A 72089-nucleotide genomic window follows, 5' to 3' on the forward strand; every position below is an offset into this window, starting at 1 on the left:
TGACGTGGATTACAGGATCTTTCTGTGTGTATTTGATCTTCTGCTTGCATAAACACACATGTGTTGATCTGGGAGATCGGAAAAATCTCCACCCTTTACCCACCAGGCGCCATTACCAAGATTCAAACTTGGGACCCTCAGATTGAAAGTTAACACTTTAACCACTTGGCTGTTGCGCCCGTCTTAACTGTGAAAATAAGGTTAGCTGCAGCTGTGTCCTGTTAGTTGATTTGTGCTGTTAGGTAGAGCTCCAAAAGCCCGCACCTTTTCGACTTTGTATTGTGTGTGTGTGTGTGTGGGGGGGGGGGGGGGTTTACTGGACAGGGGTGGTCTGTCTGTAGGCATCACTTTATATACAGTATGTGTATTGATTTGCTGCACTGACAAGCTGATGTTGACGCAAATGTACAGGCCTGTATTGCTTTGCTGTTCTGATCAAACTAATGTTGACAAACAATTGTAATTTGTACATGTATTGATTTGCTGTGCTGATCAAACTGATGTTGCCACAAGGACCACGTCACCAGTTCTGCAGTGTTTGGGGTTCAAGTTCCATTTTGGATTTGATCTGTAACCAGATAAGGATCAACACTCGTAGACATATGCACTGAAGTCATACACACGCTCACACATATATATATGTATGTGTGTTTATACACATGTATTCACTTTGCACACATAAATATGCATGTAAATCATACACACACTCACACATACTTATAAATATTCATGTACTCACTTACTCAGCCACATACACACGGACTAACACAGACATCACACACACACATTAACATCTGTAGACATCATTTTGCACAAAAAACATGTGATGTTATGCTTGTTGAGCCACACACATACACAAACCGCCATGTGTCCTAACATTGGTGTTCCAAAAGTGCTGAGACATCTTGTGTCCTAACATTGGTGTTCCAGAAATGCTGAGACATCATGTGTCCTAACATTGGTGTTCCAAAAGTGCTGAGACATCATGTGTCCTAACATTGGTGTTCCAGAAATGCTGAGACATCATGTGTCCTAACATTGGTGTTCCAGAAATGCTGAGACATCATGTGTCCTAACATTGGTGTTCCAGAAATGCTGAGACATCAGATGTCCTAACATTGGTGTTCCCAAAGTGCTGAGACATCAGATGTCCTAACATTGGTGTTCCAGAAATGCTGAGACATCATGTGTCCTAACATTGGTGTTCCAGAAATGCTGAGACCCTTTCTGAGACAGACACACAGTATGTGACCCGCTATGTATATTACACTGTGAGATACACGTACACGGTTGACACTTGAAGATGCATGGTAACGTTGGTGTTGCTGGTCATGTGACAGATGCCCATCACCTACCCCACCACCGCCCCTGAGATCGCTCTGCCTGAACTGGATGGAAAGACCGCCAAGATGTACAGGTGTGTGTGTGTGTGTGTGTGTGTCTGTGTCTGTGTTTGTGTCTGTGTGTGTGTATGTCTGTGTGTGTGTGTCTGTGTGTGTGTGTGCATCTGTGTGTGTGTGTGTGTCTGTGTGTGTGTGTCTGTGTGTGTGCATCTGTGTGTGTGTGTGTGTGTCTTTGTCTGTGTGTGTGTGTGTGTGTGTGTGTCTGCATCTCTGTGTGTGTGTGTGTGTGTGCATCTGTGTGTGTGTGTATCTGTGTGTCTGTGTGTGTGTGTGTGTGTGTAAATGTAAGTGTAACTTGTGTTTGAATGTGTGTGTTGGAATGTTTAATAATTGTGATTATACTTTTTATTTTTCAGTTCTGCATATGTTTTGTTTGGTTGTTTGTTTTTTTAATGTGAATTTAAGCTTCAGTATATTTATTTCCAATTTCAAGAGAAGTGTTTCTGTTTTTTGCTGGACAAGAAATCTTGATTATGATTTCATTTTAAGTTCAGTTTGGCCCAGAAAACTTGACAATTTTAAGGTTAGAGAAAAATATATTAATAGCAGTCAAACATATAATTTATTTGATTTGAACAGGATCCAAAATAAAAAAAATTTTTTTAAATATTTTAAAAAAGCATAGAGAAAAATATATTGATAATGATAGTAGTCAAACATATAATCTGATTTTGAACAAGATCCAAAACACAGAAAATTTTAAGGGTAGAGAGAAAATATATGAATAGTCAAACACATAATCATGACTTCTTTTGATTTGAACAGAACAGTTTTAAGGATAGAGAAAAATATACCAGCAACAAACAGTTGATTTCACTTCGTGTGAACAAGACCCAAAATATAGAGTAAAATGCATCAGCAAGTCAAACAACTGATTTCACTTGGTGTGAACAAGACCCAAAATATAGAGTAAAATGCATCAGCAAGTCAAACAACTGATTTCACTTGGTGTGAACAAGACCCAAAATATAGAGTAAAATGCATCAGCAAGTCAAACAACTGATTTCACTTGGTGTGAACAAGACCCAAAACACAACGCCGGATAATTTTAAACTGAGTAAAGGGAGACAAGTGCGGTGTGTGTTGGCAGGGGAGGTAAGATCTGCCTGACGGACCACTTCAAGCCCCTGTGGGCACGCAACGTCCCCAAGTTCGGCATCGCCCATGCTATGGCACTGGGGGTGGGTGACAGTCTGTTGGCTGTGTGTGTGTGAGAGGGAGAGTGTCAGTTTGTTGGCTGTGGGAGTGTGTGTGTGTGTGAGAGGGAGAGTGTCAGTTTGTTGGCTGTGGGAGTGTGGGTGTGTGTGAGAGGGAGAGTGTCAGTTTGTTGGCTGTGGGAGTGTGGGTGTGTGTGAGAGGGAGAGTGTCAGTTTGTTGGCTGTGGGAGTGTGTGTGTGTGTGAGAGGGAGAGTGACAGTTTGTTGGCTGTGGGAGTGTGTGTGTGTGTGAGAGGGAGAGTGTCAGTTTGTTGGCTGTGGGAGTGTGGGTGTGTGTGAGAGGGAGAGTGTCAGTTTGCTGGCTGTGGGAGTGTGGGTGTGTGTGAGAGGGAGAGTGACAGTCTGTTGGCTGTGGGAGTGTGGGTGTGTGTGAGAGGGAGAGTGACAGTCTGTTGGCTGTGGGAGTGTGTGTATGTGAGAGAGTGTCAGTCTGTTGGCTGTGAGAGTGTGGGTGTGTGTTAGAGGGAGAGTGTCAGTCTGTTGGCTGTGGGAGTGTGTGTGTGTGAGAGGGAGAGTGTCAGTTTGTTGGGTGTGGGAGTGTGGGTGTGTGAGAGTGACAGTCTGTTGGCTGTGGGAGTGTGGGTGTGTGTGAGAGGGAGAGTGACAGTCTGTTGGCTGTGAGAGTGTGTGTGTGTGAGAGTGACAGTCTGTTGGCTGTGAGAGTGTGTGTGTGTGAGAGTGACAGTCTGTTGGCTGTGAGAGTGTGGGTGTGTGTGAGAGGGAGAGTGACTGTCTGTTGGCTGTGGGAGTGTGGGTGTGTGTGAGAGGGAGGGTGACTGTCTGTTGGCTGTGGGAGTGTGGGTGTGTGAGAGGGAGAGTGACAGTTTGTTGGCTGTGGGAGTGTGGGTGTGTGTGTGAGAGGGAGAGTGACAGTCTGTTGGCTGTGGGAGTGTGGGTGTGTGTGTGAGAGGGAGAGTGACAGTCTGCTGGCTGTGAGAGTGTGTGTGTGTGTGAGAGGGAGAGTGTCAGTTTGTTGGCTGTGGGAGTGTGGGTGTGTGTGAGAGGGAGAGTGTCAGTCTGTTGGCTGTGGGAGTGTGTGTGTGTGTGAGAGGGAGAGTGACAGTCTGTTGGCTGTGGGTGTGTGTGTGAGAGGGAGAGTGTCAGTTTGTTGGCTGTGGGAGTGTGGGTGTGTGTGAGAGGGAGAGTGTCAGTCTGTTGGCTGTGGGAGTGTGTGTGTGTGTGTGAGAGGGAGAGTGTCAGTTTGTTGGCTGTGGGAGTGTGTGTATGTGAGAGAGTGTCAGTCTGTTGGCTGTGAGAGTGTGGGTGTGTGTGAGAGGGAGAGTGACAGTTTGTTGGCTGTGGGAGTGTGTGTGTGTGTGAGAGGGAGAGTGTCAGTTTGTTGGCTGTGGGAGTGTGTGTGTGTGTGAGAGGGAGAGTGTCAGTTTGTTGGCTGTGGGAGTGTGGGTGTGTGAGAGGGAGAGTGTCAGTCTGTTGGCTGTGAGAGTGTGGGTGTGTGTTAGAGGGAGAGTGACTGTCTGTTGGCTGTGGGAGTGTGGGTGTGTGTGAGAGGGAGGGTGACAGTGATATGAATATAAAGACAGTGACATGGAGTCATCAAACGCTTAAGTGCATGGCAAGGAAATGCTGACGTCAGTGTGTTGTGTGTGATTTGAACAGGAAGAGCGTGACGAATGATGGCAATATTAAGTGCAAGCTGTGGAATCACTGACATCAGTGTGTGTGTGACGGCAGGGATTTGAACACTCAGACACTGACTGTGATTCAGTGTGTGTGTGTGTGTGTGTGTGTGTTTTGTGTGTGTTGTGTGTGTGTGTGTGTGTGTGACAGTACTAGAACACCATAACAGAAATAGTGGTTAAGTGTATGTGTGTGATTTGAACACTCAGACAGTGATACAGTGTGATGTGTGACAGCAGGGATTTGAACACTCAGTGATACAGTGTGTTGTGTGACAGCAGGGATTTGAACACTCAGACAGTGATACAGTGTGTTGTGTGACAGCAGAGATTTGAACACTCATTGATACAGTGTGTTGTGTGACAGCAGGGATTTGAACACTCAGTGATACAGTGTGTTGTGTGACAGCAGGGATTTGAACACTCAGACAGTGATACAGTGTGTTGTGTGACAGCAGGGATTTGAACACTCAGTGATAGTGTGTTGTGTGACAGCAGGGATTTGAACACTCAGACAGTGATGCAGTGTGGTGGTGTGTCACAGCTAGGGCCGTGGCTAGCGGTGGAGATCCCTGATCTGATTGGTCGAGGCGTGGTTACTCACAAGGAGCACGACACCAAGGCGACCGACAGCTGATGACGGCATTAAAACTGGTTTCACACCTCCATCGGCACTCTCCGTTGTTCGCCCTGTGTGTGTGTGTGTGTGTGTGTGTTACAGTTCATGTCGTTTTGATTGTAAACTATTTAATTGGTGATGAACGTGAAAAAAGGAATTGTGTGCATGTGTATGTCTGCACACTTGTGAAAGAATGTGTTGCTTTTGTGTGCATGTGTGTGTGTGTGTCACCCATACTTTTTTTTTTGCAGTGTGTGTATGTATGTGTGTGCATTACTGTATGTTTGTGTGCTGATACAGGGAGTAGTTTTAATGCAATAAAATTGACAACCTGGAAACTATGCCTTTCTGAAAAAAAAGATTAAATGAGTGGAGTGTTTGTGATGAAGACAGGGGAAGTTTGAAACTGATCTAATCTGTATTACGTGGGAGACTGTGCCTCAGATCTGCCAGTCACAAACCCTTTGATGAAAGGACTTAACTATGTAAGTGTCGGTAGTTCCCACCCCACTCACCACTACCAGACCTGAACTATGTATGTGTTGGTAGTTCCCACCCCACTCACCACTACCGACCTGAACTATGTATGTGTTGGTAGTTCCCACCCCACTCACCACTACCGACCTGAACTATGTATGTGTTGGTAGTTCCCACCCCACTCACCACTACCGACCTGAACTATGTATGTGTTGGTAGTTCCCAGCCCACTCACCACTACCGACCTGAACTATGTATGTGTCGGTAGTTCCCACCCCACTCGCCACTACCGACCTGAACTATGTATGTGTTGGTAGTTCCCACCCCACTCGCCACTACCGACCTGAACTATGTATGTGTTGGTAGTTCCCACCCCACTCACCACTACCGAACTGAACTATGTATGTGTTGGTAGTTCCCACCCCACTCACCACTACCGACCTGAACTATGTATGTGTTGGTAGTTCCCACCCCACTCACCACTACCGACCTGAACTATGTATGTGTTGGTAGTTCCCACCCCACTCACCACTACCAACCTGAACTATGTATGTGTTGTTAGTTCCCACCCCACTCACCACTACCAACCTGAACTATTTATGTGTTGGTAGTTCCCACCCCACTCGCCACTACCGACCTGAACTATGTATGTGTTGGTAGTTCCCACCCCACTCACCACTACCGAACTGAACTATGTATGTGTTGGTAGTTCCCACCCCACTCACCACTACCGACCTGAACTATGTATGTGTTGGTAGTTCCCACCCCACTCACCACTACCGAACTGAACTATGTATGTGTTGTTAGTTCCCACCCCACTCACCACTACCAACCTGAACTATTTATGTGTTGGTAGTTCCCACCCCACTCGCCACTACCGACCTGAACTATGTATGTGTTGGTAGTTCCCAGCCCACTCACCACTACCAACCTGAACTATGTATGTGTTGGTAGTTCCCACCCCACTCACCACTACCGACCTGAACTATGTATGTGTTGGTAGTTCCCACCCCACTCGCCACTACCGACCTGAACTATGTATGTGTTGGTAGTTCCCACCCCACTCACCACTACCGACCTGAACTATGTATGTGTTGGTAGTTCCCACCCCACTCACCACTACCGACCTGAACTATGTATGTGTTGGTAGTTCCCACCCCACTCACCACTACCGACCTGAACTATGTATGTGTTGGTAGTTCCCAGCCATTTCCTTTCATTTTATTTTCATCAAGCAGTTTTCTGCCCTTTGACCTGACAAGCAGAGTGAAACGTGGGTCGATTTGGTGACAGTTCCATGTCGGCAGGAATTCACATGGCACAACCAGTGCACCGCTGACACATTTACCATCAGTCACACAGCCCTTTCACATGCACTCACAGAGCAGACATCAAAAGTGTATTCAACTGATTAAAAAAAAAAATGGTTAAGTTCCAGAAAAACCTAGGAGTAAACTGATCCAGAGCACAGCTGAAGGGAGGTAACACACCAGAAAACGGATTTTGAAGATGTTCACATTGCAATAAATCTTATGATAAATTTCATTTTAGATGAACGATGTACAGTACAGGACATGGCAATTGAAGAAATACATTTACTTCAAACCTGTGAGAACAAGATGGTAAGCAAGATAAGTACTTAACATATATGACAGTCGTGTCCGACTATGACCATCAGAACAGTGGAGGAGGCAACTGCTGTCCAACTATCTGGGCTAGAATTCGATCATAGTGGAGAGTGTCTTGCCCAAGTTACATCCCCACTCTCTTGGCCAAGAGGGTTATAGGACAGTCGGTGTTGGGATGGTTCCCAAAGGCCAACTAGCCCCCAAGGCTGCAGCACTAAGAACCAGTGCAATTTTGCCTCCTAGTTTGAGAGTCGCAGTCCTTCACAAAAGACTAAACTGTGAAAGATTTCCCAATACACCGGAGAAACCACTGATAATACAGCTCTCACTATTCTGTAGTACTGAACGTAATCAGATAAATAAAGTATAATATAACCCTTTCAATAAAAACAAAACAAAACATGGACCAAGTAAAAGCCACCCATACACTGGTTGACTGATAAATAAAACTCATTTATTTGAAAATACATGATGCAGTTTGTATACAAATGCATACCTTCACTCACACACAAAAGAAATGATACACTATTCTTGTGCATACATACAAAAGATCTCCCGCTTCTATAACTCCTCCACCAAAAAAACAAACAAAAACAAAACAAAATATGCACCAAAGAACAGTTTACAAAGCAATGAGATAAACTTTCTGATTGATAAATTTCATCCACTGTGAAGCGGTAACCAGCTTTCCAAGACATCACAAACATCCACTGTGAAGCAGTAACCAGCTTTCCAAGACATCACAAACATCCACTGTGAAGCAGTAACCACCTTTCCAAGACGTCACAAACATCTACTGTGAAGCCGTAACAAGCTTTCCAAGACGTCACAAACATCCACTGTGAAGCAGTAACCAGCTTTCCAAGACATGACAAACATCCACTGTGAAGCAGTAACCAGCTTTCCAAGACATGACAATCATCCACTGTGAAGCAGTAACCAGCTTTTCAAGACATGACAAACATCCTCTGTGAAGCAGTAACAAGCTTTCCAAGACGTCACAAACATCCACTGTGAAGTGGTAACCAGCTTTCCAAGACGTCACAAACATCCACTGTGAGGCAGTAACCAGCTTTCCGAGACATGACAAACATCCACTGTGAAGCATTAACAAGCTTTCCAAGACGTCACAAACATCCACTGTGAAGCGGTAACAAGCTTTCCAAGACATGACAAACATCCACTGTGAAGCATTAACAAGCTTTCCAAGACATCACAAACATCCACTGTGAAGCATTAACAAGCTTTTCAAGACATGACAAACATCCTCTGTGAAGCAGCTTTCCAAGACGTCACAAACATCCACTGTGAAGCAGTAACCAGCTTTCCAAGACGTCACAAACATCCACTGTGAAGCATTAACAAGCTTTCCAAGACATCACAAACATCCACTGTGAAGCAGTAACCAGCTTTCCAAGACATCACAAACATCCACTGTGAAGCAGTAACCAGCTTTCCAAGACGTCACAAACATCCACTGTGAAGCAGTAACCAGCTTTCCAAGACATCACAAACATCCACTGTGAAGCAGTAACTCGCTTTCCAAGACGTCACAAACATCTACTGTGAAGCCGTAACAAGCTTTCCAAGACATCACAAACATCCACTGTGAAGCAGTAACCAGCTTTCCAAGACGTCACAAACATCCACTGTGAAGCAGTAACCAGCTTTCCAAGACGTCACAAACATCCACTGTGAAGCAGTAACCAGCTTTCCAAGACGTCACAAACATCCACTGTGAAGCAGTAACCAGCTTTCCAAGACGTCACAAACATCCACTGTGAAGCAGTAACCAGCTTTCCAAAACATGACAAACATCCGCTGTGAAGCGGTAACCAGCTTTCCAAGACGTCACAAACATCCACTGTGAAGCCGTAACCAGCTTTCCAAGACGTCACAAACATCCACTGTGAAGCAGTAACCAGCTTTCCAAGACGTCACAAACATCCACTGTGAAGCAGTAACCAGCTTTCCAAAACATGACAAACATCCGCTGTGAAGCGGTAACCAGCTTTCCAAGACGTCACAAACATCCACTGTGAAGCAGTAACCAGCTTTCCAAGACGTCACAAACATCTACTGTGAAGCCGTAACAAGCTTCCCAAGACATGACAAACATCCACTGTGAAGCAGTAACAAGCTTTCCAAGACATGACAAACATCCACTGTGAAGCCGTAACCAGCTTTCCAAGACGTCACAAACATCCACTGTGAAGCAGTAACCAGCTTTCCAAGACGTCACAAACATCCACTGTGAAGCAGTAACCAGCTTTCCATGATGTCACAAACATCCACTGTGAAGCATTAACCAGCTTTCCAAGACGTCACAAACATCCACTGTGAAGCATTAACAAGCTTTCCAAGACGTCACAAACATCCACTGTGAAGCAGTAACAAGCTTTCCAAGACATCACAAACATCCACTGTGAAGCATTAACAAGCTTTCCAAGACGTCACAAACATCCACTGTGAAGCAGTAACAAGCTTTCCAAGACATCACAAACATCCACTGTGAAGCATTAACAAGCTTTCCAAGACGTCACAAACATCCACTGTGAAGCAGTAACAAGCTTTCCAAGACGTCACAAACATCCACTGTGAAGCAGTAACAAGCTTTCGAAGACATGACAAACATCGGGGAAACAGTAATTCACTGAAAGGTTGATTGTCATCATGACCAGAACACAGCAATCCCAAGATACAACAGAGGCTGATGGACGACGGTCTACAGGATGCATTCAAACGGTTCCTCTCTCACCTGTTGCCACCTGCTGACAACTGCGGAGTGAACTTTGTGAGGGGGCAGACGACTGCAGTGGGTTGCAACTCCCACATTCACTCAAATCAGCTGGGATTTATGTGTACTGTTTACACTGCCATGCAGGCAACCATATTCTGACTTCAGAGAAATAGGTTAAAAAGGTTAAAGGTTCTAAAGCTTGTTATGGCCATTGGGAAAGTGAATTCATATCCACTGTGTCCAGGGCTTGGCATAGGAAGGCAGTGAATTCATACCCACTGTGTCCAGGGCTGGGCACAGGAAGGCAGTGAATTCATACCCACTGTGTCCAGGGCTGGGCACAGGAAGGCAGTGAATTCATACCCACTGTGTCCAGGGCTGGGCACAGGAAGGCAGTGAATTCATACCCACTGTGTCCAGGGCTGGGCATGGGAAGGCAGTGAATTCATACCCACTGTGTCCAGGGCTGGCACAGGAAGGCAGTGAATTCATACCCACTGTGTCCAGGGCTGGGCATGGGAAGGCAGTGAATTCATACCCACTGTGTCCAGGGCTGGGCATAGGAAGGAAGTGAATTCATACCCACTGTGTCCAGGGCTGGGCAAGGGAAGGCAGTGAATTCATACCCACTGTGTCCAGGGCTGGGCATAGGAAGGCAGTGAATTCATACCCACTGTGTCCAGGGCTGGGCATAGGAAGGCAGTGAATTCATACCCACTGTGTCCAGGGCTGGGCACAGGAAGGCAGTGAATTCATACCCACTGTGTCCAGGGCTGGGCATAGGAAGGCAGTGAATTCATACCCACTGTGTCCAGGGCCTGGGCATAGGAAGGCAGTGAATTCATACCTCACTGCAGACAGTGCTAAGTTCAGACCATCACACACACACTTCAGTCCAGTTTCTGTACCCCCCTCCCCTCCCTCTCCCCCCCTCCAACAGTCCTGCCTGAGACACACACACACACTTCCGGTCAGCAGTGAACATTTTTCAGTTGATTTGATTTGAAGTCGAGTGAGGTATGCCTGGTTTCTATCTTTCTGGTTCCGTGCTTTTGATTATGTTCAGGTGTTGTAAGTAAGGGCTGTTTGTTTTGTTTGTTTGGTTGTTGTTGTTGTTGTTGTTGTTGTTTTTGGCAGGGTGTTGTTTTGTTTACAACATGTTTCATAAAATCTCTGCGCTCAGCTTTTTTCAAGTGTGACGTCAAAACATACATCTTTCCCAAATCCCTCCCACCTCTTTCTGTCAGTAATTTCTCCAGCTTTCGATTCACAGGTATGTATCAGTTGTCTTTCATCTCTCAGTTATGCATCCATGGGAACGACCTTTGTCTCTGCACAAGATTCAGCATTAGATAAATACATTTATCTATATTGTATTATCACTATCACTGACATAACCATCATCATTACAATTTACATTATTTTTATGTTATCATTATTACTATTACTGTTACTATCATAACTATTTGATTTAATCATTATGATAATCATACTTTTTATCAGTCATCCACATCATCATTACTATATTTTTTGTTAACAATATTATCACCATCGTAATTACTTTCCACAGTGAGGTGACCCCTGCAGTGACTGGACATTAAACAGCTGACTGACTGACTGACGGACTGAGGGATGAACTGAGGGTCACATCAGGCCACTAACTGAAGGAGAACCCAGACACGCCCCCACCCCCACCCCCAGGAATGGACCAAGGGCTCTGCTTCACGTCCGTATCAAACAGATCTCATTCACTCAGTATTGCCAGTTACCTCCCCTGATCTCCCCCTCACACTGTCCTTTTGAAGGGCCGTAATATCAGGGGGAAAAAAAAAAAAAAAGAACACTGTTATCATGAGTTCTGAAACGAAATTTTCAAACTTTATTGACACCGTGGGTTAACTGTGGACAAACTGTTACAAAGTTTGGTGAAGAATAATATTATTCTTTCTTTAAAAGGGAGACATTATAATGTTGGCCAACAATATTACCCATTCTTTCTTTGGAAGGGTGATGTTACAAAGTTTGTGAAGAATAATATTATTCTTTCTTTAAAAGGGAGATATTACAATGTTGGTAAACAATATTACCCATTCTTTCTTTGGAAGGGTGATGTTTTAATGGAACTGACTGGGTTTGGTTTGTACATTGTATTGGAGAGTGACTAGTTTGTGAAGAATAATATTATTCTTTCTTTAAAAAGGAGACATTATAATGTTGGTCAACAATATCACCCATTCTTTCTTTGGAAGGGTGATGTTTTAATGGAACTAACCGGGTTTGGTTTGTACATTGTATTGGAGAGTGACTACGCTTGAGTTAGAATAAATCGTTGCCTTCAGCTCACTGTCTCCATGTGTAAACTAGTTAGAACGGAACAACACACACCCCACTCATCCACCCACTGCAACATCACGACATGTTGACACAAACCACAATACTTCCTACTGTATTTCCCAGTATGAGGTGCAAAGTATCCGTAAGTTTTGTTCGGATCTATATATATCCTCATCGCTGTCACCACTTGTCTCGTCAACATCAGAACCATCTGTCTGAAGCATTTTGCAGCGCTTCTAACGCTGCTTCGACTTCGTTATCACCCAGTCTGTCTGTTGGATATCACTTTGCCATAGGACTGCACAGCAACTGGGTCAGATGCCAGTGCTGACAACTCTCCATATGTGCTGCACCACAATTGCTGGGCAGATACCGCATTACCCAAGGCGCTTAGTCAGGCCTTCTAATTTATTTGTATTGCTCTTTTTGTCACAAGACATTTCTCTTGAGTGCATGCATTTATATTTGTATTTCTCTCAGAGTATTTTCTTCTGAAGAATTTACCAGAGGACAACACTTAAAACTGGCATGGGTTCTTTTCCAGAGAGCCAAGTGTGGACTGCACTTGGCACCTCGGTTTCAAATGATTAGACGCTCACTTTGATTTTCCAGTCAAACTCGGGAGAAAGGGCGAGGCCAGAATTGAACCCCTGACCCTCCGAAATCACACAGGGTGTTTGCAACACGCTGCTGCTTCAAGCCACTAGAGCCAGTTTGCGTTTCGTCGTCCACCGCCTTGAAATTTTCTGAGAGGGGTACTGACAATAGCATCCAGTAATTACCATACAGAGTGCCACTGATTACCATACAGAGTGCCACTGATTACCATACAGAGTGCCACTGATTACCATAAAGAGTGCCACTGATTACCATAAAGAGTGCCACTGATTACCATAAAGAGTGCCACTGATTACCATACAGAGTGCCACTGATTACCATACAGAGTGCCACTGATTACCATACAGAGTGCCACTGATTACCATACAGAGTGCCACTGATTACCATACAGAGTGCCACTGATTACCATACAGAGTGTGACTGGCCGTTGCTCCACATGGACGATGAAAGCAGACATATCAAGCTTTCTGACTGGTGATTTCTGGGACACATCAACTTTAAAATGTAACTGTGAAAAATCCTGAAATGACACGGATGTACATATACCCATAATGGGACAAAAGCGATACATTTTTCATGACATATATATGTCATGGGGCACTGAAGTGATTAAACATCTGTTCAATATTATCACCAGTAACAAAAGGTGAAATTCTAAAACATCCAACCAAAATTACCACCAATAACTAATCCATTCAAAATTACCATCAATAACCAAAGGTAAAATGCTAAAACATCCGCTCAAAATTACCATCAATAACCTAAGGTGAAATGCTAAAACATCTGTTCAAAATTACCATCAATAACCAAAGGTGAAATGCTAAAACATCCGCTCAAAATTACCATCAATAACTAAAAGTGAATTCTAAAACATCCACTCAAAAGTACCATCAATAACTAATTATCAAACATCCGTTCAAAATCACCAAAAAGATCCATTTCCACATCCATGTGAAAGAAGACATTGTAATCAAAAGGAGCCCAGCTCTCACACTCAAAGAACACCAGATATATTTCAAAACCTCAAGATCCTGTAGAAGCAGACGTTAAAAACAAGCATGCAAAACATCACATAATATGTAAAATGAACAATAATATATCAATGTCACTTACAGCCCACCCGACCACACTGCGATACATCAGTACTAAAAACTCTCAATAGACATCCTGAAAAAAACAAAGAAGAAAAGAAAAAAGGCACAAGTACAGTGATAGCATTATATCGGCGCAACAGCTGAGTGGTTAAAGCGTTGGGCTTTCAATCCGAGGGTCCAGGGTTTGAATCTCGGTAACAGCACCTGGTGGTTGAAGGGTGGAGGTTTTTCCCATCTCCCAGGTCAACTTAATGTGCAGACCTGTTAGTGCCTGAAACCCCTTCATGTGTATATGCAACACAGAAGATCAAATACGCACATTAAAGATCCTGTAATCCATGACAGCGTTCGGTGGGTTATGGAAACAAGAACATACCCAGCATGCACACCCCTGAAAACAGAGCATGGCTGCCTACACAGCGGGGTAAATAAACAAAACAGTCATACATCTAAAATGTTACATGTCTGTCTGAATGTGAATGTGTGCGTGCCTGAAATCTGATTGACACAGGAAACAAATGATGAGCGTCAAACAGCAGCCGTCAGTCAGCTCCGGCAGGCAGCCTGTGGTGCAGAAGACCCCGTGTTTGTAAAAAAGCTTGGGGCTTGGTATCTCACCGAGGATAGGTGCTATATAAGTATCCACATCAATCAATCAATCATTGTTCCTTGTGACCCGAATTACCGGCACTGACAGTCATCCACTCAAACCAAGCACACACTGCTCACTCTGTCCACACTGCTCACTCTGACCACACTGCTCACTCTGACCACACTGCTCACTCTGTCCACCCTGACCACACTGCTCACTCTGTCCACCCTGACCACACTGCTCACTCTGTCCACACTGCTCACTCTGTCCACCCTGACCACACTGCTCACTCTGTCCACACTGCTCACTCTGTCCACTCTGTCCACACTGCTCACTCTGTCCACACTGCTCACTCTGTCCACACTGCTCACTCTGACCACACTGCTCACTCTGTCCACTCTGACTCTGTCCACACTGCTCACTCTGTCCACTCTGACCACACTGCTCACTCTGACCACACTGCTCACTCTGTCCACTCTGACCACACTGCTCACTCTGTCCACACTGCTCACTCTGACCACACTGCTCACTCTGTCCACTCTGCTCACTCTGACCACACTGCTCACTCTGTCCACACTGCTCACTCTGTCCACACTGCTCACTCTGACCACACTGCTCACTCTGACCACTCTGACCACACTGCTCACTCTGTCCACACTGCTCACTCTGTCCACACTGCTCACTCTGTCCACACTGCTCACTCTGTCCACACTACTCACTCTGACCACACTACTCACTCTGTCCACACTACACTACTCACTCTGTCCACACTACTCACTCTGTCCACACTGCTCACTCTGTCCACACTGCTCACTCTGACCACACTACTCACTCTGACCACACTGCTCACTCTGACCACACTGCTCACTCTGTCCACACTGCTCACTCTGTCCACACTGCTCACTCTGTCCACACTGCTCACTCTGACCACTTTTTTGCCAGGGGGTGAAAAACAGAAACGTGAACGCGCACGCGATCATACACAACAGACACAACCAGTACTTCTTCTTCTTCTTCGCTTGTGGACTGCAACTCTAATGCTCACTCACATGTACACGAGTGGGCTTTTACGTGTATGACCATTCCCCCCCCCCCCCCACCCCCCCCCCCCCCAACCATGTGGGCAGCCATACTGCGTTTTCAGAGGGTGTAACCATGTACAATGACAGACCAGGAAAAGCCAGAGAACATTACACATCCATGGCGCAATACAAGAATACAGTATAGTAAGAGTACTCTATCACCCAGTCTAGAAAAAAAAAGTATATACATATATTTTTTCTAGGCTGGATACTGGAGTATTCTTACTATAATCCTATATATCTTCAAAGCTTACTGGAAAAAATCACCCCAGTGGTATCCAAAAGGGCCATCAGGACAGAAAATAAAACAGGAAGGGAGAGCGATAGAAACGGGGGTATTCCCTGCACACACTTTCCACAAGATGTAGACACTATTTACACAGAAAGAGCCCAAAATCTGCACAGGGGTGTACATCAAGTACCAATATACACACAGCAGGGGGCAGACAAAGTTACAATATACACACAGCAGGGGGCAGACAAAGTTACAATATACACACAGCAGGGGGCAGACAAAGTTACAATATACACACAGCAGGGGGGGCAGACAAGTTACAATATACACACAGCAGGGGGGGCAGACAAGTTACAATATACACACAGCAGGGGGCAGACAAAGTTACAATATACACACAGCAGGGGGCAGACAAGTTACAATATACACACAGCAGGGGGCAGACAAAGTTACAATATACACACAGCAGGGGGCAGACAAAGTTACAATATACACACAGCAATAAGGCCTATTCATGGAATCCCCACTCACCCAACTCACAGCAAGCAGTCTTCACTCGACTAAATAAACAAACCAATAAACACTGGAATAAAAGCAACAAAACACAATAACAGCCAAACACGTTTTTGCATAATGATGTGACGCTGACTTTCTGTTAGAGACACACGCTTCAGTGTCGTTAAAACGACCACAGGACAAGCTTTGACCTTTGACCTGTTCACTGCCGACCAGTTATCCTATCATGGTGTAGTTGTGGATATTCTGCACACATGATGGGTTAAACTGTGACACTCCTTGTGGCCATACTGCTACATGACTGGTTAACCCATCATACTGTCATTGTAGCCATACTGCTGATGTGAGAGGTTAACCCATCATACTGCAGTTGTGGCCATACTACTACATGACAGGTTAACCCATCATACTGCAGTTGTGGCCATACTGCTACGTGACAGGTTAACCCATCATACTGTAGTTGTGGCCATACTGCTACATGACAGGTTAACCCATCATACTGTAGTTGTGGCCATACTGCTGACGCGACAGGTTAACCCGTCACTGGAATTTCTCTCTTATCTGGTCAGATCCATTTCAGTCATTATCCAATGTGACAATTCCAGTAAAGACGACGGACAAAAACAATGCGTGTGACTGAACTACCTGGCAGCTAAAAACAGCACCACAACTTCTGCCATCAAGTAACGCAGGACTGCCCTCACGCCACCACCACCATTCAGACAGGACTGCCCTCACGCCACCTCCACCATTCAGACAGGACTTTCATAAAGCCACCCTCACCATTCAGACAGGACTTTCATAAAGCCACCCTCACCATTCAGACAGGACTTTCATAAAGCCACCATCACCATTCTGACAGGACTTTCATAAAGCCACCCTCACCATTCAGACAGGACTTTCATAAAGCCACCACCACCATTCAGACACATCAGACATGAACCCAGTGCAACAACCAGGAATGGTAATTGTCAAACAAAGATGCAAATTCTTTTCAGTTCAAGAAAATCATATACACAAAAAAAAGAAGAAATTACGGGGAAAAAAAAAACCCACACCACCCAAACAAACCTGACCACCACTCAAACCAGACAAGAAACCTCCCCACATCATCCTAACTTCCCTCAAACAACAACCCTCCGCTCCCCCGTACCCCACACCCCGCCCTCTGCGGACAGGGGAGGCTATGAGGGGATCTTGGGGGTGAGAGGCTGAGGGGGAATGCTATGAGGGGATCTTGGGGGAATGCTATGAGGGGATCTTGGGGGAATGCTATGAGGGGATCTTGGGGGAGGCAGGCTATGAGGGGATCTTGGGGGTGAGAGGCTGAGGGGGATGCTATGAGGGGATCTTGGGGGAGGGAGGCTATGAGGGGATCTTGGGGTAGGGAGGCTATGAGGGGATCTTGGGGGAGGGAGGCTATGAGGGGATCTTGGGGTAGGGAGGCTGAGGGGGAATGCTATGAGGGGATCTTGGGGGAGGGAGGCTATGAGGGGATCTTGGGGGAGGCAGGCTACGAGGGGATCTTGGGGGAGGCGGATCGCGCAGGCAGCAGCAGGAACTCGAGCCAGTTGCGCAGCAGACCCTGGCTGTTGACGTTGGGGGCGGGGAAGAGCCAGCAGCGCGCCATGCCCCGCGCCAGAGACGTGTGCAGTTCCTGCGATGTCACGTTCTGGGAGATGAGCGCCACCTGGTACAGCAGGGCCACCACCATCACAGCCGTGGCAAGCAGCGTGTAGGCACCACACACGAAGCTCATGGACGTGCTGAAAGCAGGGAGAGGTGTGTTACGTCCACACACGTCATTCTCTTTCTTCTTCCTTTACTTCGTCATCTTTTTTTTAACTTCTTTTTCTCCTTCTCCATTTACTTCTTCTTCTTCTTCTTCTGCATTCATGGGCTGCAAAGCCCCCTTCACTTGTATGTGTTCCATCCACAGTGTGTGTCATTCTGTGTGTTCTAGCCACAGTTTGTGTCATTCAGTGTGTTCTAGCCACAGTTTGTGTCATTCTGTGTGTTCTATCCACAGTTTGTGTTCTGTGTGTTCTATCAACAGTTTGTGTCATTCAGTGTGTTCTATCCACAGTGTGTGTCATTCTGTGTTCTATCCACAGTTTGTGTTCTGTGTGTTCTGTCCACAGTCTGTGTCATTCTGTGTGTTCTATCAACAGTGTGTGTCATTCTGTGTGTTCTATCCACAGTGTGTGTCATTCTGTGTGTTCTATCCACAGTGTGTGTCATTCTGTGTGTTCTATCCACAGTTTGTGTTCTGTGTGTTCTATCCACAGTGTGTGTCATTCTGTGTGTTCTATCCACAGTGTGTGTCATTCTGTGTGTTCTATCCACAGTTTGTGTCATTCTGTGTTCTATCCACAGTTTGTGTCATTCTGTGTGTTCTATCCACAGTTTGTGTCATTATGTGTGTTCTATCCACAGTTTGTGTCATCTGTGTGTTCTATCCACAGTTTGTGTCATTCTGCATGTTCTATCCACAGTGAGTTTCATCTGTGTATTCTATCCACAGTTTGTGTCATTCTGTGTGTTCTATCCACACTTTGTGTCATCTGTGTGTTCTATCCACACTTTGTGTCATCTGTGTGTTCTATCCACACTTTGTGTCATCTGTGTTCTATCCACAGTGTGTGTCATTCTGTGTTCTATCCACAGTGTGTGTCATTCTGTGTGTTCTATCCACAGTTTATGTCATTCTGTGTGTTCTATCCACAGTTTGTGTCATTCTGTGTGTTCTATCCACAGTTTGTGTTCTGTGTGTTCTATCCACAGTGTGTGTCATTCTGTGTGTTCTATCCACTGTTTGTGTTCTGTGTGTTCTATCCACAGTGTGTATCATTCTGTGTGTTCTATCCACATTTTTGTGTTCTGCGTGTTCTATCCACAGTGAGTGTCAACTGTGTGTTCTATCCACAGGTTGTGTCATTCAGTGTGTTCTATACACAGTTTGTGTTCTGTGTGTTCTATCCACAGTTTGTGTCATTCTGTGTTCTATCCACAGTTTGTGTCATTCTGTGTGTTCTATCCACAGTGTGTGTCATTCTGTGTGTTCTATCCACAGTGTGTGTCATTCTGTGTTCTATCCACAGTTTGTTTCATTCTGTGTTCTATCCACAGTCTGTGTCATTCTGTGTGTTCTATCCACAGTTTGTGTCATTCTGTGTGTTCTATCCACAGTGTGTGTCATTCTGTGTGTTCTATCCACAGTGTGTGTCATTCTGTGTGTTCTATTCACAGTTTGTGTTCTGTGTGTTCTATCCACAGTTTGTGTCATTCTGTGTGTTCTATCCACAGTTTGTGTTCTGTGTGTTCTATCCACAGTTTGTGTTCTGTGTGTTCTATCCACAGTTTGTGTCATTCTGTGTGTTCGATCCACAGTTTGTGTTCTGTGTGTTCTATCCACAGTGTGCGTCATTCTGTGTGTTCTATCCACAGTTTGTGTTCTGTGTGTTCTGTCCACAGTCTGTGTCATTCTGTGTGTTCTATCAACAGTGTGTGTCATTCTGTGTGTTCTATCCACAGTTTGTGTTCTATGTGTTCTACCCACAGTTTGTGTCATCTGTGTGTTCTATCCACACTTTGTGTCATCTGTGTGTTCTATCAACAGTTTGTGTCATTCTGTGTGTTCTATCCACAGTGTGTGTGATTCTGTGTGTTCTATCCACAGTTTGTGTTCTGTGTGTTCTATCCACAGTTTGTGTCATTCTGTGTGTTCTATCCACAGTTTGTGTCATTCTGTGTTCTATCCACAGTTTGTGTCATTCAGTGTTCTATCCACAGTTTGTGTCATTATGTGTGTTCTATCCACAGTTTGTGTCATTCAGTGTTCTATCCACAGTTTGTGTCATTATGTGTGTTCTATCCACAGTTTGTGTCATTCAGTGTTCTATCCACAGTTTGTGTCATTATGTGTGTTCTATCCACAGTTTGTGTCATCTGTGTGTTCTATCCACAGTTTGTGTCATTCTGTGTGTTCTATCCACAGTTTGTGTCATTCAGTGTGTTCTATCCACAGTTTGTGTTCTGTGTGTTCTATCCACAGTTTGTGTCATTCTGTGTGTTCTATCCACAGTTTGTGTCATTCTGTGTGTTCTATCCACAGTTTGTGTCATCTGTGTGTTCTATCCACAGTTTGTGTTCTGTGTGTTCTATCCACAGTTTGTGTCATTCTGTGTGTTCTATCCACAGTTTGTGTCATTCTGTGTGTTCTATCCACAGTTTGTGTCATTCTGTGTTCTATCCACAGTTTGTGTCATTCTGTGTGTTCTATCCACAGTTTGTGTCATTCTGTGTGTTCTATCCACAGTTTGTGTTCTGTGTGTTCTATCCACAGTTGGTGTTCTGCGTGTTCTATCCACAGTGAGCGTCATCTGTGTGTTCTATCCACAGTTTGTGTCATTCTGTGTGTTCTATCCACAGTTTGTGTTCTGTGTGTTCTATCTACAGTTTGTGTCATTCTGTGTGTTCTATCCACAGTTTGTGTTCTGTGTGTTCTATCCACAGTTTGTGTTCTGTGTGTTCTATCCACAGTGTGTGTCATTCTGTGTGTTCTATCCACAGTGTGTGTCATTCTGTGTGTTCTATCCACAGTTTGTATTCTGTGTATTCTATCCACAGTTTGTGTTCTGTGTGTTCTATCCACAGTTTGTGTCATTCTGTGTGTTCTATCCACAGTTTGTGTCATTCTGTGTGTTCTATCCACAGTTTGCGTCATTCTGTGTGTTCTATCCACAGTTTGTGTTCTGTGTGTTCTATCCACAGTTTGTGTCATTCTGTGTGTTCTATCCACAGTTTGTGTCATTATGTGTGTTCTATCCACAGTTTGTGTCATCTGTGTGTTCTATCCACAGTTTGTGTCATCTGTGTGTTCTATCCACAGTGAGTTTCATCTGTGTGTTCTAGCCACAGTTTGTGTCATTCAGTGTGTTCTATCCACAGTTTGTGTCATTCTGTGTGTTCTATCCACAGTGAGTTTCATCTGTGTATTCTATCCACAGTTTGTGTCATTCTGTGTGTTCTATCCACACTTTGTGTCATCTGTGTGTTCTATCCACAGTTTGTGTCATTCTGTGTGTTCTATCCACACTTTGTGTCATCTGTGTGTTCTATCCACAGTTTGTGTTCTGTGTGTTCTATCCACAGTTTGTGTTCTGTGTGTTCTATCCACTGTTTGTGTTCTGTGTGTTCTATCCACACTTTGTGTCATCTGTGTGTTCTATCCACAGTTTGTGTCATTCTGTGTGGTCTATCCACAGTTTGTGTCATTCTGTGTGTTCTATCCACTGTGTTCTGTGTGTTCTATCCACTGTGTTCTGTGTGTTCTATCCACATTTTTGTGTTCTGCGTGTTCTATCCACAGTGAGCGTCATCTGTGTGTTCTATCCACAGTTTGTGTCATTCTGTGTGTTCTATCCACAGTTTGTGTCATTCTGTGTTCTATCCACAGTTTGTGTCATTCTGTGTGTTCTATCCACAGTTTGTGTCATTCTGTGTGTTCTATCCACAGTTTGTGTCATTCTGTGTTCTATCCACAGTTTGTGTCATTCTGTGTGTTCTATCCACAGTGTGTGTCATTCTGTGTGTTCTATCCACAGTGTGTGTCATTCTGTGTGTTCTATTCACAGTTTGTGTTCTGTGTGTTCTATCCACAGTTTGTGTCATTCTGTGTGTTCTATCCACAGTTTGTGTTCTGTGTGTTCTATCCACAGTTTGTGTTCTGTGTGTTCTATCCACAGTTTGTGTCATTCTGTGTGTTCTATCCACAGTTTGTGTTCTATCCACAGTTTGTGTTCTGTGTGTTCTAGGCACAGTTTGTGTCATTCTGTGTTCTATCCACAGCTTGTGTTCTGTGTGTTCTAGGCACAGTTTGTGTTCTGTGTGTTCTAGGCACAGTTTGTGTTCTGTGTGTTCTATCCACAGTGTGTGTCATTCTGTGTGTTCTATCCACAGTTTGTGTTCTGTGTGTTCTATCCGCAGTTTGTGTTCTGTGTGTTCTATCCACAGTTTGTGTCATTCTGTGTGTTCTATCCACAGTTTGTGTCATTCTGTGTGTTCTATCCACAGTTTGTGTCATTCTGTGTGTTCTATCCACAGTTTGTGTTCTGTGTGTTCTATCCACAGTTTGTGTTCTATGTGTTCTACCCACAGTTTGTGTCATCTGTGTGTTCTATCCATACTTTGTGTCATCTGTGTGTTCTATCCACAGTTTGTGTCATTCTGTGTGTTCTATCCACAGTGTGTGTCATTCTGTGTGTTCTATCCACAGTCTGTGTCATTCTGTGTTCTATCCACAGTCTGTGTCATTCTGTGTTCTATTCACAGTGTGTGTCATTCTGTGTTCTATCCACAGTTTGTGTCATTCTGTGTGTTCTATCCACAGTTTGTGTTCTGTGTGTTCTATCCACAGTTTGTGTTCTGTGTGTTCTATCCTCAGTTTGTGTCATTCTGTGTGTTCTATCCACAGTTTGTGTTCTATCCACAGTTTGTGTTCTGTGTGTTCTAGGCACAGTTTGTGTCATTCTGTGTTCTATCCACAGCTTGTGTTCTGTGTGTTCTAGGCACAGTTTGTGTTCTGTGTGTTCTAGGCACAGTTTGTGTTCTGTGTGTTCTATCCACAGTGTGTGTCATTCTGTGTGTTCTATCCACAGTGTGTGTCATTCTGTGTGTTCTATCCACAGTTGGTGTTCTGTGTGTTCTATCCGCAGTTTGTGTTCTGTGTGTTCTATCCACAGTTTGTGTCATTCTGTGTGTTCTATCCACAGTTTGTGTTCTGTGTGTTCTATGCACAGTTTGTGTTCTGTGTGTTCTATCCACAGTTTGTATTCTGTGTGTTCTATCCACAGTTTGTGTCATTCTGTGTGTTCTATCCGCAGTTTGTGTTCTGTGTGTTCTATCAACAGTTTGTGTCATTCTGTGTGTTCTATCCACAGTTTGTGTCATTCTGTGTGTTCTATCCACAGTTTGTGTCATTCTGTGTGTTCTATCCACAGTTGGTGTTCTGTGTGTTCTATCCACAGTTTGTGTTCTATGTGTTCTACCCACAGTTTGTGTCATCTGTGTGTTCTATCCATACTTTGTGTCATCTGTGTGTTCTATCAACAGTTTGTGTCATTCTGTGTGTTCTATCCACAGTGTGTGTCATTCTGTGTGTTCTATCCACAGTTTGTGTCATTCTGTGTTCTATCCACAGTCTGTGTCATTCTGTGTTCTATTCACAGTGTGTCATTCTGTGTTCTATTCACAGTGTGTCATTCTGTGTGTTCTATCCACAGTTTGTGTTCTGTGTGTTCTATCCACAGTTTGTGTCATCTGTGTGTTCTATCCATACTTTGTGTCATCTGTGTGTTCTATCCACAGTCTGTGTCATTCTGTGTTCTATCCACAGTGTGTGTCATTCTGTGTGTTCTATCCACAGTGTATGTCATTCTGTGTTCTATCCACAGTTTGTGTCATTCTGTGTGTTCTATCCACAGTCTGTGTCATTCTGTGTTCTATTCACAGTGTGTCATTCTGTGTTCTATTCACAGTGTGTGTCATTCTGTGTGTTCTATCCACAGTTTGTGTTCTGTGTGTTCTATCCACAGTTTGTGTTCTGTGTGTTCTATCCACAGTTTGTGTTCTGTGTGTTCTATCCACAGTTTGTGTCATTCTGTGTTCTATCCACAGTTTGTGTCATTCAGTGTGTTCTATCTACAGTGAGTGTCATCTGTGTGTTCTATTCACAGTGTGTGTCATTGTCTGTGTTCTATCCACAGTTTGTGTCATTCTGTGTTCTATCCACAGTGTGTGTCATTCTGTGTGTTCTATCCACAGTGTGTCATTCTGTGTTCTATTCACAGTGTGTGTCAGTCTGTGTTCTATCCACAGTGTGTGTCAGTCTGTGTTCTATCCACAGTGTGTGTCATTCTGTGTTCTATCCACAGTGTGTGTCATTCTGTGTTCTATCCACAGTGTATGTCATTCTGTGTTCTATTCAGAGTGTGTGTCATTCTGTGTTCTATACACAGTCTGTGTCATTCTGTGTTCTATCCACAGTTTGTGTCATTCTGTGTTCTATCCACAGTGTGTGTCATTCTGTGTTCTATCCACAGTGTGTGTCATTCTGTGTTCTATCCACAGTTTGTGTCATTCTGTGTTCTATCCACAGTGTGTGTCATTCTGTGTTCTATCCACAGTTTGTGTCATTCTGTGTTCTATCCACAGTGTGTGTCATTCTGTGTGTTCTATCCACAGTGTGTGTCATTCTGTGTTCTATCCACAGTGTGTGTCATTCTGTGTTCTATCCACAGTTTGTGTCATTCTGTGTTCTATTCACAGTTTCGTTTTCTTTTAACAGCAGATAAAACCATAAAGGCTATGAAACAACCTAGTCATATCTTGTGAAACAAAATAAACTGGAGACTAAATGAAGTAAAACATCTATCAATCAGAAATACGGATTTCCCCAGAAGACTTACAACCTACAACTGATTTCAGTGGAAAGAGATTTTTCTCTCTCTGTGTTCAGTCGAAATTTGGTACTGACAGACAAAGCATTTACTGAGAAAAATTAATGAGTTTGTTTAACGTTTACCACAGACACAACCCCCAAACAAAGACATACACCCCACACAGACACACACACAGACACACAGACACACACACACGGACACACCGACACACCAACAACCAAAACACAGAGCTATTACACACACTGACATTGTGTGTAAAGCCAGACGTGAGCTGAAAACCTGAGGTGATCGTTCCACCTGTATGGCTGTAGGTGTGTGTTAGCAAAGTCCTTGCCAACAGCACGTCAGTCAGACACGAAGCGCACACACTCACACACACACACACACACACACACTCACTTTCCGTTTCAGTTTCAGGAGCTCAAGGAGGCGTCACTGCGTTCGGACAAATCCATATCACCTCCTTCACCTCACCTTCACCTCTCCCGTAGTCTGGGTTCAGACCGTTGGGGCACCGCTGCTGACCTGGCCACCACTCCTCTCCACTCTTCACGGTTTTCTGATTTCCTCAGGGCGTCACCGAGCGTCAAGCCTGTCCACCCCCGGATGTTGTCTTCCCATCTCTTCTTCTGCCGTCCTCTCCTTCTGCCTCCTTGTACGGTGCCTTGCAGGAACGTTTTGGCAAGACCAGATGATCGGGAGATGTGTCCATACCATCTAAGTTTGCGTTTTTTCACTATGGACAGAAGGTCTTCGTAGGGTCCAATACTTTGCTGGATTCTGTTCTTCACTTCCGTGTTAGTGATGTGGTCTCTGTAGGAGATGCCAAGTAGTCTACGAAAGCATCTCATCTCGACAGCTTGGATTCTTCTCTCGATGTCTGCAGTCAGGGTCCAAGTCTCGCAGGCGTAGAGCAATATTGATATAACCAGGGAACGCATCAGTCTGATTTTTGAGCTGAGAGCGATGTTTTTGTTGTTCCAGATGGTGTTCAGCTTGTTGAGTGCCGTTGTTGTTTGGGCAATTCTCGAGAGTACTTCTGGTTTAGATCCTTCATCTGACACGATTGCTCCCAGATATTTGAAGCTGTGGACTGTTTTAAGCTTTTCGTCGTTGACTTTGATGTCAATGCTGATGCCGTTGGTGTTGTTAGTCATCAGTTTGGTTTTCTCCGCACTGATTTGCATTCCATACGATGTGGAGGCTTTGTCTAGATGTTTGACCAGGCTTGCCAGTTCTTCTTCTTTTCCAGCCAGTCCATCAATGTCGTCGGCAAAACGTAGGTTTGTGATTGTTCTGCCGCCTATGCTGACTGTTCCTGCATGCTCTTCCAGTGCGTCAGTCATTATTCTTTCTAAGAAGATGTTGAAGAGTGTTGGGGAGAGTAGGCAGCCTTGTCTCACTCCGACTGTGGTTCTGAACCAGTCCCCGATGCTATTGTTGAGGTAGACGGCGCTGGTGGCTTTGTCATAGAGGTGCTGTATCAGTCTAATCAGGTTGGCGTTGATGTTGTACAGATTCATGGTAGCCCACAAAGCTGCATGCCAGACCCTGTCAAATGCCTTCTTAAAATCAATGAAGACATGGTAGAGGTCTTGTTGGTGTTGATGGTACCTCTCACATAGCAACCTCAAGTTGAAGATTTGTTCAGTTGTGCTCCTTCCTGGTCTGAAACCTGCCTGTTCTTCAGCAATGATGTTTTCTGCTTGTGGTTTCAGTCTGTTAAGCAGGATTTTCAACATGACTTTGCTGGGATGACTAATCAGGCTGATGGTGCGGTAGTTTTGACACTGCTGGAGATTGCCCTTTTTGGGAAGGGTGATGATCAGTGATTGTGTCCACGGTGTGGGCCATTCCCCTGTTTGCCAGATCTTGTTGCAGATTTTCAGTAGCGCATCTATCATAACTTCACCCCCTGCTTGGACCAGTTCTGATGGGATGTTGTCCACTCCTGCCGATTTCCCTTTTTTCAGCGATGCTATTGCTGCCTCTATTTCTTCACGGAGTATGGGGTGATTACTGTTATCAGTGGCTGGTGGGACATTCAGTATTGCTGGATCACCTGTGGTCTGTATGTTGTATAGCTCTGAGCAGTATTCTGTCCATCGCTTTAGGATGTCTTGTTCTTCTGTTAGACATTTTCCATCCTTGGTCTGGATGTTGGACATAGTTCTACCTTGCCTTGTGTTGGTAAGTTCTTTCACAACTTGGTAGGCTTTCTTGCTGTTGTTTCTTGTCAGGTTTTCCTCTATGTCCTGGCATTTTCCTTCAATCCAATTCTCCCTTGCCTTCTTCATGCTTCTCTTGATTTCGGTGTTAACTGCTTTGTACTGTTTTGCCCCTTCTTCTTCATTCTTTTTCTTTTTCAGGTCTCTACGTTTGTCACACAGCTGTAGGATGTCGTCCGTGACCCAGGGCTTCTTTTTGATGCGTTGTTTTCCAAGAGTTGTTTGGGCTGTTTCAGTCACAGCTACACCATATCTGCGCTACACCATATCTGCCAAGCAGATGCCTGACCAGCAGTGTAACCCAACGCGCTTAGTCAGGCCTTGAGAAAAAATAAAATAAAATAAATAAATAAATAAATAAATAAAATAAAATAATAATAATAGATAAATACATAAAGAAAGGAACTACTATTTGTATTTGTATTTCTTTTTATCACAACAGATTTCTCTGTGTGAAATTCGGGCTGCTCTCCCCAGGGAGAGCGCGTCGCTACACTACAGCGCCAACCATATTTTTTGTATTTTTTCCTGCGTGCGGTTTTATTTGCTTTTCCTATCGAAGTGGATTTTTCTACAGAATTTTGCCAGGAACAATCCTTTTGTTGCCGTGGGTTCTTTCACGAGCGCTAAGTGCATGCTGCACACGGGACCTCGGTTTATCGTCTCATCCGAATGACTAGCGTCCAGACCACCACTCAAGGTCTAGTGGAGGGGGAGAAAATATTGGCGGCTGAGCCGTGATTCGAACCTGCGCGCTCAGATTCTCTCGTTTCCTAGGCGGACGCGTTACCTCTAGGCCATCACTCCACATAATACTACTACTAATAATAATATGTATAAGGCGCAAAAACTTGATGAAGTCAACTATAGGCGTACAAAAAAAATAAAATAAACAAAAATAAATAATAATAATAAAGTAGATAAATAAATAACTAAAATAATAAAATTAAAAAAAGACGACAATGAAGATAAATAAGCAAATAAATGTGAAAAAATGCAGACACACATTCACACACACACACACATATGCATAACAGACATGCAGTTTCACAGATAAGAAAGCACACTCACACTGACACCCACACCGGACTCACTAGAAGTTCTGGTACAGGAAGCGACAGTCACTGGGCAGTAGGAACCAATCGTAGACCATGACAGGCGTACAGATGGAGGTGAAGGTCAGGTGAGAGCCGTACAGACCGCACCACACGAACAAAGCCATGGCCGCCACGAAGGATCGGTGGTTGTTGGCCCCCACACAGTGGTCGATCCTGTCACACACAGGGCACAGTGTTCGATTCTCTGCCACACACACACAGGGTACAGTGTTCGATTCTCTGCCACACACACACAGGGTACAGTGTTCGATTCTCTGCCATACACACAGGGTACAGTGTTCGATTCTCTGCCACACACACAGGGTACAGTGTTCGATTCTCTGCCACACACACACACGGTACAGTGTTCGATTCTCTGCCATACACACAGGGTACAGTGTTCGATTCTCTGCCATACACACACAGGGTACAGTGTTCGATTCTCTGCCATACACACAGGGTACAGTGTTCGATTCTCTGCCACACACACAGGGTACAGTGTTCGATTCTCTGCCATACACACAGGGTACAGTGTTCGATTCTCTGCCATACACACACAGGGTACAGTGTTCGATTCTCTGCCATACACACAGGGTACAGTGTTCGATTCTCTGCCATACACACACAGGGTACAGTGTTCGATTCTCTGCCATTCACACACAGGGTACAGTGTTCGATTCTCTGCCACACACACACAGGGCACAGTGTTCGATTCTCTGCCAAACACACACAGGGTACAGTGTTCGATTCTCTGCCACACACACAGGGTACAGTGTTCGATTCTCTGCCACACACACAGGGCACAGTGTTCGATTCTCTGCCACACACACAGGGTACAGTGTTCGATTCTCTGCCATACACACACAGGGTACAGTGTTCGATTCTCTGCCATACACACACAGGGTACAGTGTTCGATTCTCTGCCACACACACACGGTACAGTGTTCGATTCTCTGCCACACACACAGGGTACAGTGTTCACACACACGGTACAGTGTTCGATTCTCTGCCATACACACACAGGGCACAGTGTTCGATTCTCTGCCATACACACACAGGGCACAGTGTTCAATTCTCTGCCACACACACACAGGGCACAGTGTTCGATTCTCTGCCACACACACACAGGGTACAGTGTTCGATTCTCTGCCACACACACAGGGCACAGTGTTCGATTCTCTGCCACACACACAGGGTACAGTGTTCGATTCTCTGCCATACACACAGCGTACAGTGTTCAATTCTCTGCCATACACACAGGGTACAGTGTTCGATTCTCTGCCACACACACACGGTACAGTGTTCGATTGTCTGCCATTCACACACAGGGTATAGTGTTCAATTCTCTGCCACACACACACACGGTACAGTGTTCGATTCTCTGCCACACACACAGGGTACAGTGTTCGATTCTCTGCCACACACACAGGGCACAGTGTTCGATTCTCTGCCACACACACACAGGGTACAGTGTTCAATTCTCTGCCTTACACACAAGGTACAGTGTTCGATTATCTGCCATACACACAGTGGTCGATCCTGTCACACACACACAGGGTACAGTGTTCGATTCTCTGCCACACACACAGGGTACAGTGTTCGATTCTCTGCCACACACACAGGGTACAGTGTTCGATTCTTTGCCATACACACAGGGCACAGTGTTCGATTCTCTGCTACACACACACAGGGCACAGTGTTTGATTATCTGCCATACAGACAGTGGTCGATCCTGTCACACACAGGGTACAGTGTTCGATTCTCTGCCATACACACAGGGCACAGTGTTTGATTATCTGCCATTCACACACAGGGCACAGTGTTTGATTATCTGCCATACACACACAGGGCACAGTGTTCGATTCTCTGCCATACACAAAGGGCACAGTGTTCAATTCTCTGCCATACACACAGTGGTCGATCCTGTCACACACAGGGTACAGTGTTCGATTCTCTGCCACACACACACAGGGTACAGTGTTCGATTCTCTGCCACACACACAGGGTACAGTGTTCGATTCTCTGCCACACACACAGTGTACAGTGTTCAATTATCTGCCACACACACAGGGCACAGTGTTCGATTCTCTGCCATACACACACAGGGTACAGTGTTCGATTCTCTGCCACACACACAGTGGTCGATCCTGTCACACACAGGGTACAGTGTTCGATTCTCTGCCACACACACAGGGTAAAGTGTTCGATTCTCTACCACACACACAGTGTTCGATCTTGTCACACACACACACAGGGTACAGTGTTCGATTCTCTGCCATACACACAGGGTACAGTGTTCGATTCTCTGCCATACACACAGTGGTCGATCCTGTCACATACACACACAGGGTACAGTGTTCAATTCTCTGCCACACACACAGGGTACAGTGTTCAATTCTCTGCCATACACACAGTGGTCGATCCTGTCACACACACACACAGGGTACAGTGTTCAATTCTCTGCCACACACACAGGGTACAGTGTTCAATTCTCTGCCACACACACAGTGGTCGATCCTGTCACACACACACACAGGGCACAGTGTTCGATTCTCTGCCATACACACAGTGGTCGATCCTGTCACACACACACACAGGGTACAGTGTTCAATTCTCTGCCTTAAACACAGTGGTTAATCCGGTCATACACACACAGGGTACAGTGTTCAATTCTCTGCCATACACACACAGGGTATGGTGTTCAATTCTCTGCCATACACACGGTGGTCGATCCTGTCACTCACACATACACCCACCCCCCACTCCCCCCCTCCCCCACACACCCCCCCAACACCTACCAGACACAGTGATGGTCCCTGACAGCGATACAGGCGTCACACACGGTGCAGTGTCCGGCGCGGGGAGGACGTTTGAAAGAACAGGACGAACACCAGCTCATCAACTTTCCTCCTGGCCACACAAAACAACTGTCTGTAATAATAATAATAATAATAATAATGGTATTTATATAGCGCTGGATCTTGTGCAGAGACAAATCAAAGCGCTTTCACACCAGTCATTCACACGCATGCATAACTCTAAAACTGTAGAAACTAAAGACAAGGAAGGGCAGGCAAGGGAGGCTATTTTGGGAAGAGGTGGGTTTTAAGGCCAGACTTGAAAGAGCTGAGTGTGGAGACTTGACGAAGCGAAAAAGGAAGTTCATTCCAATCGCAAGGTCCAGAAACAGAGAAAGAACGGCGGCCAACAGTCGAGTGTTTGAATCTGGGTATGCGTAAACAGAATGGATCCGAAGCCGATCGTAGTGAGCGAGATGGAGTGTAGAGGTGAAGGCAGCCGCTGAGATAGGAAGGGGCAGTTTTGTGAATGCATCTATAACATAGAGTGCTGATCTTGTACTTTATTCGGTGTGAGACAGGGAGCCAGTGGAGATGTTGCAAAAGAGGAGTGATGTGCTCAGATCTTTTCTTTCTGAGGACGAGTCGGGTAGCAGAGTTTTGTATGCGCTGAAGGGACTGAATGGATGAAGCAGGCAGACCAGACAATAGAGAGTTACAGTAGTCAAGGCGAGAGAGAATGAGAGAAACGACAAGTCTAGATGTTGCGTCAGTGGACAGATATTTCCGGACGGCACTGATGCGTCGCAGTTGACAGTAGCAGGACTGACATGTCTGACTGATAAATTTTTGCATGGACAGTGTATTGTCAAGGACAACACCGAGGTTCCTGACTGACGTGGAAAGAGGGATGGATGTACTGCCAAGTTTGATTGTGTCAATTGTGATGGAAGACAGTTTTTGTTTAGTTCCTATGATCATTGCTTCAGTTTTGTCCGCGTTCAATTGTAATTTATTTCGAGTCATCCAGTTTTGAATGTCCAGGAAGCAGTTGGATGTTTCTTGCAAGAGCGACAACAATTTTTCAGGGGTATCACTCTTCTGGATTTGAGTGTCATCAGCATAAGAATGATGACTGATATTATGGCGGTTGATAATTTCAGCGAGAGGAGCGGTGTACAGTGTGAAGAGCACTGGGCCTAAAACAGATCCCTGTGGGACTCCATGTTCAATTTTAACAGGTTCAGATTGGAAATGATCAACAATGACAGACTGGAATCGATCAGTGAGATAAGATTTGAACCAGTTTAGAACAGTGCCGTTGATACCAAATGTCAAATGAAGACGGGAAAGAAGGATTGAATGGTCTGTCGTATCAAAGGCGGCTGACAAGTTGAGAAGAGTGAGAAGGGAAATTTTTCCTGAGTCGGACGCTATCAGTAGATTGTTCAGAATGTGGAGGAGAGTGGTTTCGGTGCTATGGTCAGCGCGATAGGCAGATTGAAATGGGTGGATGAGATTGTTGAAACAAAGGTGGTTGTTAAGCTGCTTGAGGACAGCTTTTTCGAGGAGTTTGGACATGAATGGAAGATTAGAAACTGGTCGATAGTTTTTCAAAATGTTTGCGTCAAGGTTGGGTTTCTTCAGAAGAGGCCGGACGATTGCAGTTTTGAAAGTGGATGGAAACGTTCCAGTGAGAAGGGATGAGTTGACAATATTGATGATTGTGGGGAGAAGCTGTGAGACACACTGGGAAAAGACCGAGGCTGGTATAGGATCGAGCTCACAGGATTTTACTGTCATTTCTTTTAGGATTTCATGAACTTCTGTTTCAGTCAATGGATTAAAGGAATGGAGAGGAGTGCCGCTGAATTGAGGATCAGGATGAGCAGGTTGGAAAGACATTTGGTCTAAGATGGTACGAATATTTTGGACTTTGTCAAAAAAGAAAGATGAGAAGACATTGGGGAGTTCAGATAAAGTGTAGGTAGAAGGAAGAGGAGTCCTTTTTGCAGTTCCGAGAAGATCTGACATGACAGAGTAAAGAGATTTGGTGGATGTATTGCGAAATCCTCAAAATTTACAATGGGTAAAAAGATTGGAACTGCTATGAATTAAAACCCAGAGAATATTTTCATACATACTCGTGACAAAACTTCAATAACATGTCATAAAACAATCATGCAAAGTCTCATGGTTGTAGGTTTACTCATCATTGAGCAAGTCCAAGGTATGTTGTCAAGGCCAGAAACTTAACGACTTGCATTGAAATTGAACAGAAAATTATTAATAAACACTTTTGTGATTCAGCAAGCAATCTTTATTGGCAATTTTTTCATTGTTAAAGACATCTTTACAGTGGAAAAACTTATGCATATGATAGAATAGATGTTCAAGAATTAAAATCCATCAAACCGAAATCATGAAAAATCATCAGTTTGGTCTCTTTTGCACTGCCCTGTCCCCCCTTAACTCTCTCCATACGAACGGCGAAAGAGACGACGTTAACAGCGTTTCATCCCAATTACCGCCATCAAAATATTGCAAGCGAAAGGCTCTTATACTGAATAGGTGAATGTTGACAAAGAATACCACAATTCTGACGACGGAAGTTAAAGGTTGGGTCATTCAGACACCCACTGGACATCCGAGGGATCTGTGTAGAGGAGAAGAGAGGGCTGGCCGTATTGAGTGAGTTAAGGGAGAGGTGTGGGGGATTGAAAATCCTGTGGGGATTAATTCCAGGCTGGAGGGACATTCTCACCACTCACCTCTGATGGGTCTAGAGTCGACCCACTTCACCATAGCAGCGTCCAGCTCTGAGCTGCTGTCAATCTGAATGGCAGTGTCTGACGTTTTGTCATACAGTGGTCTCCCCTCGCTGACGGCACGGCCGCTGGCTTGGTCGTACAGCACTGTGGCGCCGTTGGGCAGCGGGGAGTCACAGTGCCGCTTGGAGCGCCCCCTGGAGGACTGCTCCCCAGAGCGTAAAATCCCCGGATCTCCCTGATGACGACAATGCCAAATAACAGCTTATTCCACTGGTCTATACATGGTCATCAACATAAACCACTTATTCCACTGGTCTATACATGGTCATCAACATAAACCGCTTATTCCACTGGTCTATACATGGTCATCAACATAAACCACTTATTCCACTGGTCTATACATGGTCATCAACATAAACTGTTTATTCCACTGGTCTATACATGGTCATCAACATAAACCACTTATTCCACTGGTCTATACATGGTCATCAACATAAACTGCTTATTCCACTGGTCTATACATGGTCATCAACATAAACCGCTTATTCCACTGGTCTATACATGGTCATCAACATAAACCGCTTATTCCACTGGTCTATACATGGTCATCAACATAAACCGCTTATTCCACTGGTCTATACATGGTCATCAACATAAACCGCTTATTCCACTGGTCTATACATGGACATCAACATAAACTGTTTATTCCACTGGTCTATACATGGTCATCAACATAAACCATTTATTCCACTGGTCTATACATGGTCATCAACATAAACCGCTTATTCCACTGGTCTATACATGGTCATCAACATAAACCGCTTATTCCACTGGTCTATACATGGTCATCAACATAAACCGTTTATTCCACTGGTCTATACATGGTCATCAACATAAACCAGTTTATTCCACTGGTCTATACATGGTCATCAACATAAACCACTTATTCCACTGGTCTATACATGGTCATCAACATAAACCGCTTATTCCACTGGTCTATACATGGTCATCAACATAAACCGCTTATTCCACTGGTCTATACATGGTCATCAACATAAACCGCTTATTCCACTGGTCTATACATGGTCATCAACATAAACCGCTTATTCCACTGGTCTATACATGGTCATCAACATAAACCGCTTATTCCACTGGTCTATACATGGTCATCAACATAAACTGTTTATTCCACTGGTCTATACATGGTCATCAACATAAACCACTTATTCCACTGGTCTATACATGGTCATCAACATAAACTGTTTATTCCACTGGTCTATACATGGTCATCAACATAAACCGCTTATTCCACTGGTCTATACATGGTCATCAACATAAACCACTTATTCCATACATGGTCATCAACATAAACCGCTTATTCCACTGGTCTATACATGGTCATCAACATAAACCGCTTATTCCACTGGTCTATACATGGTCATCAACATAAACTGTTTATTCCACTGGTCTATACAAGGTCATCAACATAAACCATTTATTCCACTGGTCTATACATATTCATCAACATAAACAGTTTATTCACTGGTCTATACATGGTCATCAACATAAAGCGTTTATTCCACTGGTCTATACATGGTCATCAACATAAACCATTTATTCCACTGGTCTATACATGGTCATCAACATAAACCACTTATTCCACTGGTCTATACATGGTCATCAACATAAACCGCTTATTCCACTATACATGGTCATCAACATAAACCGCTTATTCCACTGGTCTATACATGGTCATCAACATAAACCGCTTATTCCACTGGTCTATACATGGTCATCAACATAAACTGCTTATTCCACTGGCCTATACATGGTCATCAACACAAACCGCTTATTCCACTGGCCTATACATGGTCATCAACATAAACCGTTTATTCCACTGGTCTATAAAACAGCAGTAAACAGCTGAACATTAACAGCTTATGCCACTGGTCTATACATGGTAATCCAAAACAGCAGTAAACATCTAAACATTAACAGCTTATGCCACTGGTCTATATATGGTTATCCAAAACAGCAGTAAACATCTAAACATAAACAGCTTATGCCACTGGTCTATATATGGTTATCCAAAACAGCAGTAAATACTAAAACAGCTTATAGCACTGGTCTGTACGTTGTAATCAAAAACAGCAGTAAACAGCTTATACCACTGGTCTGTACGTTGTAATCAAAAACAGCAGTAAACAGCTTATAGCACTGGTCTGTACGTTGTAATCAAAAACAGCAGTAAACAGCTTATACCACTGGTCTGTACGTGTTCATCCAAAACAGCAGTAAACAACTAAAACGACTGGTCTATACATGGTAATCCAAAACGGCAGTAAACAGCTTATACCACTGGTCTGAACATGGTCATCCAAAACAGCAGTAAACAGCTTATACCACTGGTCTGAACATGGTCATCCAAAATGGCAGTAAACAGCTTATACCACTGGTCTGAACATGGTCATCCAAAACAGCAGTAAACAGCTTATACCACTGGTCTGAACATGGTCATCCAAAATGGCAGTAAACAGCTTATAGCACTGGTCTGTACGTTGTAATCAAAAACAGCAGTAAACAGCTTATACCACTGGTCTGTACGTTGTAATCAAAAACAGCAGTAAACAGCTTATAGCACTGGTCTGTACGTGTTCATCCAAAACAGCAGTAAACAACTAAAACCACTGGTCTATACATGGTAATCCAAAACGGCAGTAAACAGCTTATACCACTGGTCTGAACATGGTCATCCAAAAACAGCAGTAAACAGCTTACACCAAGCTTCTCTCCATCGTAGTCCAAAACAATGGCACAAAAATATGTACCAATGTTCCATGCACTGTATCCCAAAACAACATAAACAGCATACCACTGTTCAAGCATGAGATCTGAGATAAATCCCCCAAAAAACATAAACAGCATATACCAATGTTTAAGCTGAGTAATACCAACACACAACAACAACATTAATTTGAGAAACTTTTCTTTTCATGTGACGCATTTTGAGCTGAATGGATGTTTTCTTGAGGTGAATTATTCAAGCAATTTATTAGCATTGTTATAGTTCAGTTAATGTATTTTCATGTCTGTTTAAAAACCTTTTTTTTTTTTAAAATAAAGAGCCACCTACCCTTTTCTTTCCCAACTTTACTCTCACCAACAAAGACTTGTTCACACAACTGCACCCAAAAAAAGGCCAGCTGTCAAGCTGCCAGGGGATCTTTTCCCTGCGCCGCCCACCTTGGTCTTGTAGAGCATGTAGAGCATGGCCGCAGTGGAGGAGAACTGGAGGAGAATCTCCCAGAGGAGAACCTCGCGGAAGGAGACAACCAGTGACTGGAAGACGAGGTAGCAGGTGATCACCGACGTCAGGCCCCAGGAGAAGAAGAAGGGCGTTCTGCCGTGTCCCTGCCTTCGCCACACCTGGACCACAGGTAGGTACACACCACGTGTATAGGTAGGTACACACCAGGTGCATAGGTAGGTACACACCAGGTGTATAGGTAGGTGCATATCAGGTGTATAGGTAGGTACACACCAGGTGTATAGGTAGGTACACCCCAGGTGTATAGGTAGGTACATATCAGGTGTATAGGTAGGTGCATATCAGGTGTATAGGTAGGTACATATCAGGTTTATAGGTAGGTACATATCAGGCGTATAGGTAGGTACATATCAGGTGTATAGGTAGGTACATATCAGGTACATATGGGATACAGATGGGGATATATATATATATATATATAGAGAGAGAGAGAGAGAGAGAGAGAGAGAGAGAGAGAGAGAGAGAGAGAGACAGACAGACAGACAGACAGAGACAGAGATGAATATATATATGTGTGTGTGCATGCATGTATGTGTGTGTGTGTGTGTGTGTGTGTGTGCATGCATGCATGTACGCGTGTGTGTGTGTGTACATGTGTGGTTGGTATGGAAGTATGTGTGTGTGTCCATTCCTCCGTGTGTGCGTGCTGTCACCACTTTCTCACCTTTGCATCAACATATAGACACACACACACACACACACACACACACACACACACACACACACAGCCAGATCCAGACACACATACACACAGAGAGAGAAACACACACACACACACACACACACACACACACACACACACACACAGCCACACACATCCACACACAAAGCCACACACACACACCCCCTGCACACCCCTCTCCCCCCCCTCACACACACACACATCCACACACAAAGCCACCCCCACACCCCTCCCCCCCCCACACACACACCCACAGACCTGGTAAAAGAGGAGGAGGAAGGCCGGCATGAAGACAAAGGCCAGCAGGGTGGCTGTCGGCCCCAGGGAGGCAAAGAGGAGACAGGTGGGCACCACCAGCACGGGGGTCACCACGTCCACACGGACCTTCAGCGCCCCCTGACCCAGAAAGGATGGCACTCGACAGCGGTCAGCCACCGTGGACAGCAGACGATCCATGGTCGTCGTGGGCACCGCTCGGCACGTCAACAGCCTGACAGAGCAAGGGGAAGTCTGGCATTGTCAACAGTCTGACAGAGCACAGGGAAGTCTGGCATTGTCAACAGTCTGACAGAGCACAGGGAAGTCTGGCATTGTCAACAGTCTGACAGAGCACAGGGAAGTCTGGCATTGTCAACAGTCTGACAGAGCACAGGGAAGTCTGGCATTGTCAACAGTCTGACAGAGCAAGGGAAGTCTGGCATTGTCAACAGTCTGACAGAGCACAGGGAAGTCTGGCATTGTCAACAGTCTGACTGACAGAGCAAGGGAAGTCTGGCATTGTCAACAGTCTGACAGAGCAAGGGAAGTCTGGCATTGTCAACAGTCTGACAGAGCACAGGGAAGTCTGGCATTGTCAACAGTCTGACAGAGCACAGGGAAGTCTGGCATTGTCAACAGAGCACAGGGAAGTCTGGCATTGTCAACAGAGCACAGGGAAGTCTGGCATTGTCAACAGTCTAACAGAGCACAGGCAAGTCTGGCATTGTCAACAGTCTGACTGACAGAGCAAAGGGAAGTCTGGCATTGTCAACAGTCTGACAGAGCACAGGGAAGTCTGGCATTGTCAACAGTCTGACAGAGCAAAGGGAAGTCTGGCATTGTCAACAGTCTGACTGACAGAGCAAAGGGAAGTCTGGCATTGTCAACAGTCTAACAGAGCAAGGGAAGTCTGGCCATTGCCACTGCTGTCAACAGCTCAGTTGTTCGTCTTACACATTCATTATTATCGTCATCATTTTTCATTATTGTCATTATGATTAAAGATGATGATTATCATCATTATCATCATTACAATTATTTATTATCATTATCATTACTACACTGACTAAAAAATTTTAAATCACAACTAGTCAGCTTGTTAAAAAATGTGAAAAAATATTTAAAAAAAAAAAAAATCAAAAAAGCAGCTGACAAACAAACTGTCAAAGGGACAGAAGCCAGCAACGAAGACAGCAGCAGACAGTGAGAGTACAGCCCCCTGACCTGTCGCAGGCTTCGTCCAGGGCCTGACAGTCACAGCAGCAGGCCAGGAGATGGCTGCGCTCTCCGGCCTCGTTCTGGTATTCACAGCAACACAGGGGCTCCGAGCCGGCCGATCCCGTGTTGGTGGACATGGCACAGGGGGCGTGGCTCCTCGCTGACCTCTACCACAGGGGGCGTGGCTCCTCGCTGACCTCTCCCACAGGGGGCGTGGCTCCTCGCTGACCTCTACCACAGGGGGCGTGGCTCCTCGCTGACCTCTCCCACAGGGGGCGTGGCTCCTCGCTGACCTCTACCACAGGGGGCGTGGCTCCTCGCTGACCTCTACCCTCCCTCACTGTCACTCCGCTCACTGCTCTCCCCTGACCAGTCTGTGTCTGTCTGCCTGTCATATCATCACGATTGTAATTCATATCTATCTATCTGTATCTATATCTATATATATATATATATTCATGCATACAAGAACTTCACAATCTGTTGGTGTCTTAGGCTCTGCTCCATGCAGGAAAAAAAAAAATATATATATATATATATATGTGTGTGTGTGTGTGTGTGTGTGTGTGTGTGTGTGTGTGTGTGTGTGTGTGTGTGTGTGTGTGTGTGACTTGACTTGACTTGACTTGACTTCATTTATTGTCGTAAAATCCCGAAGGATTAATAGACACAACAAAGAACAAAGGGAACAAAGAAATAAACGGTCATCTAATATGCATGCACTGAAATACATAGTTGGCAAGTGTTTTTTGACATACACACTTTATGTGCATACATATCTATCTATCTATCTAGTATATTTAAGCGCTATTCAGTTTTAAAAGTTAAAAGTTTAACCAACATTGTTTTTTTTTATCACTTCCACTTCTTTATGGAAAAGGAATGCACCTGCTCTTATGATCTGGGCTCCGATGTATAATTCAGTCTACATACATTTCTATTTCGAGTCGAAGCCATTTATGATGTTCTGCCGGGGATATTGAAATTTACTTAGTTATATGTGGCTTTCGTTACATCTGATGCGTTGGATCTGGCGTCAATGGATCTAGCCCCAAGTATCTTTCTGAACTCCTCCACATCTATACCCCGTCTCGCCAGCTCCATTCTTCCTCTGATATTCGACTTCTCAGGATACCTCACGTCGGAAGTAAGACCTATGGACACAGATCGTTTTCTTTTCTATTGCCAAAGACGTGGAAAAAGCTCCCTGATAACCTCCGTCATTCTGATTCCCTCGCATCTTTTAAATCTCGTCTCAAAAATCACCTGTTCCCTCAGCAATAAGTTCAATTGTGGCAGGTCCACTTCCTTTGCGTTAGCTGTGCTTGACTATGTGTGTATACATATGTATGTGTACATAACTACATGCTTGTATATGAATGTGTATTGTGTGTGCGTGTTTAAGTTTGTGCCTGCCTATGTGTGCGTATGTGTTAGGGTAGCTGTTAGATACACATGTATGTTAAAATGTATGTATGCAGTGTGTGTGTGTGTGTGTGTGTGTGTGTGTGTGTGTGTGTGTCTGTGTGTGTGTGTAGTCATATTTTGGTGTGTGTATGTAACATAGATGCAATGTTTTATGTTAACAAAGCCTTTCTGTAAAGCACCCAGAGCAGATTTCTGGACAGTGTGCTATATAAGTATCCATTATTATTATTATTATTATTATTATGCGTTGGTTATAACGAATTTATGTCAGGTTGCTTCTTTATATTCGGCATGTCACGTTTGTTTGTCTCTGTATCTTGTCTCTGTCTCTCTCTCATGAGTTCTGAGTTATCTTGTCTCTGTCTCTCTCTCATGAGTTCTGAGTTCTGAGTTATCTTGTCTCTGTCTCTCTCTCATGAGTTCTGAGTTCTGAGTTATCTCTCACACATACACAAATGTGCAAGCCTGCACAGAGTAATCAAGTTTGTTTCTGGGCTGTTATATATACTTGAATAAAAATTGTTTCAGTCAAAAAATTTCCTTCCAAAATATGGCTGTAAATTAATGTAAACAGATCACATAGGCCTATATTGCAATTAGAAGGCTTAGAAACCGATAGTAAGTAAAACAGACATAATAAGTAAAAAAAAAAAAATCCAAACCCAGACATAAGTAAAAAAACAACCACCCAGACATAATAAGTAAAACAGGCATAATAAGTAAAACAGACATAATAAGTAAAAACAGACATAATAAGTAAAACAGGCATAATAAGTAAAAACAGACATAATAAGTAAAAACAGGCATAATAAGTAAAACCGACATAATAAGTAAAAACAAACATAATAAGTAAAAACAGACATAATAAGTAAAACAGGCATAATAAGTAAAAACAGGCATAACAAGTAAAACAGACATAATAAGTAAAAACAGACATAATAAGTAAAACATAATAAGTAAAACAGGCATGCAAAATAAGTAAAACAGACATAATAAGTAAAACAGACATAATAAGTAAAAACAGACATAATAAGTAAAACAGACAAACAAAATTCACTGTATTATTTTGAAGACTTCAAAGGAAAAGATTGTCAGAAGAAATCACACGGTGCCACAATCTGAAGGCGCGAGGGGGGAAGAAGGGTATTTCTGCACTGTTTGCTTCCTCTTTCACACTGTTACGTCATAGGAGTATGCACAGCTGTGGAAACTAAAACGTAAGTAACTGGTTTTAAGTCTGCCTTCTTCTTCTTCTTCTTCTGCGTTCGTGGGCTGCAACTCCCATGTTCACTCGTATGCACACGAGTGGGCTTTTACGTGTATGACCGTTTTTACCCCGCCATGTAGGCAGCCATACTCCGTTTTCGGGGGTGTGCATGCTGGGTATGTTCTTGTTTCCATAACCCACCGAACGCTGACATGGATTACAGGATCTTTAACGTGCGTATTTGATCTTCTGCTTGCGTATACACACGAAGGGGGTTCAGGCACTAGCAGGTCTGCACATATGTTGACCTGGGAGATTGTAAAAATCTCCACCCTTTACCCACCAGGCGCCGTCACCGTGATTCGAACCCGGGACCCTCAAATTGACAGTCCAACGCTTTAACCACTCGGCTATTGCGCCCGTCGTTTTAAGTCTGCCGAATTGGAGACCGTTCTGTGCTTGTCACAGCTTGAAAAGAAATCACAGTAACCCAAAATAATGTGTGAATAAGGTCTTGAAAAGAAAATGATAATTTCTTTTTTCTACTTTTTTCCATGAAATTTTCTTTCACTTCTTGAATATAATTTCACATTTTCGCTTTAGGGACAGAATACATAATACAGAATACTGTATTACCTCAATAAGAGATAATTCATGTGTGGTGTATTTTACATAAACAATACACGAAAATCACAGTCACTCAATGTAAACACGTAAAAGACATAAAATGCTGAAATGCTAAGTTGATAAGGATCTTTCGTACAATGATCTCGCTGACTTTCAGTCATTCATCATAAATACATAAGGAGCATGAAATGCATAAATACAAAGTTGATGCTAATCAGTCTCATACAACAATCACAAATCAACCAGTGCAATAAGCACAGTAAGAGAAAATATCATACTATAATTAAAACGATGACGTTCATGATTAAAATAAAACCAGTTGTTATTCAACAGTATTTAAAATCCATGCACAGTTATATAATTCACATAACCTTGCATGCGCACGCACATGCACACACACACACACACACATCTACATGCACACACAAACACACACACGCACACACACATGTGCACACACAACACCCCTTGCTTCCCCCCCCCTCTCCCACACACACACATGCACACACACACACACACATAAATTATATAAATCTCCCAACAGCCATGCACACACTCACACACACACACACATATCTACACACACACACACACACACACACACATCTACACACACACACACACACACACATCTACACACACACACACACATCTACACACACACACACACACATCTACACACACACACACACACACACATCTACACACACAAGACCTTTGCAATGTGCAGACACCATGACAAACTGTAGATATGATCTCTCTCTCTCACACATACACAGACACACACACATACACACACACATACACATACGCACACATGACAAATAATGCTCTGCATACGCACATGCGCGCCCGCACACACACACACACACACACACACACACACACACTCATGCATACACACACACGCTTGCACACAAACAAACACCCACCCACAAACATACTACATGATGATTTCAGTAACAAAAAAACTGACTGTGGATTGAACTAGTGAGATATCAGATAATTCAAACCGTTTCTGTATTTGCCTTTGTCCCTACCACCAACAGAACACTCTGCTCAGATCTGGTCTGACTTCAAGACAAGAAAGCTCTTTTAACTCTCTCCATACGAACAGCGAAAGAGACGACGTTAACAGCGTTTCACCCCAATTACCATCATCAAAATATTGCAAGTGGAAGGCTCTTATACTGAAGAGGTGAATGTTGACAAAGAATACCACAATTCTGATGATGGAAGCTAAAGGTTGGGTCATTCAGACACCCACTGGACATCCGAGGGGTCTGTGTAGAGGAGAAGAGAGGACTGGCCGTACTGAGTGATTTAAAGAGTACAAGTGATCAAAAACCTAAACAAACATCACTCCGATCCATTAGGAGTTGTGTTATTTGTAAGCTGTATTGAGGCATTAAAGTGATCATCTGTTCTACCGAAAGAGCATGATGCTGATGGGTGGAACAGTCGAGTGAAAGCGTACTTTGGATCTGAGGGGCCTTCGTTTGAATCCTGCTCACGGCACCTGGTGGGTAAATGACTGAGATTTTTTCCAATCTCCCAGATCAACAAATGTGCAGACTTACTAGTACCTGAAAACCCTTCTTGTGTATACGCATGCTGAAGATCACATTACACACGTTGAAGATCCCATAATCCATGTCAGTGTTCAGTGGGTTGTGGAAACAAGAACATACCTGGCATGCATCCCTTTTGAAATCAGAGCATGACTGCCTACATGGCACGTTTAGTGATGGTGAAACTCATTAAACCCCACTGGTGCTTACAAGTGAACATGGGAGTTTCAGCCCATCAATAAAAAACAAACAAAAAAAACAATAACACAATGCCAACGATTCAGCTAGCACACAGGTAAATAAAAGGTACACTGGAACAAACCCAGACACTTCCTAAAAGGAAGCGCCGGGCCTGTCCTTATACCAATCATTTGACATGTGCACACAGCAGTAAAGACAGAAGAAATGGGCAAACACGAATCAGCTTTTATTCAAGACTGGCATAGCCTCTTTAATCCTGAACAAGCCACACAGAACACATGGACAATACAGAACAAAAACATGGTTGCCTTGGTGGTTTTTCAACTGGAAATTAACAAACAATGAGGCCAGGAGATGAAATGATTAACAAAAATAAAGAGTGGGTTTGTTCCAATGTACCTTTTATTTACCTGTGTGCTAGCTGAATCGGTAGCGTAAGCAGCACTGACTTGAAGTTGTGTACCTTGTGAATGGAGAGAGTTACCGCTCTTTACTATTTGTTTATCATTTCATCTCCTGGCCTCATTGTTTGTTAATTTCCATGATCAATTCTTAGTAAGCTGTGTTAGGCCATTAAACTAAAATGATCATTTCTATAGTTACTCATGAAGTACTGACACAGCTGAAATGGGCAGATCTATTCCAGCAATGGTTTTTTGTTCTGGGGGAAAGGTTGACTTGTGAGGAACATGGGAAAAACTGTAGCACTTTAAACTGTTCTCCACACCTGCATATGTCAGCCATGTAACAAATGTTGGTAGGTTTGTGATTCTATCAGCTATCTGTGTTTGTAATTTTGCATTGTAGAATGCTATCATTTCAATGACTCTCACACATTTTGTTCTCACACTTTTTGTTCTGAATCAAAGTACATGAATTCAGTGATAATCTCCCTTCATGTCTCTTCTTATGCTAGATTCATTTGTATCTTTTCACTATCCATACCTGGAGGAAATGGTGCAGGCACAATAACATTTTGATTGTATACAACACACACACACACACACACATACACACACACACATATATATATATATATATATATATATATATGTGTGTGTGTGTGTGTGTGTGTGTGTGTGTGTTAAATTTAGTGTTATGGAGCTGGAAAAACACCAAATCACCATGGTGACTTTTTGTTTTAATGACGAATCTGGACGAATTCTCTGACCTGAACTGACCTGTCTAGTCTGCTTGCTTTGGGTCCAAGATCAATCTGTTATCATTCTCGAACCTGAATGAGTAACCGAGTGACCAATAAAAAGACTGATCGTCATTCGTTGACACAAAACATAATGACTCTTTATGAGGTCGGATAGGTCACCCAAGGCAATTTGTGTGCGTTAAGTCAAGTCATCTGGATACATTTTGGGGCAGAGTTTCTACTGTAAGCTAAAACTCGTGAAATGTCTGGACAGTTGGCTCATGTCTGAGACATTTCACAATTCTGTCAAATGAGAAACGCGCACACAACTACAGTCTTCAAAGTGTTAGGCTAGTTGGTCACTGCAAAAACGTGCAGTGTTTACTCAACCTAAATCACAAAACTGCCTCACGAAACCACTGAACTGACCAGATATAGAAAGGACTTACCCACAGTGAATAACTGACGGAGTCTGACACCTTATAATGGACTCTGTATCTCTACAACAGTGAGAAAAGGGAACACATAAAAGGGGATAGATGCCGAAATTCAGTCGTGTGTTACCAAGCTGTTCCGTACTTCCTGTTTTATCAAGGGAGAGCAGTCCAAGAGTCGGTGAAGGGCGTGTCTCAAAGCGAGACAAGACAAAATAAAATCTTTATTTTCATGATAATATTTTTATATTGACACTTCATCCGCTCACCGCCCGACCAATACAAGTGTATTTGTTGTATGATCCGAGACCTTTCTTTCTGTCCACCAGTGTGTTTGTTTTATGATCCGAGACCTTTCTTTCTGTCCACCAATGTGTTTGTTTTATGATCCAAGACACTTCTTTCTGTCCACCAATGTGTTTGTTTTATGATCCAAGACCTTTCTTTCTGTCCACCAGTGTGTTTGTTTTATGATCCAAGACATTTCTTTCTGTCCACCAGTGTGTTTGTTTTATGATCCGAGACCTTTCTTTCTGTCCACCAGTGTGTTTGTTTTATGATCCAAGACCTTTCTTTCTGTCCACCAGTGTGTTTGTTTTATGATCCGAGACCTTTCTTTCCTTTCTGTCCACAAGTGTGTTTGTTTTATGACGCAAGACCCAGGCTGTTTTTCTACGGAATATCTTTTAAAAGCTGATGTTTCAAAAGTATTTGCCAAATGATCCGCGATGCGAAAAAGAAATACGTGTGTGACAGAATTCTGCAGCTGATTCCTCCAGAGTTCTTTTTCGCTTGGCCAGTCAGATGATGCGGAAGGATGTCCGAACTGTTCTGCCTGGCAATATACCTTCTGAAAATCTAGCTGATAAGTTTATTGATTATTTCACTACTAAAATAGAGATGATTAGAAGTAGCTTCGTTTCTCCTACTGATTTTGGCGAATCTGATACTTTTAATGGAACACAGTTCACTTCATTCCAGACAGTTACCAAGGAACAGGTCAAAGATGTCATCCTCAAGATGCCAAAGAAATCATGCAGTCTCGATCCTATCCCACATTATATATTTTACCAATGTTTAGAAGAATTACTACCTATTATAACCAATATCATGAATATATCATTGACCTCAGGTGTTGTCCCACGGTCCTTTAAGCATGCCTTGGTGTGTCCCCTTTTGAAGAAAGCTAGTCTTGATCCCGAAAACCTGAAAAACTATAGACCAGTATCAAACCTCCCATTTCTGTCTAAAGTTTTAGAACGTATTGTGCGTGGCCAGCTTATGAAACACCTTGAGATCCACAGTCTCCTGGAGCCATTTCAGTCAGCGTACAGAAAGGGACACAGCACGGAAACGGCCTTATTACGTGTGGTCAATGACCTGTTGCTAGCATCTGATGCAGGCAAGGTATCCATTCTGTCACTGCTGGACCTTTCTGCAGCATTTGACACGATAGACCATGACATTATGGTCAGAAGGTTGTGTGCTGTGTTCGGACTCAATGGTACTTTTCTGAAATGGTTTCATTCCTACTTATCAGGTCGCACACACTTTGTCCTTGTAAATGGAAACCAGTCTGTTCCGTCTGTGCTCAGATATGGGGTACCACAAGGTTCCGTCTTGGGACCTGTACTCTTTACAATGTACACACAACGTCTAAGTTTGATCATTCACCAGTCTGTACCTCACTATCATCTGTTTGCTGACGATTCTCAACTGCATGATTCTACTATTCCCTCTGAAATTCCATGTTTAGCTTCTAAATTTAAAACTGGTATAGAAAATGTAGCAAAGTGGATGAAACAAAACAAACTAAAAATGAATGACGACAAAACAGAACTCATGCTGACTGGTAATTTAAAAAAAAGAAAAAAAAAAGAAAAAAAAAAAGCTCAAGCAGATAAATACAACGTCTATCATTTGTTCTGGCATAGAAATTTCTTTTTCTAGTTCTGTCCGCCATCTTGGCTTTTACCTCGATTCATCCCTCACGATGGAAACTCATGTGAACCACCTGTGTAAAGGTCTTTACTTTCAGCTTCGTAAGATCAGTAAAATCCGCCCCTTCCTGTCCGTTGATGCCGCCAACAAACTTGCTGTTGCCTTCATTTTATACCGCCTAGATTATTGTAATTCTCTCTTAGCTGGCCTTCCCAATGATAAACTCTACAAGCTCCAGAAAATACAGAATAGTGCAGCTCGACTCGTCCTTAAAAAGTCGAGGAGAGAGAGCGCTACTGCTCTCCTGCGGACACTTCATTGGTTGCCTGTTCAAGCCAGAATTGAATATAAGGTTGCCTGCCTATGCTTTCAGTGCCTGAATTATGATACCACACCCTCATATCTTTCTGAGCTTATTAACCCGTACTTGCCAAACAGAACATTGAGATCTCTTGATTCCTCCCAGATAACTGTTCCCCGATACTTCCTTGACTCCTGTGGAAATCGGTTATTTTCCGTCTTCGGTCCAACAACTTGGAATTCTCTGCCTATTGCTCTCAGACAAACAACTCATCTGTCTACCTTTAAAGCAAATCTTAAAACTTATCTCTTTAAAAAATACTTGCCTGAACTCAAATAGTGCTCTTGTCTCAGGCTCATGGCAATGTGAGTGTGTGTGATGGGAGAGTAGAGAGAATGGGGGTGGGTAGATGGATGGTGGTGGTGTGGTTCGAAATGGAGAATGACCCGATTTTTACCCCTTTTACTTTTTCTACCCCAAATTTTATTTTACAATTTTTACTAAATCTGTGCATGCAGATTACAATTATGTTCCTTTTTACATGTATGTATTTTCAGTGAAAATTGCTGTCATCTCAGCCGTTTAATCATGTGTGTCTGTGCGTGTGTGTTAGTGTGAGTGTTGGAATGTAAAAGTTGTAGTATTGATCTTATTTTACTTTGTAAATTTTATGCATTGTGTTTTTATAATATTAATGATTCTGTTTTATGTTTCTGCTACTTTTTATATGTTTTCTTGTTTCACTTTAGGTATTGGATTGTAAAGCGCTTAGAACTTGCTTATGATTGTATTATAGCGCTATATAAAAATAAAATATTATTATATTATTATAATATTGCAACAACTGTCTTCGTTGCCATGGGTTCTTTTACAAGTGCTTTGTGCAAGCTGCCCATGGGAGCACAGCTCATCACCTGGAAAAGATGATGACCCGATGCAGTGGTCAAGGTGAGGTGGAAGGAGGGAGGCAAACCCTGGTCTGTTCAGGAATTGAACCCAGGACATTCGCTTCCTAGTGTGGTTCTCTGTATCCCTACGCCACTCTCCCCCAAACTGTTTCACTGCATAACGTCTTCTGGTGCCAACTGGTGTATCACTACGCCTCTCCCCCAAACTGTTTCACTGCATAACGTCTTCTGGTGCCAACCGGTGTATCCCTACACCACTCTTCCCCTATTTGTTTCGCTGCATAACGTCTTCTGGTGCCAACCAGTGTATCCCTACGCCACTCTTCCCCTATTTGTTTCACTGCATAACGTCTTCTGGTGCCATCTGGTGTATCCCTACGCCACTCTTCCCCTATTTGTTTCGCTGCATAACGTCTTCTGGTGCCAACCAGTGTATCCCTACGCCACTCTTCCCCTATTTGTTTCGCTGCATAACGTCTTCTGGTGCCAACCAGTGTATCCCTACGCCACTCTTCCCCTATTTGTTTCGCTGCATAACGTCTTCTGGTGCCATCTGGTGTATCACTACGCCACTCTTCCCCTATTTGTTTCACTGCATAACGTCTTCTGGTGCCAACCGGACCTGAGCGATGCAGACACCTGCAGTGTTGGTAAGAAGTTTTCTTCTTGTTCACGGTCAGGAAATTTGAGCATTGCTCTCGTGAGAAGTGGCTGACACTTGCCAATGTGGTGTGTCTTCCTGTATAGTTCATGGTATTGTATTTCTGAGCTGGCTGGTCAAAAATAATCGCACACACACAGACGTACTCCTACATACATTAATCACACATACATAGACTACACACACACACACACACAGACGTACACCTTCACACATGCATTTTCTTTTGGTCTGCCCTAAGTACTGTTCCCTGCATTCTCAGTTTATTCCTACTAAATTTCACAAACGTCCAAGTGCATTTAAGATGTCCATGTTATCTTGTGCGAGTGAGAGATTGAGTGTTAGTATATGCAAGTTTGTATTCAAAGCGTTTTCATTACGAGCAAATGCTCTAGAATCGTTATCAATGCCCATGTAGTTCAATGGTTGTCCTAATATTCATTTCTCTGTATTAATTCTGTTTGCCCTTGCAAACTCCATTGTTTTGGATCTGTGGTCTGACAATTAAAATATTTCGACTTCGACCTTCACACATTAATCACACATACATAGAGTACACACACTGGCATACACCTTCACACATTAATCACACATACATAGACTACACACACACACACACACACACAGAGACGTGCACCTACACGCATTAAACACACAAACACAGACGTCCACACACACACAGACTCAGAAGAAAACCACGGCATGTTGGACCAACTTTATTCAGGTCTCACACAAAACTAGAGATCTTTAATTTCTCAGTTTCAAAACAAAATATATATATGTATGTTTGTATGTATAATATATACGAAATCAACTTCTGTATTGTGCAGTGTTATCAAAGTGTAAACCCACAGCTGTACATCAAATGAAGAAAAGCAAAACAAACACATTCCGTTAAAACATGTGCTTCTACTAACAAAACAGGAAACAGAAAAAAACTCAAGACACAAGAGAAAGCTGTGCTTAGCCTCCTGCATACACACACCTCGTCAGATTCTTCTAGAAATCATAAAAGTGTCATCTGGGGTCAGTGAAAGATCTGCCCTGTGGGTCATATATATTGACAGACGACATCCACCCCTTCTGCAGATCTGTGACAAACCCGTTCCATCAGAAATACGATCTGTGAGAAACGTGTTCCAACAGAAACGTGACTTGTGAGAAGCGTGTTCCAACAGTAACACATTCTATCACCTGTGCTATACACAGCAACCAGTTTGCACCAAAAGTAAATTGAACACATGGGTGAAATAAATGAGAATATGTCTTTCAAGAAAAAATTACTCTTTTTTTTCCATAGAAATATCTCAGTAATTGGTACATATTACATAACACTCTAGAAACTCAATAATATGTATTATTTTGAATCAGTTGTTGAAGAGATAGAACTTGTTAGTTTTTGAAGCTTCTGATATAAAGGCCAAGAGGAAAAAAGAAAGATGCTTGTTTAAAACAAACAATGAGGGCATGAATAAGTGGCTAACAGTATGTGAAGAAACTAAAGTGATCATCTGATGATTCAACAGAATGTACAGAATCTGATGATTAAACAGAATGTACAGAATCTAACTGATCATCTGATGATTCAACAGAATGTACAGACTCTAACTGATCATCTGATGATTCAACAGAATGTACAGAATCTGATGATTCAACAGAATGTACAGAATCTGATGATTCAACAGAATGTACAGAAACTAACTGATCATCTGATGATTCAACAGAATGTACAGAATCTGATGATTCAACAGAATGTACAGAATCTAACTGATCATCTGATGATTCAACAGAATGTACAGAATCTGATGATTCAACAGAATGTACAGAATCTGATGATTCAACAGAATGTACAGAATCTGATGATTCAACAGAATGTACAGAAACTAACTGATCATCTGATGATTCAACAGAATGTACAGAATCTAACTGATCATCTGATGATTCAACAGAATGTACAGAATCTGATGATTCAACAGAATGTACAGAAACTAACTGATCATCTGATGATTCAACAGAATGTACAGACTCTAACTGATCATCTGATGATTCAACAGAATGTACAGAAACTAACTGACCATCTGATGATTCAACAGAATGTACAGAAACTAACTGATCGTCTGATGATTCAACAGAATGTACAGACTCTAACTGATCATCTGATGATTCAACAGAATGTACAGAATCTAACTGATCATCTGATGATTCAACAGAATGTACAGACTCTAACTGATCATCTGATGATTCAACAGAATGTACAGAATCTAACTGATCATCTGATGATTCAACAGAATGTACAGACTCTAACTGATCATCTGATGATTCAACAGAATGTACAGACTCTAACTGATCATCTGATGATTCAACAGAATGTACAGAATCTGATGATTCAACAGAATGTACAGAAACTAACTGATCATCTGATGATTCAACAGAATGTACAGAATCTGATGATTCAACAGAATGTACAGAATCTGATGATTCAACAGAATGTACAGAATCTAACTGATCATCTGATGATTCAACAGAATGTACAGAATCTGATGATTCAACAGAATGTACAGAAACTAACTGATCATCTGATGATTCAACAGAATGTACAGAATCTGATGATTCAACAGAATGTACAGAAACTAACTGATCATCTGATGATTTAACAGATGCAAACAACTGTATCTGTAGAAATTTTTTTTTTTTCAAAATATTCAAAAGAACTTTTTAAATTAATCATTTGTCATTATAAAGTGCTGAAAGTCAGAATACTCATTATAAACCAAATCCATGTAATAGCTTATACAAAACAGGGCTGGGTAAGAACTGTTTTTAGCGTACAGTTACATAATGATAACAATATGATGGTAATAATAATAATAATAATAACAACAACAACAATAATAATAAGACATCTGTACAGGCAAAAAATAATTTCTGTATTCTGAAAAGCACAAGCAAAAAATAATGCTGCCGATAATTTAAAAAAAAAAAAAAAAAAAAAAAAAAAAAAAAAAAAAAAAAAAAACCACCCCAAAAAACCGTTGATGAAAGCACTTTGTCCTCTGCCAAACACTCTTCAACCGCCACGAAAACCTTCCCCTGTCTAACCACCGCACACCAGTACAAGCTTTATCAAACTGTGGAAAAAGCCTGGACAAGCAATGTTGACCATTGTGCAAGCTACCAAAGACAACAGAATACATGCATGTGCAAATCAGAAGTTCTAAAAAAAATGAAACCCATTTCAGACAAGCAGACAGCCCTACCAATATTCCAGACAATGAACTCTGTCTGATCACATCTGAGAGAATGTCTGTACCTGTGTACCGATGATAAACCAGTCTTCCACAGACAATGAACTCTGTCTGATCACATCTGAGAGAATGTCTGTACCTGTGTATGGATGATAAACCAGTCTTCCACAGACAATGAACTCTGTCTGATCACATCTGAGAGAATGTCTGTACCTGTGTATGGATGATAAACCAGTCTTCCACAGACAATGAACTCAGTCTGATCACATCTGAGAGAATGTCTGTACCTGTGTATGGATGATAAACCAGTCTTCCACAGACAATGAACTCCGTCTAATCACAAAGCACACCCTGATCTGCAAGCAGTAAACTTCCCTCTGATGTCAATATTTGACAGGGTTTCTCCATGTGCCCTCAAAACCACCACCAGTGAACATGGACCCTGGTGGTTAAACAGAACAAAACAACAGGACAGAAAGTGGAGAGAGACAGTGGTACCATCACCAAGGTCACCAGAAGTGGTACCATCACCAAGGTCACCAGGAGTGGTACCATCATCAAGGTCACCAGAAGTGGTACCATCATCAAGGTCACCAGAAGTGGTACCATCACCAAGGTCACCAGTGGTACCATCATCAAGGTCACCAGAAGTGGTACCATCATCAAGGTCACCAGAAGTGGTACCATCACCAAGGTCACCAGAAGTGGTACCATCACCAAGGTCACCTGGAGTGGTACCATCACCAAGGTCACCAGAAGTGGTACCATCACCAAGGTCACCAGAAGTGGTACCATCACCAAGGTCACCAGAAGTGGTACCATCACCAAGGTCACCAGAAGTGGTACCATCACCAAGGTCACCAGAAGTAGTACCATCACCAAGGTCACCAGAAGTGGTACCATCACCAACATAAGGACAGCAACAACAACAAAAGTAACAAAACAATATCTACATGACCACAAAAAGAAACCTAAACCAAACAATATAAAAGTAACAAAAATCAACTTCAAAACAATATTGTAAAAATGGCACAAACAAATATCCATTTGTTTACTATGCTGCTGGTCAGCATTTCTATTTGAAAGCAAACTTTGGAAATGTGCTGTAGTTAGAAGCTGCTACAAAGATGGAAAAAAAATGTATGAGAGAGAGAGAGAGAGAGAGAGAGAGAGAGGTGGGGGGAAAGAAGTCTGCAACAGTACGCTACACTACCTCAGCATGTTTGCTTAAGAGCCTATTTAACCTGTTTGCACTAGAAAAGTACACTTAAATACACACAACCAATGTTGCATTGGAAGTGATCTATCAAACCTACACAACCAATGTTGCATTGGAAGTGACCTATCAAACCTACACAACCAATGTTGCATTAGAAGTGACCTATCAAACCTACACAACCAATGTTGCATTGGAAGTGACCTATCAAACCTCCACAACCAATGTTGCATTGGAAGTAATCTTTCAAACCTACACAACCAAAGTTGCATTGGAAGTGACCTATCAAACCTACACAACCAATGTTGCATTGGAAGTGATCTATCAAACCTACACAACCAATGTTGCATTGGAAGTGACCTATCAAACCTACACAACCAATGTTGCATTAGAAGTGACCTATCAAACCTACACAACCAATGTTGCATTGGAAGTGACCTATCAAACCTACACAACCAATGTTGCATTGGAAGTGACCTATCAAACCTACACAACCAATGCTGCATTGGAAGTGATCTATCAAACCTACACAACCAATGTCGCATTGGAAGTGACCTATCAAACCTAGACAACCAATGTTGCATTGGAAGTGATCTATCAAACCTACACAACCAATGTTGCATTAGAAGTGACCTATCAAACCTACACAACCAATGTTGCATTGGAAGTGACCTATCAAACCTACACAACCAATGCTGCATTGGAAGTGATCTATCAAACCTACACAACCAATGTCGCATTGGAAGTGACCTATCAAACCTAGACAACCAATGTTGCATTGGAAGTGATCTATCAAACCTACACAACCAATGTTGCATTAGAAGTGACCTATCAAACCTACACAACCAATGTTGCATTGGAAGTGACCTATCAAACCTACACAACCAATGTTGCATTGGAAGTGACCTATCAAACCTACACAACCAATGTTGCATTGGAAGTGACCTATCAAACCTACACAACCAATGTTGCATTAGAAGTGATCTTTCAAACCTAGACAACCAAAGTTGCATTGGAAGTAATCTTTCAAACCTACACAACCACATTGGAAGTGATCTTTCAAACCTACACAACCAATGTTGCATTGGAAGTGACCTATCAAACCTACACAACCAAAGTTGCATTAGAAGTGACCTATCAAACCTACACATTCACTGCTGCATTAGAAAAGATGGGGAGGGGGAGAGAGAGAGGGAGAGAGTGAGAGAGAGCAATGAAATCAGGTTTGGGGAGGAGGGTAGGGAGGGTGGAGGGGCAGGTGGAAGAGCGGTGTCGACACAATGAAGTGGAAACTGTTTTATTTAAAACAACAACAACAACAAAAAATAAGAAAAGCTAGAAACGCTGTGATCAAAGCCGTCGTTTTGCCTCCAATCACGACACCCAGAAATCCACTGGTGCAGGGCTGAGAACAACAAACAAAACAATTCCAAATGACATGACCAGTTTTGGAAAAGAATATCACCACACCCCTGAAAGTGGAGTATGGCTGCCTACATGGCGGGGTAAAAACGGTCATACATATAAAAGCCCAGTCGTGTAGATACGAGCGAAGGTGGGAGTTGCAGCCACTGAACGCAGAAGAAGAAGAAAAAAAATATCCACACTCCTTCAGATCCAAAATAAAGCACAATTCTGAGAACACTTGTTTCATAGTGACATGTGAGGGGAGGGTTTCATTCACACAGAATGACAAGTTGTGTCAGTGTGGTCGGACTCTGTGATCCTGACTTCAGGGAAAAACACAGAAAAACAAATTCATCACTCTGCACGCTGCACATTTCTGGACGGTTACCCTCCCCCCCCCTCCCCCTTCAGACATAGGAAAATGATGAAATAAGGTAGTCCTTTTTTTTTTTTTTTACGAAAAGTGGGGTTGAAAATTGACTACCAGTCTCATACCCTCCTGTCCTTCCTTAAGAAATTCTTTGCTGCTTTTTCATGTACTTCTTTTTAAACCTAAGAAAAGATATAGAAATAAGATATGTATTCTACTTATTTTTAGAAACTGTCTATATAAAATGGAGACACAGAATGTGTGTTTTAATCTGCTTTTACAAATCTGATAAGATTGTGTTGATGTGTTTAAAACTGAAAGAGTTTAAGTAAGTGTCTATTTAAACTGTTAATAACATAAATGTTTTTCTATGTAATTGCCTATTAAAACTATTAATAAGTTGTTTTTCTATTCAAAAGCCCACTCCTAGAATGTAACCCCCCCCAAGAAATTCCAAAGAAAAGACAAGAAAACACGATGAGTGTCACTGGTACAGCCATGTAGTAGTAGTAGTTGTCTTCAGTTTAACGTCTTCCACTTTAAGTGATATTAGACGAGTACAGACATGTTGAGAAGCAAACCGACACACTTCTCTTCCCCGCTTACTTCCCCTGGTCAGTCACACACACACACACACACACACTGACCCGACGCAGAACACACAACGTGACCACACCTTCCACCCACACACACTGACCCGACGCAGAACACACAACGTGACCACACCTTCCACCCACACACACTGACCCGACGCAGAACACACAACGTGACCACACCTTCCACCCACACACACTGACCCGACGCAGAACACACAACGTGACCACACCTTCCACCCACACACACTGACCCGACGCAGAACACACAACGTGACCACACCTTCCACCCACACACACTGACCCGACGCAGAACACACAACGTGACCACACCTTCCACCCACACACACTGACCCGACGCAGAACACACAACGTGACCACACCTTCCACCCACACACACTGACCCGACGCAGAACACACAACGTGACCACACCTTCCACCCACACACACTGACCCGACGCAGAACACACAACGTGACCACACCTTCCACCCACACACACTGACCCGACGCAGAACACACAACGTGACCACACCTTCCACCCACACACACTGACCCGACGCAGAACACACAACGTGACCACACCTTCCACCCACACACACTGACCCGACGCAGAACACACAACGTGACCACACCTTCCACCCACACACACTGACCCGACGCAGAACACACAACGTGACCACACCTTCCACCCACACACACTGACCCGACGCAGAACACACAACGTGACCACACCTTCCACCCACACACACTGACCCGACGCAGAACACACAACGTGACCACACCTTCCACCCACACACACTGAGAAAGGAGGTGGGGGGGGGGAGGGGGAGGGGGGGTGAAGGGGAGGGGAGGGGGGGGGGGTTGGGGGGACAAACAGTGTTTGAACACAGCCAGGTGGCCCAGTGACTAGTCAAACCATGCACCACCACCACCACCACCAAGCTTTGCCACACAGGGAGATAATGGCGGGCAGTGCGTAACAAGGTCAGGCAAGCAACATTTAACGTTTTCACTTCAAGTCCAGCTGACCAAGCAGGGCCATATAAGGACTGCCCGACTACATAAAAAAAAGAAAAAAAGAGAAAAAAATCAACCATGTTAAGCACAAAGCTTGAGGAAAAAAAACAACAACAACTAACCACCACACACACCTGCAATATGACAGTTCATAACACAAGCACCTTAAAAGGCAAGCAACATCACTGACAATCATGATTACAAAACAACAATCAATGAAATCAAACTGGCTGCTTCAGGGCACCAGGATTAAATATGACCAAAAATAAAAAGGCTACGGAGCGATAAGTAATATTTGTATCAAAATATATCAGTTGTTAAGAAAATGGAAAACTGGAGCAATACTCGACTAAATAGTTTGTGCAGTTCATAACTTCAAACACGGGATGTACAAATTCGGTGGGTTATCAGTGTCTTCTCCAGAATCGAACCAAAGGCACTCAAAGGTTATGCGTAAGATGTGGTATGCAGTGCTGTCACTAAACATTACAACACGACAGATTAGCTGACAGGTGAGGTGCGTGTGTGTGTGTGTGCAGGTGAAGGGACAGGTGTGCATCACCCAGTGATGTTACAACACGACAGATTAGCTGACAGGTGAGGTGTGTGTGTGTGTGTGTGTGTGTGTGTGTGTGTGTGTGTGCAGGTAAAAGGACAGGCGTACATCACCCAGTGACGTTACAACACGACAGATTAGCTGACAGGTGAGGTGTGTGTGTGTGTGTGTGTGTGTGTGTGTGTGTGTGTGTGTGTGCAGGTGAAGGGACATCACCCAGTGACGTTGGTGAGGACGTGCACTACAGAGTGTCCTGCCTGCCTCAGTGTGCAACAACACAGAGTCAACCTTCTGCACTGCAACGCCCACCCCCTCCCCCCCTGCTGCGTCACCATCACCTTCCCTTCCCTGTTCCCCATCCCCGGCACTTCACTGTTCCCCATCCCCGGCACTTCACTGTTCCCTTCACTGTTCCCCATCACTTCCCTTCACTGTTCCCCATCCCCGGCACTTCACTGTTCCCTTCACTGTTCCCCATCCCCAGCACTTCACTGTTCCCCATCCCCAGCACTTCACTGTTCCCCATCCCCAGCACTTCACTGTTCCCCATCCCCGGCACTTCACTGTTCCCCATCCCCGGCACTTCTCAAAAGCACTTCCCAGTGACAACAATGATGTTTCCTTCAGATAATCCCAGACACTTCAGATGTTCCCCTAACGTCTGGTTCCACTCACACAACCTCAACGCTCCCTCTGGTTCCACTCACACAACACTCCCTCTGGTTCCACTCACACAACCTCAACACTCCCTCTGGTTCCACTCACACAACGCTCCCTCTGGTTCCACTCACACAACACTCCCTCTGGTTCCACTCACACAACACTCCCTCTGGTTCCACTCACACAACACTCCCTCTGGTTCCACTCACACAACGCTCCCTCTGGCTCCACTCACACAACCTCAACACTCCCTCTGGTTCCACTCACACAACACTCCCTCTGGTTCCACTCACACAACGCTCCCTCTGGCTCCACTCACACAACACTCCCTCTGGCTCCACTCACACAACACTCTCTCTGATTCCACTCACACAACACTCCCTCTGGTTCCACTCACACAACGCTCCCTCTGGTTCCACTCACACAACACTCCCTCTGGTTCCACTCACACAACGCTCCCTCTGGTTCCACTCACACAACACTCCCTCTGGCTCCACTCACACAACGCTCCCTCTGGCTCCACTCACACAACGCTCCCTCTGGCTCCACTCACACAACTTCATCATGACCCAAACCTGAAAACAAACGTCTGAGCATGAAAGGTGAGCACACCAAAATCGTCCATTGACAAACACCAGAGACGAATCAAGCACGACTCCTGTGAGCGAAACCAAACCAACCAAAATCCAGGAACAGCGGACACTATGTTGGGAGAACGCTTGACAGATCTTTTAACCATAGAGCGAAAAAGAAGTGCCTTCATTAAAACAAATCAACAACAAACTTTAAACAAATGTACAGGTGTAAGCTGCTCCATCTCACAAGAGCACAGTTTCTTAATTGATAATCCCACAGAGCCATCTCAACCACACAGAATAAAACAAAACAAGGGGAAAAAAACCCCAACCAACACGCCATGTCACTGCACAAACACACACTTGTGTACACATGCACACACACACAAACTTCTGTACACATGCACACACACACAAACACATAAAATTGTGTCCATCACCAAGTCCTTCCCTCCTTACAAAATATTACCAGGGGTTAAAACACTAGTGGGGGGCAGGCTAAAGACGCCGGCACTTCACACAAGTCTACACCTGCTTCATAATGCTATGCAAACCAAAACTGCTTAGCAATATATATATTTGTCATAGCTGATCACATTTTTTTGTGTTTATCATCTTTTGGGAAATATGTACAAAAATCAGTATAGCTAACACACCTGTTTGATAACATCTCTCTCTCTCTCTCTCACACACATCACAACAAACACTGCACTACCCACAGACTGACACCAGTCAGAATGTCAGTCTGTTTGTTTGACTGTTATCATGTTGCCAACACTGTCGTGTTTGTATGTACTGAAGACGTATACTGTTTGTGCTGAATGAATCATCACGCTGAATGAATCATCACGCTGAATGAATTATCATGCTGAATGAATTATCTTGCAACTTATCTGTAACGAGTATGTCGATATTGTTGTTTTATATGTGTGTGCTTATATGCTTAAAAACCGACTACCCCCCCCCCCCCCCCCAACAAAAAAACAAACAAAAAAAACAACAACAAAAAAACAAAGGCAAAAATGTCCATGCCAACATCTCATTTGATACTCTCAACATAATGTGCACGTCTTTATCTATTTTTTTCAAACATTCTTTCCGTCAATTATGTGTGTTTCTTTTTTCTTTTTTTTGGTATAATGTAATAATTGAATAAAAATACGATCCCCCCAAAAGTATTTACCCCCCGATGACGGCAATACTGGTCTGACTCCATGCACAAAACATCCCTTCAAAAAACAACCAACAACTAATGCCTCCTTCCCTCCCTCACTTTATCGTCTCAGCCAAATGACTAGCGTCCAGACCAGCTCTCCAGGTGTAGTGGAGGGGGGGGAGAAAGTTCAGGGGGTGTGAAGGCTGTGCTCACCTGTCCAAGGACCCCCCCTCTCCCCACACACACACACACACCACCGCTGTCAAGGCCGCCACAAACCACCGCTTGATTCTCTTAACTCACTCAGTACGGCCAGTCCTCTCTTCTCCTCTACACAGACCCCTCGGATGTCCAGTGGGTGTCTCAATGACCCAACCTTCAGCTTCCGTCGTCAGAATTGTGGTATTCTTTGTCAACATTCACCTCTTCAGTATAAGAGCCTTCCGCTTGCAATATTTTGATGATGGTAACTGGGGTGAAACGCTGTTAACGTCGTCTCTTTCGCCATTCGTTTGGAAAGAGTTAAATTGCAACACGTCACTGGTTATCATTCCACTTTGAACCCCTCCCCCTTCTCCACCTCCCACCTACAAATTAAAAAAACAAACAAAAAACAAACAAACGGTGCTCATGTTGCGACTGACCCCTCACTGTGCCTGGGATTTGAAATCATCTTAACTTTCCACTTTTCCTTCCCTTCCGGGGTGGGGGGGGAGGGGGTGGGGGTGGGGGGGTCCAGGACTTTCTGTGCCCCACCCATCAGACATAAACACCTTTAGGCCTCTCTCTTTTTTTTTTTTTTTTCCCCTGGCAATGACCTTTAAAAACACACAAAACAAAACGACATGCGTCACTGTGCTGGTGACAGAACTAGACGTGACAAGAGCGTGAAGAAATCAAAAGACACAACATGACATCCGAAGATGAAAAAAAAAGATGATGACCGGACATTCTGAGCGAAGATGTCAGAGCATAAAAAACATAAACCACCAGAAGAAAGACGTAAATCTACCAAGTTACTATTTCACAAAAAGCAGATACATGTAAACCCTTTTAAACTCAAAGCTGTTGAATGGATATAAAACTCGTAAAACTCTCAAAACACAAAAACAAAATCACTGAAACTGGGAGCCGTCAGTACACTTCCGTTCCCCTCATCTACCCGACCAAAGACGGAAAATAACACAGCATTTCTTCATGACCCTCTGAAATAAAAAAAACAAAACAAGTGGTCTTTTGACACGTGTGAGAGTTGGTAGAGTGGATACATGCCCAGAGGCACAGGGTAAAAGGGGGGAGGGGGAGGGCAAGAAACAGGGAGGGTGGGGGGGGGGGGGGAGGAACAAGGCTGATGAAATTAGGCACAGTGTTGACAGTCCAGTCTGTGTACTGTGTTGTTATGTAACACATCAAGGCAGCACATAGGGAAACAAAAACAACACACACACAAACTTCAACGATACACACATTAAGGCAGCACGTAGGGAAACAAAAACAACACACACACACACTTCAACGATACACACATCAAGGCAGCACGTAGGGAAACAAAAACAACACACACACACACTTCAACGATACACACATCAAGGCAGCACGTAGGGAAACAAAAACAACACACACACAAACTTCAACGATACACACATCAAGGCAGCACGTAGGGAAACAAAAACAACACACACACAAACTTCAACGATACACACATCAACAGCACGTAGGGAAACAAAAACAACACACACACAAACTTCAACGATACACACATCCAGAAATCCAAGAAGAACCCATGACACAAACAACTGGACAATAGCACTGAAAGGCGTGCGTGTGCATGTGCGTGTGTGTGTGTGTGTGTGTGCGTATCCCTGTCAAGGCAAACAGTCCTTCAGATCAACACAACACAAACAACTAAACACTCATGCTAAAAAGGTGCACGTGTGTGGACAAGTATGTCCAGGTGAACAGATCAACATGACACAAACAACTAAACACTCATGCTAAAAGGTGCATGTGTGTGTATATCCTTGTCAAGGCAAACAGTTCTTCAGATGAACGTGACACAAACAATAAACACTCATGCTAAAAGTCATGAGTGTGTGTATGTGTGTTAAAGAATCGACTTTTTAAAAAGAAGAGTGTGTGTTTATGTTAAAGAATCAAGTCTTAAAAAAAGATGAGTGTGTGTGTGTATGTTAAAGTATCAAGTCTTTAGAAAGATGTGTGTGTGTGTGTTAAAGTATCAAGTCTTTAGAAAGATGTGTGTGTGTGTGTGTGTGTGTGTGTGTGTGTTAAAGTATCAAGTCTTTAGAAAGATGAGTGTATGTGGTATGTTAAAGTATCAAGTCTTAAGTACCAGAAAGGTGTTCTACCCTGTGTTCGGTTCTCTAACCCAGCTGCTTTTCGATACTGGAGCGCTGCTAACTTGTCAACAATTCTGCTTTCAACAAAATTTCACTCAAGGAGAGAACACCAGAACAGTATCAATAAAAGCAATTCTGCTCATTCTCCCTTTCTATCAATTTTCTACTCAAAAGCAGAATTAAGAAAGAAAGAAAGACAGAAGAGAAGGCTGCTCAGACCAGCTGCTACCTAGGACTATGTCTACACAAAACTGCATTCTGTCAAATATTCATGTAATATGGTAAACGGATGTCTGAAATACGATATTGGTTTCTTCAGCTGCAGTTGCTGGTGTGTGTGTGTGTGTGTGTGTGTGTGTGTGTGTGTAGTGTTGGTGGATGGGGTGTGTGTTTTCTGGTTTGATATACATTTAAGTTCACCGCACTCAAGTCCTTAAATATCTCTTGATCTACTGTAGCTTTGCGGCATCCATCCAGATTTCAGTGTGTGTGTGTGTGTGCTTTGAGGCAAGTGTTCATCCCAGATACTTGCTGTGCTGTAAGGACATCTATCCAGATTTCAGTGTGTGTGTGTGCTTTGAGGCAAGTGTTCATCCCAGATACTTGCTGTGCTGTAAGGACATCCATCCAGATTTCAGTGTGTGTGTGTGTGCTTTGAGGCAAGTGTTCATCCCAGATACTTGCTGTGCTGTAAGGACATCCGTCCAGATTTCAGTGTCTGTGTGTGCTTTGAGGCAAGTGTTCATCCCAGATACTTGCTGTGCTGTAAGGACACCCATCCAGATTTCAGTGTGTGTGTGTGCTTTGAGGCAAGTGTTCATCCCAGATACTTGCTGTGCTGTAAGGACATCCGTCCAGATTTCAGTGTGTGTGTGTGCTTTGAGGCAAGTGTTCATCCCAGATACTTGCTGTGCTGTAAGGACACCCATCCAGATTTCAGTGTGTGTGTGTGTGCTTTGAGGCAAGTGTTCATCCCAGATACTTGCTGTGCTGTAAGGACATCCATCCAGATTTCAGTGTGTGTGTGTGCTTTGAGGCAAGCGTTCATCCCAGATACTTGCTGTGCTGTAAGGACATCCGTCCAGATTTCAGTGTGTGTGTGTGTGCTTTGAGGCAAGTGTTCATCCCAGATACTTGCTGTGCTGTATGGCCACACTGCTGGTCTCCACACAGATTACAGTGTTTGTATCCTCCCACCAATATGTATTTTTGGATATTTTCATTCTTTATATACATATGTATATATACTGGACCAATGTGAATCCCCTCTTTTTAAACCATTGGGTTGCATTTTCATGGAGTTTAAGCCATGTCGACAATAGTTTCCCCACTTGGATACTGACTGCTGACCTCTTTATGGCCAACCCTACTAAGAGGGAAAAACCTCAATGCACAATACGCACCAATTTCTTTAAAAAAAAAACAACCCCACAAACCCCCCCCCCCCCCCTGAAAATAGAGATTTTTCTTTGTTATCAAACTGTCTTGTTGTAGCTGTGAAGAAAAGCCTACCTGTTTTCCCCAAACTTATTTTCTGGTTTGAACTTAAAAGCAAAAAAGCACTGTTTGAGAACATGCAAGAAATGAAAAAATGTTATCATCATTATCAACATCATTATTGCTTTGTTTTCTTTACCGAGTACCAATAACGTATGAATAAAATCCTTTTTTTATGGGTGAATTTTGTATAACATTTTGTATTCAGTGAAAGAGGAAGTTTACAGCGGCGCTGACAGACCAAGCAGGCGGGGGGTGCAATATTTACACAAAATGAATGTACAAATCAAAAGCTCCGAAAGTCTGGGTCAACGTGACCTTTTCCATTGACTCTGAAGAAGCCACATCACTTCAGTCTGTACAACAATCAGTAGGGGTAAAAATATATATATATATATATATTTATAGATATATGTATATATCTGTATCAAATAACAACTGTATTCCATCTCAACCTCTGTTTGTGCAGGCACTAGTTCAGGGAGTTCTGTACAACATGAAAACATTTCCTGTCTCCTGCAAACCTCCAATGAAAATGTCTGACCTACTTCAAGCCATCCAATCAGATGGCTGAAACCATGACAACCAATGGAAACATTTGACCTAATTCCAATCAGATGCCTGAAACCACAACAACCAATGAAAAGGCTTGACCTAACTGATTCCACCAGTCAACGGCAGTTTTAGCAAACATGATTTAGCGTTCATTAAAAAACCAAAGGTTCCAAAGGTTTCTCTGTACATTCAGCCTGTGAGGGGTGGAAGAGGGATGGGGGTGTAATGTTAGTACATTCAACGTTAAGGCCAAAAATCAGAAGGCAACCAAGTGGATGTGTTGTCAAAGGTCAAAGTATCCATCTTGTTTTTCTTCTCTTTCTTTTCTGCAGGGCACAGGGAACTCTCCCTCGCCCCAAACCAGTCTGTGTTCTGCGTCACACGCACACTTCAGCTTTCTTCCTGTGCGCCTTCTCCGACACAAAATAGCCATCGCTACTTCTGCCCTCCTTTGTGGCATTCTACACCAAGGTGAGCAATGTCACTCCCCAAACCTTCACCCAACACAACAATGTCTCCGTACAGAGAAAATCACCCAAACGTTCAGCGAACACAGTGTCTCTGTACAGACAGAATCACCCAAACTTTCAGTGAACACAACGTCCGTGTAGAGAGAAAATCACCCAGCTTTCCCGTCACTGCTCACCAGCACACAAGTCCTTGCTCACAGCGGCAGTGGATTCTCGGGAGAAACTACATCTGCTTCTCCCTCCGTTCCTGACAGCCTCCCCTCCCAAGAGAGAGAAAGCGCCTTCCTGCAGGCAGCACAAGAGAGAGAAAGCGCCTTGCTGCAGGCAGCACAAGAGGTCTAAAAACCAGACAGGGGTTGGGGGCCGTTGGCTGGTTGTGCCGGACTTCCCTCACTCGTCCTCCTTGTCCTTCTGAGGCTTGACGTCGCACGCCTTGAACAGCTCCTCGGGGGTGAAGCCCAACAGACTGTTGAGGTCGCAGACAAAGCGATAAACGTACCGCTTGCCCGCCGTCTTGTGGATGATGTTCTTGTCGTAGTAGTAGCGCAGCCCCCGCGACAGCTTCTCATAGTTCATCTTGGGCTTGTTCTTGCGGATGCCCCAGCGGCGGGCCACCTCGTCGGGGTCGGACAGCTTGAACTCCCAGCCGTCGCCAGTCCAGGAGATGAAGTGCTGGCAGGACTTGTCCGTGAGCTGCTCCAGCAGGAACTGCCACAGCTGGATGGGGCCGCTGCCTGCACACACACACACACACACACACATAACACGTGTGCACACACACACACACGTAACACATGTGCACACACACACACACACATGTGCACACACACACACACACACACATAACACATGTGCACACACACACACACACACACCACACAGGACATGCTTGTTACATGGATCACACATTGTTAAAATAATTAACTCCCCCTCCCACGCCCCTCCCCCCCCATCCCACCATCTGCGCCATTTAAGCAGCTTTACTCCCACACTGCTTGTTCCCAGTCAGCTTTTTTTCTTTTCTCAAGGCCTGACTAAGCGCGTTGGGTTACGCTGCTGGTCAGGCATCTGCTTGGCAGATGTGGTGTAGCGTATATGGATATGTCCAAACGCAGTGACGCCTCCTTGAGCTACTGAAACTGAAACTGTTCCCAGTCACCAACACACACATTTGTCTGTTCAGTTCCAGCATCAGCAGTCTACACAAACTATCGATGTTAGGTCGCCAGGAGGCCACACACCAGAGGAGACCCTGCACTGCTGCTGAGTCACTCTGGTGATGTTCAGCAGTGGCTGTTCCGATTTAGCATACTAAGGACACTACCACAATAATTACAACTTCCTCAAGGGCCCTCTTACAGATCTTACAAGGCCATGTTTTAAATCTTACAGGGCCATGTTTTAAATCTTACAGGGCCTTGTTTTAAATCTTACAGGGCCATCTCACAGGGCCATGTTTTAAATGTCACAGGGCCATGTTTTAAATCTTACAGGGCCTTGTTTTAAATCTTACAGGGCCAGGTTTTAAATCTTACAGGGCCATGTTTAAATCTCACAGGGCCATGTTTTAAATCTTACAGGGCCTTGTTTTAAATCTTACAGGGCCATGTTTAAATCTTACAGGGCCTTGTTTTAAATCTTACAGGGCCATGTTTAAATCTTACAGGGCCTTGTTTTAAATCTCACAGGGCCAGGTTTTAAATCTTACAGGGCCATGCTTTAAATCTCACATGTTTTAATTCTTACAGGGCCATGTTTTAAATCCTACAGCACCGAAACCACTCTCCTTCACATCCTGAACAATCTACTCCTAGCGTCCGACTCAGGAAAAATTTCCCTCCTCACTCTTCTCGACTTGTCTGCCGCCTTTGACACGAGACCATTCAATCCTTCTTTCCCATCTTCATTTTACATCTGGCATCAATGGCACTCTTCTCAACTGGTTCAAATCTTATCTCACTGATCGATTCCAGTCTGTCATCGTTGATAAATTCCAATCTGAACCCGTTAAAATCAAACACGGAGTCCCACAGGGATCTGTTTTAGGCCCAGTTCTCTTCACACTGTACACGACTCCTCTCACTGAAAATATCAACCACCACAATGTTAGTCTATCGTTCCTATGCTGATGACACTCAACTTCAGAAGAGTGATACCCCTGAAAAATTGTCCTCGCTCTTGCAAGAAACATCTGAATGCTTCCTGGACATTCAAAACTGGATGACTCTAAATAAGTTACAATTGAATGCAGATAAAACCGAAGCAATGATCACAGGAACTAAACAAAAACTCTCTTCCATCACAGCTGACAAAATCAAACTTGGCAAAACATCCATCCCTCTTTCCAGCTCAGGAACCTTGGCGTTGTCCTTGACAACACACTGTCCATGCAAAAATTTATCAGTCAGACATGTCAATCCTGTTACTATCAATTGCGACGCATCAGTTCTGTTTGGAAATATCTGTCCACCGATGCAACATCTAGACTTGTCGTTTTTCTCATTCTCTCTCGCCTTGACAACTGTAACTCTCTATTGTCTGGTTTGCCTGTTTCATCCATTCAGTCCCTTCAGCGCATACAAAACTCTGCTGCTCGACTCGTCCTCAGAAAGAAAAGATCTGAGCACATCACTCCTATCTTGCAATGTCTCCATTGGCTCCCAGTCTCACACAGAATAAAGTTTAAGATCAGCACTCTATGTTATAAATATACTCACAAATGTGCTCCTTCCTATCTTTGTGGCTGCCTTCACCTCTACACTCCATCTCGCTCTCTACGATTGGCTTCGGATCCCCTCGGTTTATGCATACCCAGATTCAAACACTTGACTGTTGGCCGCAGTTCTTTCTCTGTCTCTGGACCTTGCATTTGGAATGAACTTCCTCTTTCACTTCATCAGGTCTCCACACTGAGCTCTTTCAAGTCTGGCCTTAAAACCCATCTCTTCACAAGATAGCCTCCCTTCCCTGCCTCTTCCTTGTTTTCAGTTTCTTCATTTTTAGAGTTATGCATGCCTGTAAATGACTGGTGTGAAAGCGCTTAGATTTGTCTCTGCACAAGATTCAGCGTTATATAAATACTATCATTATTACTTTTATTATGTTTTAAATGTCACAGGTTCATGTTTCAAAGCCATATTTTAAATCTGACAAGACGATGTTTCAAATGTCATGACAACACTGCATGAGTCACCCTGGGGTATACATGTGACCGAGTTCAGTCACTCATGCCCTGGCAAGTTACATGAAGGCACATTTGCATTTGTCCTCCATGTGCGCACATCACATACATGCCCTCCCCTTGACAAGCTCCTGTCTTTTCACTGGCACTGTGTGTGTGTGTGTGTGCGTGTGCACGCGCATGCGCGTCTATGCACATGTGCATGTGCGCAATGCATATGTTCATGTGTGTGCATAGGGATTTAGGTATGCTGGCATCTCCATGCATATATTCATTTGTTTTTAAACGTGTCTGTGGGAGGGTTACAGAAAGACAGAGAAAGAGGGAGAAAGAGAGGGTGTGAGAGAGGGAAGGGGAGAGAGAGAGGAAGGGGGAGAGACAGGGGGAGAGAGAGAGGGGGGAAGAGAGAGGAAGGGGAGAGAGGAAGGAGAGAGAGAGGGGAGAGAGAAGAGAGGGAGAGGGGGAGAGAGTAAGAGGGAGGCAGACACAGGCAGACTGTCAATCATCCATCATGCTGTTCAACGGTCAGTCAACCACAAAGGGCACCGCAGGAAGCAGGGGGGAAAGGGAGACAACACAAACAGGAGAAGACAACCCCATCGTCACTGCTTTTGACACGCAGTGATAGATGCACACGGTGTGTGTTTCGCGGGATGCATGTCAGGTATGCAGCGTGAGTGTGTGTTGGCTTTCACATGAATCATGTACAAGACCCACCTGCATACGTTCCCTACAGGATGTCCAACCCAGTTCCACTTACACACAAGATAACACACACACACACACACACAAAACAAACAAGACTAAGAATGCTTACTGAAACAATTCTTTTCTCTCTCTCTCTCGAGAAAGGCGTTTGCTTACGTATGCATAGCATGCAGATCATACAGATATACGTACGAACTAGAGAGAGAGAGAGAGAGAGAGAGAGAGAGAGAGAGGGGTGGGATGGGGGTGGGGGAGAAAGCGAAAGGGAGAGAGGGAGAGAGAGATGGGAGGGAAAGAGAGGGAGAGAAGGAGAGAGAGTGAGAGAGAGCAAGAGAGGGAGAGAGAGAGGGGGGTGAAAGGAGAGAGAGAGGGTGGAAGAGAGAGAGGGAGGGAGGGAGGAGAGAGAGAGAGAAGGGAGAGAGAGAGAGAGGGAAAGAGAGAGAGGAGAGAGGGGGGAGGAGAGAGGTAGAGAGAGAAGGGAGGGAGAGAGAGAGAGGTGAAAGGAGAGAGGGTGGAAGAGAGGGAGGGAGGGGAGGTAGAGAGAGGAGGGAGAGAGAGAAGAGGGAGGAGAGAGAGGGAGGTAGAAAGAGAGAGAGAGAGAGAGAGAGAGAGAGAGAGAGAGAGAGAGAGAGGAGGCAGGCAAGCATTGTGCGAATCTGTGACATTCTTCTGTATTCATTTTGTTTTAAGCAGGGGTGGGGGTGGGGGGTTTGGGGGGGGGGGGGGGAGGGGGTGTATTTATTTCCAAACCCACCCCAAACACCACAACTAGGAGGTACACTGACAAAAAAACTTAAGCATCCCTTTCGAAAAACCCAGACTGAAAACCGAACTAATGCACTTCCTGTGATTGTTTGTACTCGTGTTACAGCCAGATCTCCTCCTGGTCCAGTCATAGGGGTGGATGCGGGCTGGTTAATGGTTTAAACCCGAGCCCAGAACGGCACAAATGGCCCCTGCCACAAAAGGCCGAGAGAGACAGCGACAGCAGGGTGTAATTCCTGGCACCGAGACGTTCACTGCATCCAGTGGTACGGCTTCTCTTCCCTCAGAGGAATCACAAATTGTGCTGTAACTGGGGTGGGTTTTGTGTGTGTGTGTGTGTGTGTGTGTGTGTGTGTGTGTGTGTGTGTGTGTGTGTTGTGTGTGTAGTAGTAGTAGTAGTAGTAGTAGCAGTCTTCAGTTTAACGTCTTCCACTTTAAGTGATATAAAAAAAAAAAAACCCAACAAAAAAACAAAACAAAACAACCCCCCCCCAAAAAAAAACATGGGGGTAGGGGTTGTGGGAGGGGTGTGGGGGGTAAAAGTGTGTGTATGTGTGGAGGGTGAATAGGGAGAGACAACGCTAGGGAAAATGGAAATGTTATAAGCGCCAACATCAAACAACTATAACAAATGTCCTACTGGACTACGTAGCAAACCTTCTGCAACAGCAAATAACATATTGGATTTGTTAATAACACATTCAAAAGAACTTTTGGTGAAGTCTGGCAAAAAACATTTTAGATTCTGACATTCGAATATTACCTGATTGCTAGAAATATGTTCTCCACATATGCATCTGACATCTTTGCTGAACTTAGTTATAAAAGCGTTCAGTTTTATCCTGTTTGATAATGAATGAATCTGCCTTAATCTTATTGAATTACTGTATGTGTTTGACTGATTGATAGTACCCGGTTGTTGAACATTAATGACACTATGGTTTAAAGCTTTTGCCGTTTTCCTGGTATAAATCGGACTTTGTTCCACGATGTTTTTTTCTAGTATTCGATAACCCTCTTGTACAGACAGAGGCACATAAAGTTCTATGGTTCCCTGTTCATTTTTTGCACCTTTTCTTGCAGCCCTGTCAGTCCATTCATTGTAGAGAATACCGAGATGTGAAGGAACCCAGCAAAACGTAATGTGTGTTCCTTTCAAGCTTAAAAGATGTAAGATGTGTCTGATTTCTATTATGATTATAGATTTGTTCTTACAATTTGATGAGTTTAAAGCACATAATACAGATTTGGAATCAACGCAAAACAAGACTTGTAGAAGGCAAATTGGAAGATCAAGAATATGATTTAGAGCCATAAGAACAGCAATAAGTTCAGCAGTGAATATTGAACGATTTTTACCAATATAGTATGATCTTTCCGTTTTCAGTTCTGGAAAAACGAAAGCTGAACCTGCTTGACCATTGTCTAATAGTGAGCCGTCTGTGTAGATCTGCAAATGATCACAGTATCTATTTTGAAGGTGTACTCTGACTTCCGTTGCCATGATATTCGGATTTTCATTCTTTTTAATGTCAGTTAACATCAAAATGTGCTTTATTCATCTCCCAGATGGGGTATGGACTTACGGTCTTCTGTGTGTCTACGTCATCTGAATTAATTTCAGACTTTTCGAACAGGTTTGACACAAACGTGCCAATGGGTGTTAAATAAGATATGTTTTTAGCTCTTTTGGGGAAGTTGTTTTCAGATGTAATTTTTTACTTCTTCTGATGTATAATTTTCTGTTGTTGAGCTTCTCAATACATATTTAGCACATGCGAGGTTTCGGTATTTATCTAAAGGTAGTGCTCCTATTTCTTTGTATGTTCCGAGGGTCGATGCATGGAAAGGTACACCAAAGATCTTCTTGCTTTTGTTATTATATATTCAATATGTCTATTCCAAGTAAGTTTTGAAGTAAGTATCAATCCTAAAAACTTAACAGTATCTTTATACTGAATTGTCTCATTTTCAATCTTAAATGTTGGTAACTCTTCTGGGTTTGTACAATTGTTAAAAAGCATAATGTGTGTTTTTTCTGAAGATAATGTAAGGCCATTATCAGCAGTATATCTATTTAATCTATCTATTTCTCTTTGGTATATTTTCTTGATATAGTTTAAAGCCCTTTTGGATGTATTCCGTTTCATTGTTACATTCATCCACATACATATATCGTCTGCGTATTGCACTAGGATCACATCTTTTGTTAAGTGTTTGGGTAAGTCGTTCAACAAGATATTAAATAGAACAGGGGCAATAACAGAACCTTGGGGTAATCCCATGTGAAGAGTTTTAGGATT

At 43.6% G+C, this 72089-nt stretch overlaps 3 protein-coding genes across 6 annotated transcripts in view; 1 reads left to right on the plus strand and 2 right to left on the minus strand.

Moving 5' to 3' along the window:
* LOC143277450 (ubiquitin-fold modifier-conjugating enzyme 1) overlaps window positions 1-4923 on the plus strand; it is a 6204-nt gene extending 1281 nt beyond the window's left edge. The window contains exons 3-5 of the mRNA XM_076582274.1: window positions 1341-1417; window positions 2494-2584; window positions 4802-4923. Of these exons, the coding sequence (XP_076438389.1) occupies window positions 1341-1417; window positions 2494-2584; window positions 4802-4894 (261 nt within the window). The 3' untranslated portion in view covers window positions 4895-4923. The remainder of the gene's footprint in view (window positions 1-1340; window positions 1418-2493; window positions 2585-4801) is intronic.
* Window positions 4924-15115: 10192 nt separating this feature from the next.
* On the minus strand, window positions 15116-45787 carry LOC143277296 (palmitoyltransferase ZDHHC23-like). Of its 2 annotated transcripts, none has more exons than XM_076582065.1 (8): window positions 45662-45787; window positions 39041-39418; window positions 37817-38048; window positions 36792-36974; window positions 33549-33783; window positions 30778-30889; window positions 27977-28153; window positions 15116-17958 (listed from the first exon to the last, which is right to left on the minus strand). In XM_076582065.1, exons 2-8 carry the CDS (start codon window positions 39169-39171, stop codon window positions 17706-17708), a joined length of 1323 nt encoding a protein of 440 aa, XP_076438180.1. In that variant the 5' UTR covers window positions 39172-39418; window positions 45662-45787; the 3' UTR covers window positions 15116-17705. The 2 variants fall into 2 exon arrangements, with proteins under 2 accessions (XP_076438180.1, XP_076438179.1); XM_076582064.1 differs by having other exon boundaries at window positions 39041-39422.
* Window positions 45788-60988: 15201 nt separating this feature from the next.
* Window positions 60989-72089, minus strand: part of LOC143277433 (transforming protein p54/c-ets-1-like) — a 174441-nt gene continuing 163340 nt past the window's right edge. For all 3 annotated transcript variants that reach the window (XM_076582244.1, XM_076582246.1, XM_076582245.1), the window contains one exon: window positions 60989-65866. In XM_076582244.1, coding sequence (XP_076438359.1) covers window positions 65523-65866 — 344 coding nt within the window. In that variant the 3' untranslated portion in view covers window positions 60989-65522. The remainder of the gene's footprint in view (window positions 65867-72089) is intronic.

This window comes from Babylonia areolata, chromosome 34 (assembly GCF_041734735.1).
Source record: "Babylonia areolata isolate BAREFJ2019XMU chromosome 34, ASM4173473v1, whole genome shotgun sequence".
NCBI classification, from domain to species: Eukaryota; Metazoa; Mollusca; class Gastropoda; order Neogastropoda; family Buccinidae; genus Babylonia; species Babylonia areolata.

Bases quoted from the DNA above. Each gene is read 5' to 3' on its own strand.
- LOC143277296 (XM_076582065.1), bottom strand. From the start codon at position 39,171: ATGTCCACCAACACGGGATCGGCCGGCTCGGAGCCCCTGTGTTGCTGT. The intron at 30,890-33,548 runs GTGAGTGGTGAG...TTGTGTGGCCAG, and splicing joins CGACTCTAGACCCATCAGAG to GAGGAAAGTTGATGAGCTGG. The intron at 28,154-30,777 runs GTAGGTGTTGGG...TGTGTGTGACAG, and splicing joins AGGGACCATCACTGTGTCTG to GATCGACCACTGTGTGGGGG.